Source organism: Trichosurus vulpecula, chromosome 7 (assembly GCF_011100635.1).
Source record: "Trichosurus vulpecula isolate mTriVul1 chromosome 7, mTriVul1.pri, whole genome shotgun sequence".
NCBI classification, from domain to species: Eukaryota; Metazoa; Chordata; class Mammalia; order Diprotodontia; family Phalangeridae; genus Trichosurus; species Trichosurus vulpecula.
The window spans coordinates 66578437-66650525 of record NC_050579.1 but is presented as its reverse complement, the minus strand read 5'-3'; the positions used below and the strand labels follow the sequence as shown (position 1 = coordinate 66650525).

Here is a 72089-nt window from a genome sequence, read left to right as displayed (position 1 = left end):
TTCACTAGCAGGTGATTCTCAATTGTAGTCCTACCTCATTTGTCTTCCAGATTTTCATATTCCATAAACTCAGATACTTTAATGCTGCAGCTGCTTAGTCCTGTGTAATCTATATTGTGGCTCCCCAATATTTGAATTGTTTCTTTTGTGCACTTGCAATATTTTTTTTCAATCAACCTAATAGTTTTTATTTTGAGATTTTTTTCCTGAAGTGAATCTTTCATTGCCTATTTTGCCCTCTGGTTACAGGATATCAGGACAGTTTTAATAATTTCTTAAAAGATGCTCTCCAGGTCATCCTTGTGATTATGGTTTTCAGGAAGCCCAATGAGTCTGACATTTTCTCTCTTGGATCTATTTTCCAGGTTATTTTCTTTAAAATGAGGTATTTTACACTTTCTTCTTTTTTTGAATTTGTTTGTTTGATCCTTGATTTCCCATAGAGTCATTAACTTCCACTTGCCCAATTCTAACTTTTGAGTAGTTGTTTTCCCCAGTTAGCTTTTGTACTTCCTTTTCCATTTGTCCAATTCTACTTTTTAAGCAGTTTTCCAAGCTGCTGACTCTTTTCATAATTTTCTTGTATCACTTTCATTTCTTTTCCTTTTTTCTCTTCTAATTCTCTTATATTATTTTTAAGCTCCTTTTTTGAGCTCTTCCATGAGTTCTTTCTGGGCTTGAGACCACTACCCATCATTCTTTGGTGTTTTGTCCATAAGTGTTTTGGTTCTTTTGTCCTTTTCTGAGTTTGTATCTTGCTCTTCCCTGTCACCATCATAATTGTCTACAGACAAATTTTTGGTTTGTTTGTTTTGCTCATCTTTCTTGGCCTTTTTCCTTTCCTTTATATTTGAGCTTTGCTCCTGGGTTGGAATGGGCACTGTCTTGGGCTTCCTGTGCCAGGGGCTGCAGGCCTTCTCTGTTTACCTGATGCTGCACTGATGTTGCCCTCAGGCCTGTGGGGGACCTCTTGTCTGGTACTTCAGTGGCTGGCACTGCTGGAGATGGTAGGGGCCCGGCACCTTACCTGCTACTGAGCCAGGGTTCTAGTGCTGATATCTAGAGTATGCTGAGGCCAGTGTTATGTTGTTTTGTTGTTTTTTTTTTCGGTATATACACTGAAGCACGTGGCAGTCTGGCCACTGGTGACTATTTCCCTGAGACTATGCTAAAGCACATAGCAGTTCTCAGACCTGGAGTCATCATGTTCCCTTGTGTATGCTGAAGCACATGGGGGCTGCAGGGGATAGAGGAAGTGCTAGTGTTGACATTTGCCTTCTCTGTTGCACTGAAGCTCAGGACTTCCCACTGATTTGCTAAGGTAGGGCTTGCTGCTGGCTTGCTGGAATGCTTCCTGCACTGGACTGTTTTCACCATTTACAAGAGTATGACAGAACTTGCTTGCTGATCTTCCATGTTTCTTAGGCTAAAAGATTTTTTCACCCTGTCTTTTTGCTGCTTCTGCTGTTTTAGGATTTGTTTGGGGGTTCTATCTTATGATTGTTTGGAGACAAATATGGGAGAGTTACAGTGATTCACCGCTTATTCAGCCATCTTGGCTCCTGGAAGTCCCACTCCAGAACATCATTTTGACTTTGATCTACAGCCTAATCCTTCCTATAATATTAGACAATTTTCATTTTTCTTGAAATGCGAAAAGAACATGAAAAACAGTAAGCCATGAAGCCACTGCTTAACTACTGATGATTGGGTTCAGACAATCTTGAATTTGAAAAAGACTTTAGTGACCATCCAGGCTGATTAACAACAGAACAAAAATCCCATCTATAATATCCCCAATTAAAAAACATCAGCCACTGACTTCTACTGAGGACAAACGTTGTTGTACATTCTTCATTTTCAAAGAGGACTTGTGACATCACAGGGTAATGTCTTGATTTAGGAGTGAATTGGATTTAAGTGAGGTAGAGTTGCACAAAGTCCTCAGCTTCACTTTCTCTTCCAGAGGCATCAAAGTTCAGTGGCATGTCAAAAGTCAAAATGACTGGCAATGGCCTGGGATGAATGAATTTGCCATCTTCTATCTGGCCAAGCTCTAAGCACTCCACAGCCACCTTCATAGCCACTGAAACTAATTTCTCTCATCTACATATTTCATGATACAATTCTCTACCTGCTTCGGGTAGACATTCCTCCTAACGTACCAATGGATTGGGGGCCTGATGAACATTCTAGAATTTGGCCAAGAGTTAAAAAGTCAAATTCATGAGTCACAGTTTATAAATCACAAAATCAAAGAATTTCTGAGTTGGAGGGAATGTCAGTGGCTATTTAGTCCTTATCCAAAAGGAAATGATATTGTAGTGTAAGTGCTCATCTGGCCTCTATGCTTGAGCAGAACAGTTCTTCTCCAAGAGAGCTAGTGAACCCAAATATACAGGGTCACATACACCACATTCCAAAGGAAATCTTTTCACTTGTTACACTGTATCAGTGATTTTTCTGATAAATTCCACAGAGAAAATTCTCTCCACAATCCTGCCAGGGGTTTGCGGGAGCCAGAACAAGAGGCTGGCAAGCTGATTGTTAAATGTTTAGTGCAAATATTTAGGCATTAGAATCTGGCAAACCAGAGCATCCAGGGCTTGTTTGCTTTATTCATTTATTTATCCATTCATTCATTCATTTGTCTACCCATTCACTTATTTATTTATTTATTTGCTTGGTTATTTATTTATTTTTTCCAGAACAAGACTGTTAAATTCAAATAGAAATGAGGGCCACTAAACTATATATAAGGAAGCTAGCCATATTATTGTCTTAGAAAATGATATACTGATATTAACTATGCTTTATTGTGTTTTTGTTTGTACTGTTAAATATTTCCAGTTCACCCTTTAATCTAGTTCTGGCACATTACTAGCAATGTGTTTGACAACTTTGGTCTTGACTCGAGCAAGTGATGGAGGGAAATGCAAATAATGCAGATTTAACTTTAAAGTGTGTCAAGTACATTCCACCCCCCTCTCCACAGAGAACAAGTCATTAAACATTTACAAACTCCCAATGTGACTCCAAAACCCCTCCATTAGTAAGCTCAGATTCAATTAAGTTCAATTCATTAAACATTGATTAATCACCTACTATGTGCCAGGAACATGTAGACAAGGATAGTCTAGGCTCTCTCTATAGCAAGAGTAAATATAAAAGTGTGATGAAGGAGGACACAAGCCTACAATTTGACCTGTTATTGCAAGTTCAGAGAAATGTCTAAAAGCTGTATATGCAAGACAAGGTCAGGGTTTCATTGGCACTAGGCATTTTGTAGTCTAAATGGAAGATGAGAAAAAGTTAAAGTGCCAATGGGAGTAGATCTCATGCTATTCATACAACAACAGGAAGTCAGGCTAATTTCTCTATCAATGGCAGAATGGATTTCCCTATTTTTATTACTTTTCATTTGAGTTCATTTAATGCCTTTGTTTCCCTTCATTGGAATTCAACACGGAATGATGAAAAGAATGCTGGCTTTGGAGTCAGAAATCAGGGGTTAGAATCCATACTCTGCCAACATACAGTCTCCAAAACTTAGGCAAGTTGGTAAATTTGTCAAGACACTGGACTCATCTGCAAAAGGAGGAGGTTGGACTAGCTGATTTCTCAAATCCTTACTGATCTAAGTCTATAAGGATTCTATGATGATGGGCTAAAATTACATACTCAATTTACAGATGTGTTGGTAAGCAAAACGGGCTCTTAGCACTCAGTTCAAGTGCCCTTGAAGAGTTTGGCTTTTGTTTCTTTTGATTAATTCAGTGTATTTCCTTGAGTCTTACTAGGTGGTAAGCCCCAGGCCCAAACCCCTATTAGGTGCTAAGCCTATGTGGGTGTGAAGCTCCCAGGGTACTAAGGGGAGGTGCTAACTCAAGCTCCCAGAGTAGTAAGGGGAGGTGCTAACTCAACAGCCAATCATAGGAGCCTAAGTTCTGGTCATTCAGATGACATTTGATGATGTCTGAAATGTCATAAGAAGTGAAGACAGAACCATTTGCACAGAGCTCTCACTCTTGGTGGCACATGCTGATGTGGAGACTCCAGGCAGCTGTAGCTAAGAACCCTCCAGCTTGTAAACCTAGGTGCTGGGACTTTGTTAAACTCTGGTAACTATGTATTGGGATTTGAATCAGACAAGGTCTGTCTGTCGATGTTTGTAATTTGTTTGTATTTTGTTCCAAAGTTCAGGATGGTGACTTTTCCCTCTGAACTAAGTGATGGTATTTGTATGCTGAATTAAAGTAAGCTTCTCAACTCCTTAATGTTGCTTTCCTTGCTAAAGCAGATCAAAAGAACCTGGGCTTTTGCAGTATGCTGGTAGCATTCTTGTTGTTGGGTTTCTGTTGGTTTTTCACCCCCACAACAGCTGCTAGCCAGATTGCTGAAAAAACAGACTCATCCATAATACCTTAAGCTCATATTACTAGGCAACAGACTTGGGGGAGCCAGAGCCAATATGGCAGCTGGAAAGCAGGGACTTATATGAGCTCCCCGCTCAGGTCCCTCCAAACACCTATAAAAATGGCTCTGAACAAATTCTAGAACTACAGAACCCACAAAATAGCAGAGGGAAGCAGGGATCCAGCCCAGGACAGCCTGGATGGTCATGGGGTAAGGTCTATTGCCGGGAACTGGGAGTGGAGCAGTGCAGAGCCCAGTTTCAGCTGCGCCTGGACCAATCAGACCAGGAGACAGGAGGAAGAGGCCCTAGCACCCTGAATCAGTGAGCTGTGGCAGTTACCAGACTTCTCAACCCACAAACACCAAAGACAACAGAGAAGGTTAGTGGGAAAAGCTGCTGGGGCAGAGTGAAAGGAGTTCGTGGTTTGGTCACCACCCCAGGGGCAGTGGAAGTGATGCAGCTCTGAGGCTGCTTACAGAGCTACACCTGCAGTTGCTTCTGGCTCCAGGCCCACCTGGTGGGAGGAATTAAGTGGCAGATCCCAGCAGGAGTGCAGAGCCAGCTTAGATCTGAGTTGGTCTCGTTGGTGGTTCTTGGGGAAGGAGTGCTGGTGTGGCAGAGCTGGCTGTATAGAAATAGCTCTGAAATCAATGCCTCATCCCCTCAAGCTTGGAACAAAGTACTCTTTACAAGCAGTCATATCCTGCTGAAAAACTCAAGGGTCAAGCAAGTTGACTGGGAACATGGCCAGGCAGCAAAAACAGACTCAGATTCAGTCTCAGACTTTGGAATCTTTCTTCAGTGACAAAGAAGACCAAAACATACAACCAGAAGAAGTCAACAAAGTCAAAGAGCCTACATCAAAAGCCTCCAAGAAACACACAAACTGGTCTCAAGACGTGGAAGAGCTCAAAAAGGATTTGGAAAAGCAAGTTAGAGAGGTAGAGGAAAAATTGGGAAGAAAAAGTGAGAGGGTTGCAAGAAAACCATGAAAAACAAGTCAATGACTTGCTAAAGGAGACCCAAAAAATACTGAAGAAAATAACACCTTAAAAAATAGACTAACTCGAATGGCAAAAGAGCTTCAAAAAGCCAATGAGGAGAAGAATGCCTTGAAAGGCAGAATTAGCCAAATGGAAAAGGAGGTCCAAAAGACCACTGAAGAAAATAATACCTTAAAAATTATATTGGAGCAAGTGGAAGCTAGTGACTTTACAAGAAATCAAGATATTATAAAACAGAACCAAAGGAATGAAAAAATGGAAGACAATGTGAAATATCTCATTGGAAAAACCACTGACCCGGAAAATAGATCCAGGAGAGATAATTTAAAAATTATTGGACTACCTGAAAGCCATGATCAGAAAAAGAGCGTAGATATCATCTTTCAAGAAATTATCAAGGAGAACTGCCCTGGTATTCTAGAACCAGAGGGTAAAATAGAAATTAAAAGAATCCACCGATCACCTCCTGAAAAAGATCTCAAAAAGAAAACTACCAGGAATATTGTTGCCAAATTCCACAGCTCCCAGATCAAGGAGAAAATACTGCAAGCAGACAGAAAGAAACAATTTGAGTACTGCAGAAACACAATCAGAATAACATGAGATATAGCAGCTTCTACATTAAGGGATTGAAGGGCTTGGAATATGATATTCCAGAGGTCAATGGAGCTAGGATTAAAACCAAGAATCACCTACCCAGCAAAACTGAGTATAATGCTCCAAGGCAAAATATGGATTTTCAATAAAATAGAGGACTTTCAAGCTTTCTCAGTGCGAAGACCAGAGATGAATAGAAAATGTGACTTTCAAACACAAGAATCAAAAGAAGCATGAAAAGGTAAACAAGAAACAGAAATCATAAGGGACTTACTAAAGTTAAACTGTTTTGTTTACATTCCTACATGAAAATATGATGTGTATAATTCATGAGATCTCAGTATTAGGGAGGCTGAAGGGAATATGCATATGTATATATATATATATATACATGTATATGTGTATATATATATATATATATATATATATGTATGTATACACAGACATGTATAGACAGAGGGCACAAGTGAGTTGAATATGAAGGAATAATATCTAAAAAATATCAAATTAAGGAATGAGAGAGGAATATATTGAGAGAGGGAGAAAGGGAGAGATAGAATGGGTTAAATTATCTCACCTAAAAGTGACAAGAAAAAGTACTTGTATAGGAAGGGAAGAGGGGGCAGGTGATGGGGAATGAGTGAATCTTGCTCTCACCAGATTTGATCTGAGGAGGGAATAACATACACACTCAATTGGGTATCTTACCCCACAGGAAAGAGGGAGGAAGGAGATAAAAAGGGGGGATGATAAAATGGAGGACTGATAGGGGGAGGAGATAATCAAAAATAGGGACAGGGTGTATCAGGAAGGCAGAGTTTATAATCTCAAATAGGATCATAAACATGTCTGAAACGTTCGGAATCGCCGGATATAAGAAACTCTCAAAGTAGAAGGCAGAAGAATCAAAACATTTATTTAGGCTCCACAGTAACCAACCCATGAACCAGCAACCCCATTTTGATATATTGATCAAAAGCTTCCAGGCCCAATAAGTACGCCTTGAAAGAGTAACCAGGAGGCTACAGAGAAGCATGATTGCGTAAAGCAAAATCATGTTTCCCCCTCTATGGTAATAAGATTACCCACTGGCCTGAAGTCTTTGTTCAGCTTTCTCCCATAGGTCAGCTCTGCTACTGGCAGCTCCTGCTTCAGCTGTGTCTGTGGCTGTGGCTGTAACTGACGTAACTGTCGTAACTGCCTCTGTAACTGCCTCTGGCTCCAACTGTAGCTGTAACTGTCGCTGTAACTGTCGCTGTAACTGTCGCTGGCTCCAACCGGAAAAGGAAAAGAGAGGACCTTCAAGCTGTCCTCTCCCCTCTTATAGAGTTTTTGACATCATCAAGCACCGCCTGAACGACCAGGGCCGATTGGTTCTTGACTTGGCCCCTCCCCCTAGCATAGCCGTTAACACCTCCCCTCAGCCAGCCCCATGACTCCTCACACAGGAAGTTGTCTGCTTCCTGGAATGCTCCTTGGGCCTCCTGCCCCGGAAGAGCAAGCCACAGTGTCCAGAGGCTCAATGAGGTAAGCTGAGTCATTCAAAGAAAACAAAGGCCATTCTGGCTACACAGGGTCAATGAAGAAAACTGAATAAAGGGGGATAGGATAGGAAGAAGCAAAATATAGTTAGTCTTTCACAACATGAGTATAGTGGAAGGGTTTTACCTAATGTACGCATGTGGCCTATGTTGAATTGCTTGCCTTCTTAGGGAGAGTAGGTGGGGAGGGAAGAGGGGAGAGAGTTTGGAACTCAAAGTTTTAAAAACAGATGTTCAAAAAAATGTTTTTGCATGCAACTAGGAAATAAGATATACAGGCAATGGGGAATAGAAATTTATCTTGCCCTACAAGAAAGTAAGGGAAAAGGGGAGGGGGAGTGGTGTGACAGAAGGAAGGGCTGACTGGGGATTGGGGCAACCAGAATATATGCCATCTTGGAGTGGAAGGGAGGGTAGAAATGGGGAGAAAATTTGTAACTCAAACTCTTGTGAAAATCAATGCTGAAAACTAAAAATATGAAATAAATTAAATAAAAATTAAAAACATAAAAAAACAGACTTGGGCAGTATAAATTTCTGGTTTCAAAGTTATATAAGGAAGTGGGGTAGCATAGTGCAGAGGTCATTGGGCTTGAAAACAGGAAGCACCTGAATTCAAAACCAGACTCGTACTTATTAGCTATGTCACCCTAAATAAATAATTAACCATTGCCTCAGTTTTTTCAACTGTAAAATAAGGACAACTAAGTGGCACAATAGAGAATGTTTCAGTCCTAGAGTCAGGAAGACTCATCGTTGTGAGTTCAAATCTGGCCCCAGATGCTTATTAGCCTTGTGACCCTAAGCGAGTCACTTAACCCTGTTTCCTCATCTAGAGAAAGAAATGGCAAACCACTCCAGTATCTTTGCCAAGAAAAGTCCAAATGGGGTCATAAAGAGTTGGATAAGACTGAAACAACTAAACAACAACAACTAAATGAGGATAAAAAATGACACCTACATTCTAGGGTTGTTGTGAGGATCAAATGAGATAACATTTATAAACAGTGTGCAAAACTTAAAGGGCTATGTAAAAGTTAAATATTATTATTTTTATTAGTCACATTATTCTCCTACTTTTCAGATCTCTCCTGATTTCACTAGGAAAATATTCCCACATATTTATAGGTATGCAGGTATGAGAACTTCTGCTATTCCAATGTATTTGTGGAAGTGGTGGTATGGGAATATGACATTGGTCGATTGCAATGGAAATTAACTTCTGACAATTAGCCACTTATTCTGCTGGTTTGCTCCTTCTAGAGAGGACCTTTATGAACTCTCATCATAACTAAAAGTCAGTAGAGGGCAGAGGAAGCAGGAATTAAAATATGGACAATAGAACTCAATTATAGGACAGTACTGGCAAATCCTTGAGCTGCGGACTCAAGGGAGAGAAAGAGAAAGGTGAGAGTTAAATTGAATAAAAGTAGTTACAAAGAAAGAGATGGGAAAATAATGCTATTGGATAAGGAAATATTTGTATGACTATAAAATAATGAGTCACTCTATCATATATGGTTGGTAAACTGAAATATTAAGGCAATTCTAAAAGACACAGTCCTATGTTCTTTTGAAGGGGAAATAAGTAATAGCCTCTCAAGAGGATTATTATGTAGGAAGACAATTATTTGACTGCAGAGAAGAAGGAAAGAAAATTGGATTTAGAGTCAGAATAATAGTATTTAAGTCTTGCCTTTATTAATGATCAGTAGTATATTTAGAATAGCTGTGTTTTCAGAAATAGCCACGTATTAGCCATGCATCCAGGCAGCTAACTGGTACAGTGGATAGAATGCTGGGCCTAGAGTCAGGAAGACATCTTCCTGAGTTCAAAACTGGTCTCTGACACTTACTAGCTGTGTGACCCTGGGAAATTCACTTAATCCTGTTTGCCTCAGTTTCCTCATCTATAAAATAAACTGGAAGAGAAATGGCAAACCACTCCAGCATCTTTGCCAAGAAAACCCCAAATGGGGTCATGAAGAGTTGGGCATGACTGAAAAATGACTGAACAGCCATTGTGTATTCAGAAAAGCTGCTTGACTTCTCAGTCTCTCCTCATTTAAAAAATGTGACATTATGCTCATACTACCTACCTTATGAGGCTTTTTGAGAACTAATTTTCAAGCCCTAATGTACAATATAAAAGCACCCCCTGTGCTATTGTTCTTGACAATAATAATAATCTGAAAAGAAGAAAGGAAATCAAGAGGGAAGAATGAGGCAACACATCACCAGTATCTCTCTGCCACTTACTCAGTTAACAAATATTTATTGATATGATTACTCTGTTAGTCACTGTGTCAATCACTGAGAATGCAAAGACATAAATGCAACGTTTCCTTCTATGTATAAGTTTACATTTCAGAAGTTTATGTGTAGAGTGAGCAAAGGCCCAAAGAAAATCATATAAGACAAGGGATAGAAATTTATATTATTATGTTGTAGGCTTGCTTATATTATATTATATTATATTATATTATATTATATTATATTATATTATATTATATTATATTATATTATATTATATTCTATGTCATGTTGTATATATTATGTTGTATTATAAGGTCATAGGCTTACAGATTTTAAAATGGAAGGGCCCTTACAGGATACCCAGTTCATTCTTCTCATTTTTATAAATCTGTAAATGAGGCCTGGATTGTAACCCCATTTTGTCTTATTCTTTCTATGGGAAAATTTTGTTTAGCTTATATTATGTTGAGTTGCAACTATCTTTTTCCTGAGATTATATCCTGCTAAAATGGTAAGAACTACAAAAATAAATAGTATATAACTTAATAGGAAAAAATCATAACATTGGTTGACATCTAACATAACTAGTTAATTAAAAAGCTTACTCACTGACCACCAGTAATAAGTGAGCTACTTAATTGAAAATACACATCCATCTGCCATGTCTATTTGCAATGAAATTATATTAACTCTCAGCTCAAAATGGCTGTTCCATATTCTTCTACATATTAGAAAGTAACATATTTGCTTGAGGGATGGTTCTGTGGTTCTCTCCCATCCCATTCCCAACTACTCTTTAAAATGCTTAAACCAAGGCTAGTATTAGACAATATTATGAAATAGGAAAGTGTTTGTGCACCTGCCAATTGCACTTTCATAAAATTGCATCAATGAATAGAACCTTAGAGATCACTTAAAGCAAACAATCACTCTAAAACATTCATAATAAATGATCATCAATCCTCCACTTATAAATATGTAGTGATGGAAAACCCAAGGAGAATCAGTGGATTATTTCCTCTACTGAACATACATGCCCAAGGTAATATGGTATATATGTTGGTATCAAATTATGTGTGTTTGTGTGTATGCATGTATGTATTATTTGTATATGTGTGTATATCAGAGCAAACACAAGATTTAGAATTAGAAGACCTAGAACCAGATCTGTTCTAACATATTTTGTCAGCTGAAGATCTTACACACAATATATGTTTAATAAATACTTACTGATTGATTGCTTGATTGACCTGGGTCCAAGACCTGTCTAAACTTCAATTCCTTTGATAGGAAGTTGAGGATGATAATAATGGCACCACTTCTTTCCCAAAACTGTTGTGAGGAAACTGTTCTGTAAAGTGTAAAATAGGAAATCTTGTTATTGCCTAGATCAAATCCCCCATTTTTATAAAGGTTCAAATTAAGTAAGTGGATTCAATGTATTGTTGTAGGATTAAATATTCATTAATCCAATGGCTAAGATTAAATAGTGGGTTCTCCTTAAGGTATCCTCAAATTAATAGTTTGTACTCAGAAGAAAATATACTCCTTTAGGAGAAAGAGGGCATGTGAAGGAAATCAAACAGAAATTTGAATTGTTAAAATTTTCAAACTACTCTCATTTACAATAACATGGTTCACATTTGGGAGAAAACAGGCAATCAGATTGAGAAATAGCAATTCTATGGTGATTTTTATTTGTAATAAGGAAAACATGGTACTGGTGACTTGGTGAAAGAATAAGATGAAGATGAGATAAGGGGAAATTAATGTTTCTAGCTAAAGGGGAAGAAAATGTTCAAATATGTAGGAAATAGCTGGTTTTAGGCAGCTATTGTCCTTCCGTGGGCTAAGAAATTGGAGAGGTGAACACTATAAAGATGGCAGAGCAGTGAGTCTTTCTATAAATGGAAGTGAGCTTCTCTTCCCATTGGTTTTGTATTCTTTAAAATCCTGATAAAAATCCTCACGTGTGACTTATGATGCCATAAAGCAGTTAGTGTTACTGTGGCAACTTTAGAGGATAATCATTTGGATATTCTTGTCATTTTTCCTGAATGCAAATAAATGCTCCTAGGTTGTGTAGTCTTCTTTCATAGATGTAATTCATAGGAAAGCAGATAATAATATATAAGAACCAAAATGCTCATTTTAAAAACCTGTTGTGTGTTTTAAAGGTTATGAAAATGATGGTAGTTATTCTGTAACTATGATTTAGAGAAACGCAATAAGTAGAGGGAAAATGTCATTAGGACAAAAAGAGTTAGTGTCCATCATCACTTTACTTTGAAGAGACTGTTTCAGCAACAACAAGAAGAAACAGATATAGAAAAACAAAAACAGATAAAATCTTGCTAAAAATTCCACACATGTTATTTCCCTTTTGTGTGGATCTGTATATCTACAGATAAATGATATTACTAAGACGTTCAGTAGGCTCCCAAAGCCCTGTTCATCTCCGTTAAAAGGCCATGTAATTGGTTAATGTAGCACCATTTTGTTAGCTTTTATAATGAATATGGCATACAATGAATTGGACCCACAATCATCTTATTCTCCTGTGGCATATTCATTAAAAAACTGTAGAAATGTAGGATGACCTAATTTATCATCTCCAGCAGGTTTTGTTAAAAGCGGATTCTTCTAATGGCAAAGCACTAGGATAACACTATGAAAACATGAAAAACTACAAATACAGGAGATGAAAATTTTGAGTTACCTTGATCGTGTTAGTTATCCCTAAGGAAGAAAAGGAGAAGGGCAGAAGAAAATAAATAACAAAGAAAAGAAAGTTGATGTAAATATTTACTGACTGCTTTAGAAAGAGCCTAAAATGTATATATGCATTAATTGATCAATTAATCAATCAACATTTATAAGTTCTTAATATGTGTCAAACACTGTGCAAAGCACTGGTGATACAAAAAAAATGGCAAAAGATTGTGACTGCCCTAGAAGAACTTAAAATCCTTTGAAGGAGACAACATTGAAACAAATATATACAAAGTAATCTATAAACAGAATAAATAGTTAATAACTAGGGGAAGGAAGAAAAAAAGAAATTTAAGTGATAATTTTGTTGCATATTTGAAAGGAATATAAAGTTGTGCATAGTAGATTTGAAATTTCATCTTTTTTATTGTACTGTGTTATGGAAATGCTTGTTTTATTCCAGAAATTAAAAATATCTCTTAAAAAAGAAGGATTGGAAAAAGCTTCCTATGGAAGGTAGGATTTATTTGGGACTTAAAGGAAATCAAAGAGGTGAGTAATCAGAGGGGAGGAGAGATAGTTTTCCCTGACCTGGGGGATAGCCAGAGAAAATGCTAGGAGTGAAACAGCTAAGAGGCCCAGTGTCACTGGATCAAAAAGTATGTGGTGGAGAGTAAGGTGTAAGAAGATTGGAAAGATCGGAGGGAAAGAGGATATGGAGGGCTTTGAATGCCACACAAAATTTTCTTTTTGTTCTTGGAGGCAATAAGAAGACATTTGAGTTCATTGACTAGAGGGGAAGACATTATCAGACATGAATGCTAGGAAAATTACATGAGTGGATGAATGGAGGATGGATTGGGACTGGAGGGAATCCTGAGGGAGATAGACACATTAGCACCAATTGCAATAATCCATGAGTGAAATAATGAGGATCTGGCTATGTCAGAGAAGAGGGAGAGTATTTGGGAGATGTTGAAAAGGTGAAATCAGCATGTCTTGCCTATAGCTTAGTAATGAGGTGGAGTAGGGTGAGATGGTCCAGGATAACTACTTGGTTGCAAGCATGAAGTACTGGAAGGATGGCTCTAGGAACACAGAGATTTAAAGCAGTGGGGGTGGGATTAGAAGTAACTCAAGTTAACCTTTTCATTTTAAAGATAAGGATTTGGAGCACCATAAATTGTGACTTGTTCATGGCCATTCAGATATAAAAAACAGAACCAATATTACAATCTAGGTCATCTGACTTCATACTGAGAGCTCTTTCCACAATAAATTTTTATTTCATCGCACATTTACAAATATACTGTCCCCAGTGATTTGGGTATCTATATATGCATGAATTCTAAAAGCAGAATTCTAAGCATTTTTGTTCATCATTACCTCTCCTTAAAGGCACCAAAATATGCAGATGGGGGAAGCTGGGAATCCCTTCAATCTAACAAGGTTAGAGCAAGGTGAGCAAAAATTCCTACTTTCCCATTATTTAAAATGTGTCAATAATGCTGAGGTTTTCCCAGGAGATAGTCTTGGGCTAACTGAATCACAGGGTTACGAAATTCTAATAAATTTTGTTACCTGTTCATTCACTTCATAAAAAGTAATTAATGAGCCCTACTATAAATATATATAAGCTTTCACCAAATAAAAGAAAGCAACTACCTTATGTTTCTGCCATTTCTGCCACTTGATTCCAAGAGAAAGGAAACATTGAATTGTTATGGATCTTTATGGATCTTTGTCATGCTCTTTCTAACTGGATTTTCAAAAAGAGGTTTTATTTTACTTTCGAAGTTTAACAAAGTCTGTATTTCCATAATCTACTGACACTCATTATGGTATACTGCACAGGAAAATTGAGAACCATTGGGATCATTTTCCACACAAAATGTATTTTAGATTCTTTATAAAGATATGTGAATTATACATTTGAAACTTTACTCTTATGCAAGATATAATATTACTAACACCAAGCTTAACATTATGCTGCCTGTTGATCGATATACTTAATGAAGATGGGGACCTTGTGTCTACATTATTTAAAAGCTATAAACTTTTGTTTAAGAATAATATTTACATAAGATTAAGAATAAGGTACAGTATCCAAGATGTAATGACCTTGAAAGGCTTCCATTTCATCATTATTTGAATAGCAATATGCATTCATTTATTTGTAGAGGCAACTGTAACTCATGAAAACTTGTATTTGTTCCAAACGTAACTCAAATTGAGGTGTACATTTCCATATCTACCTGGGCTTTTTGGAAGTTTCTATGCCCTGGGAATTTTAACAATAAAATAATTTAAAAGGAATGTAAAAAGAAAAAGAAGTTTGAATATACTATAGTGGTTGTATTCCTTTAATCATACTGGCTGTTTTTCAGATTTTTCAGTCTTCAGGCATTTACATAAGACAATTCTGAGAAAAGAATATTGTCATAGAAAAGGTTAGAAAAAAATATCTAGTAGGAGGGGAAAATCTAATGTCAAAAGCTAAGGGGGAGGGGGAGAAGACCCTGCTAATCTTTTTCTCTCCCATAATTTCATCATTGCTTTTATGTGGACAACTCCTAATTCTATCTAATCACATCCCTGTGCTCTCTAAATCAATATTTCCAAATGTTTACAGGGCCTCTCCAATTGAATCATAGAGCTGACAAGGACATTTGATATCTTCTACTACAACCCTCTTGTCTTACAGATGATAAAATGGAGATCCAGAGAGCTTAAGTCACCTCCCCATAGTCAAACCAGAAAAAAACAAGCAGTCTGAACTTGAATTCATGTCTTAAATATACAAATCTAAAGCATTTCCCACTATGCAATCATTCAATTCAATAAACATTTATTAAGCACCACTATGTGCCGGACGTTGGGCTAAGTTCTGGGAATACAAATTAGAAAAAAAAATCTCTGTCCTCAAGGAGCTTACAATTTATTTGGGGAAAAAAACAGCAACATGAAGAAGCTGGAGGGATTGGGGTGGGGCATGACACCAGGTGCTACCTAGCTTGGGGGCATCTTGGAGTTGAGATTAAATAGAGCTGTAAATGCACAGGAGCCTGATTTGACTCAATGCTCACATTGCAGAGGTCCCATTGAGAGATTATTATTGAGAGATCAATATTTCCAAGACTGAACATCTTAAATTTCCTTTAAAATTTGATTCTTATGAATTCAATATTTTTTGCTAATGATATTATCCTTCATGTTGTCTCACCTGTTTGAAAGTAGGTGTTATTATTTTTCTTTTACTTTTCCCTTTCTCTTACGTTTGAACTTCACACAGAACTTCATTCTTATATCTCTAATGAATTGATTATACAATAGTTTACATTATAGTCATCTGTTCTAGTGCTATGTACCCAATCAAACTGAAAACTCCATGATGACAGCAGCCCTAGCTCAACCTTTTATTTCTCCCAGTGCCTAGCACCATGTTCTATACAAAGAGAATGTTTGTTGAATTAAATTAAATTGAATATGACACCCCCCCCAACAAAAACAATTTATGTTCCTGAAGTACATTAAATTTAGAATTTATAAGCTACTTACTTAAAAAAAAGATTAAGACAAAATCAATATTAAATGGTGAAGTTCTCCAAATGCATATCTTTGCAGGTATTTATTAATGTGATTAAGGCTTGAAACACTAAGAAAAGCTCTAGGGTGAAATCAATCACAACACTTTAAAAACAAATTTGAGTAAATCATAGACATACATCCAGATTATTACATGTAGCTGGACAGGTTCCTGCCAAATTACTCCATCAGTGTTTGTATCTTGTACTCATAGGCTGGATAGATGAAGGGGTGAATTGAGAATTTAGTAGAAAAAGTAGTTCAGTCATTGTGGACATAAGTATATTTCAGCATTTGGCCAATTATAACTTTTCTGTGAAAAGACTCATTAACATTCTGAGTGAAGAAATGTATAAATGAACAAGACAATGGTCCCATCATTTATTAAGGAAGATAACAGTTGATGGCTAGCATTGGAGGTATATTGGTATTCCCTAGATGCAGGGAGTTGGAGGTAGGAGGGGGAAAGGCATCAGAAACATAGAGTGAACATTCCATTAGGGAGTTGTAAAAAATATAGATCAGGATTTCTCAGGATATAAAGGGGAGGAGAGATTGGTAGCTAGTCCAAATCAGCTGAAATCCACAAAGGTGATTAAAAAAAGAAAATTATAAAAAGAAGACACCAATTAAAATGGTAGAGAAATAAATGCCAGAATCACAAATATAGATCTAAGAGGGGACTCACTAGCCATTTACAGGAAACCTCTTATTTAGGAAAGGGCAGGCAATGGAAGTTAATTGATCCCTCCCAAGATATTATTGTATTGGAAAGATCATTCATTTATAATAACAGCTCAGGAACATAGTACTAATGTTGTAATGGTCAAGTCTTTTAATGATTCTGGATTTCATTTCCTTAATTTCTAAAATATGGGAAATCATATCTGCAGAACATACCTTACAGGGTTGTTGTAAGGAAAAATAATAAGATATCAATACTTAAAATGTTTTGTAAACATTAAAGTGCTACACAATTGGCACCTATTATTACCTAGAATGAATTAATAAGTAATCAGTCACTGAATTTAGAACAAGGTTTCCAGTAAGTCATTGCAGAAAGGGAAATCTATTAGGATATCCAGTTTCCATTGTCTGATAAATGAAAATATGCAAGTGTATCTAGAGGCAAACACTGGAACTTAGTTCAAGGAGGGTTTTTATTGTTTCATTTGCAAATTGGTTGTTTGACAAATATAATATTTTTCCCCTTAGAAATAGAATAAATAGTGGTTCAGTTTCTAGCACAGTCCACAAAAACCCATTTCAAATGTGATATAGTTGTGTATTTATAAGGAAAAATAATATAAAGAAATACTGATTTTCTTTTGATTCTACTGAATGACTCTGAGTCTCAGAAAATGAGACTCTCCAAAGAAATGAAGTTGAGGATCACCCAAAGGGCGATGGAGAGGAAACGTTGATCATGAACAGACTATAACGCATTACAAACATGGCGTTATGCAGCAGCAGCATGTAAAATATCATCAAAAATATATAATTTAGGAGGAAAAGAAATGGGTCAGTCATGTGATAACAATAAGAAAGAGCCCGTTGAGACTCCCTGTGTTATATCAGCATCATACATGTTGTAAAGAAAATGAAAAGATCTTCAGCACACTTAGGGAAATCCCTTTGAGGACTTAAAAGAGAGTCACCCAGTATGGGCAGATAAGACAAGAGTGATGCACCTTGCTGAATGGAATACCCACATCAGTGAGATCACAGGGTCATTGGAGTTTAAGAGTATTCTCAAAACATTTGTTGTGGGATTTCAAGGATTTCTGATTTTTTCTTTATGGTACTAGACCTATAGATGTCAATTGCAGAGCACTTTTATGACTTTGCAGAAAGTTTTCAGGAGTGGCTGTTTGAAAAAAATCTATTACTCTGTAGTCAGTTCGTAATGAGTCATTGTGAATCATAGCAGGGCAATCTTCACAGAGATTGAGTAATACAAACATAGCTCTTGAGCCTCTAAGTATCACCACGAGATTTAGGAGTAGTGTTTCAACAACAGTCTCACAATAAAAATAAAGAACTGAAAAATAATAACATTAATTAAGAAATGATTTTTATGTTTATCTTGAATGTATTTGAGAAAAATGAGCTTGAACTGAAGGAGTTTGGGCAGATCTTTGAAAGGACTTTGGGGCCCTGTTAGGGGTTTTATGAGATCATATCATTGATTCTTTATCTCTTCACAATCTGTGATTTTATTCTTATTTGAAACTCTGATACTAGTATGTAAGTAGCAATATTTGTAGCTTTCCTATATGATTAGGTTCATGGTTGGGCATAAAATGGAAGAAAGTTGGGGAGGGTAAAACAGAACAAGACAAAGAGAGATTTTTTCCCCTCATTAACTGGAAAAGAGTTGGGAAGGAGAAAGGAATTTCCATTAAATTTGTTCATGTGAGAAATAGAATGCTGATAGTGAAGTAAAATCATGTTTGGAAGGTAAATGATATGGTAAAATCATGACTTGTATGTATTCTGTATTGCATTCAGAAATATATAACACATGTATTTATTCTGGGTGCCATATTTTAGAAAAGGCATTGATAAGCCAGAGAATAGCAACAAGGGTGTTGAGAGGCCAATGTCATATAAGCATCAGCTGGAGTCCTTCAGGATATTTAATTTGGAAAGGCCATTCGATGGCCAGGTGGCTGTGGTGGTAGGGAGTTGTGCTAGAGTGCCTATATGACAGCCATATAGAAATACTTAAAGGTCTATCACGCAGAAGAGACATTAAACTTATATTATCAGAGAGAGAGTGAGAAACTATAGGTCAAAATTGCCAAGAGACAAATTTAGCCTTAATATAAAGGGAAAAATATCCAACAACTTCAGCTATATAAAAATAGAATGTGATACTTCAAGAGGTAGTAGTTTCCCTTGCCTGGGAGAGATTCAAGAAAAAAGATCAATAAGCATTAAATTGTAGAGGTAATGTTTTTTTTTTTTCTTTTGGATACCAAGGCATCATGAAGTGACTAGAAACATTGTGGGGTTTTTTTGGTTTGTTGGTTAGCTTTTTTTAACAAATGAATAGACAACAAATCTTCATTTTATAAATATAATAAACTCTAAAACATCATTGAAAATTCAGTAAACAAATTGTAAAGGAAACAGAGAACTCTTGCCACAAAAGCCCAGATAACTTTATTCTAAAAGCATTTTGGAAAATATTTTTAATAAAAGTCACCATACTGAATACTCAAAAATTCCAAATTATACTGAAAAGAAAGCCTTAAAAACATAGAGACATAGTAAAGAAAATAAAATAATAAGGGGAAAAACAATGAGGTATATAACTTTCTTATTATTCTGTCTGCTTCTTGATTTGCCTGAAGGGTTCTTGCAGTGTTTCTTAGGAAGATAAGTTTACATTTTCATACTTTTATTTAGTGGCACAAAACTCATTTTATCTAACTGTATAATTATCTACAAAGCACTATATAAGAAAATGTAGGATAGAGACTTCTCAGACCATTTCTATCTGACTTTCATCTAAAAAGATAAGAACAGTGATGATGATAACTTTGCATAGTTAATTATATCAGTGTTACTTGAGTCATGTGGTAATTTTGTTAGGAATAAGTTGCATTAGTTAAAAATGAATTGGTTGTAACTCACTTCTTGTACAAAGAAGTTGATCACTCCTACCTATTTAGGTCCATGTTCCACCCTGGATTGTGTCTGTCATTCACATCCTTGTGATAATTATTTGCTTTGTGATCAAATCATTTTTACAATATAGCTTACAAATCTGACTTTCAAATTAGAGAAAATTTTTCCACCACAAAAATTCACAATTAAAAAACTGTGTTCACATTTCTGAATAAATAGTCTCTGTCAACAAAGTATATCAAGACAGGCCTTGTGGCACCATTGGTAGCTTAGTCTCAGAACCAAGTCTCTAGGCAACACTCTAAAATTTAAGCTACACATATAATTTAAACTTGAATTTTGTGTAAGTCATAGAGTGAATCATCACAACAGACATTACCCACAGCAATGAAATCACATGTCTAAACCCACCCTCACCTCTTCCTGTACCCTCTCCATCCAAAAATGAAAGTATATCAGACATGTGGAAAGAGCATTTGGTTATGAGTCAAAGTACCTGGATTCAAATCCTGACTTTGATTGTTTCTACGTATATGACTTTGGGCAAGTCCATTAAAATTATTGGGTCTCCATTTTGTCATCTCTAAAATTTAACAGATAACTTCTGTCACTCCTTTCCAACTCTAGTTCTATGCTCCTTGGAATGGATTCTACATATTTTCTTGAGGAATATCAGACAACTTATGCTCTACATACACACAGAAAACAGCAACAACATGTTTTATTCATTTAGATCATATCAAATGATCATGGATTTAGAGATAGAAGAGACTTTGGGGAGTATGTTTTCCAGCTCCCTCACTTTTTTTACAGTGGAGACAAATGAGTCCGAGAGAAATTAAGTGACTTGTCTGCAGTCAAATAGATTTTAAGTGACAGAGATAGTAAGTCAATCCAAGTCTTCTAACAAGAAATCCACTTATCTTTCCCTTGTATCATGCTGCCACTCAAGGGAAGGAAGAAAAAGTATGAATTCTGTCAAATAATCTCTTCTTTATGACCAAAAAACCAAGAGATTTTATTAAAAGGATTTTCAGTTAAATTGTTGAAATTCTCATAATAAACAATTCACTCATTTGTTCAAAATTACTTGTAATATATTTTCAATTTCATTGATATGGTTTTCCCACTCCACCATAGGAAAGATGGTAAATCATCCATACCTTATACTGTGTAATTCCTTTTTTTTTTCCTCCTTTATTTATTTTTAGTTTACCACACACGGTTCTACATAGTTTTGAATTCCAGTTTTTCTCCCCTCCCTCCCCCCTCCCTCCCCAAGACGGCATGAAGTCTCATATAACTGTCATGTATAACTTCGCATTGAATTAATTTATGCTCTAGTCAAGTTGTGGAGAAGAATTTTGACCAATGGAATGAATCATGAGAAAGAAGAAACAGAACCAAAAAAAAAACAAAACAAAACAAAAAAAAAAACCCCAAAACCAAAAACAAAAGAGAAGCAGAAAAGGCGAGCATGTAGTGTGCCTCAGTCTGTATTCAAACTTCGCAGTTCTTTCTCTGAATGAAGATAGCATTCTCCATCGTGAGTCCCCTGGAGTTGTCCTTGCCCCTTTAGGTTGCTGAGAGAAGCGCAGTATGTCAGAGTTGGTCCTCACAGAATCCACATATCTGTGGCTGTGCACAACGTTCTCCTGGCTCTGCTCCGCTCACTCAGCATTATGTCGTGTAGGTTTTTCCAGGTTGTTATGAATTCTGCATCATCCCCATTTCTTATGGCACAATAGTATTCCATCACCTTCATATACCACAGCTTGTTCAGCCATTCCCCAATTGATGGGCATCGCTTTGCTTTCCAATTCTTGGCTACCACAAAGAGAGCTGCTATAAATATTCTTGTACATATGGGTCCTTTTCCCGCTTGCGTGATTTCTTTGGGATACAACCCTAGAAGTGGTATTACTGGGTCAAAGGGTATGAACATTTCTATAGCCCTTTGGGCATAGTTCCACACCGCCCTCCAAAATGGCTGGATCAGCTCGCAACTCCACCAGCAATGCAACAATGTTCCAATTTCCCCACATCCTTTCCAGCATTTATCATTCTCCTGATTTGTTATTTTAGCCAATCTGACAGGAGAGATGTGGTATCTAAGAGTTGTTTTGATTTGCATTTCTCTAATCAGCAGCGATCCAGAGCATTTTTCCATATGCCTGTAGATAGCTTTAATTTCTTCCTCTGAAAACTGCCTGTTCATATCCTTTGACTATTTCTCAATTGGGGAATGGCTTGTATTCCTATATATTTGGCTTAGCTCCCTGTATATTTTAGAAATGAGGCCTTTATCAGAGATACTAGTTGCAAAGATTTTCTCCCAATTTTCTGCTTCCCTCCTAATTCTTGTTGCATTGGCTTTTTTTGTACAAAAACATTTCAATTTGACATAATCAAAATTATCCATTTTGCATTTTGTAATGCTCTCTATCTCTTGTTGGGTCATGAATTCTTTACTTTTCCACAAATCTGATAAGTAAACTATTCCTTGCTTTCCCAAATTACTTAGAGTATCAACTTTTACTCCTAAATCATGAACCCATTTTGACTTTATTTTGGTATATGGTGTAAGATATTGGTCTATGCCCAGTTTTTGCCCTACCATTTTCCAATTTTCCCAACAGTTTTTGTGAAATAGTGAATTATTAGCCCAGAAACTGGCTTCTTTGGGTTTATCAAAGAGTAGATTGCTAAACTTGTTGATTTCACCTACTTGTGTACCTATCCTATTCCACTGATCCACACCCCTGTTTCTTAACCAGTACCAGGCAGTTTTGATGACTGCTGCTGTGTAGTACAGTTTAATATCTGGTGTGGCTAAACCACCATCCCTAGCATGTCTTTTCATTAATATCCTAGATACTCTAGACCTCTTGTTTTTCCAAATGAATTTTGTTATTATTTTGTCCAGCTCAGTAAAAAAAAATTTTGGTAGTTCGATTGGTATGGCACTGAATAGATAGATTAATTTAGGTAGAATTGTCATTTTTATTATATTAGCTCGGCCTAACCATGAGCAACTGAATGGGGATAAAAAGGAATATACTTTCTTCTCAAAAGTACATGGCACATACTCAAAAATTGACCATGTACTAGGGCATAAAAACCTCACAATCCAGTGCAGAAAAGCAGAAGTAGTCAATGCATCCTTTTCAGATCATGATGCAATAAGAATCATTTTTAATAAAGTACCATGGAAAAATAAGCTAAAAACTAATTGGAAACTAAATAATTTAATTCTAAAGAGTGAGTGGGCCAAAGATCAAATCAGAGAAACAATTAATAATTTCATTCAAGAGAATGACAATAATGAAACAACATACCAAAACTTATGGGATGCAGCAAAAGCAGTTCTTAGGGGAAGTTTTATATCTCTAAATGCCTACATGAATAAAATAGGGAAAGAGGAGATCAATGATCTGGGCATACAGCTGAAAAAGCTAGAAAAAGAGCAAATTGAAAACCCCCAATTAAATACCAAATTAGAAATACTGAAAATCAAAGGAGAGATTAATAAAATTGAAACCAAGAAAACTATTGAATTAATAATAAAACAAAGAGCTGGTTTTATGAAAAAACCAATAAAATTGACAAACCTTTGGCCAATTTGATTAAAAAAAAGAAAGAAGAAAATCAAATTACCAGTATAAAAAATGAAAAGGGTGAGGTCACCTCTAATGAAGAGGAAATCAAAACAATAATTAGGAATTATTTTGCCCAACTGTATGCCCATAAATTTGACAACCTTAGAGATATGGATGAATATCTACAAAAACATAAACTGCCCAGACTAACAGAGAAGGAAGTGAAATTTCTTAATGACCCCATATCAGAAAAAGAAATTGAGCAGGCCATCAACGAACTCCCTAGGAAAAAATCTCCAGGGCCAGATGGTTTTACATGTGAATTCTATCAAACATTTAATGAACAACTAATTCCAATACTTTGTAGACTATTTGGGAAAATAGGTGAAGAAGGAGTCCTACCAAATTCTTTTTATGACACAAATATGGTACTTAAACCCAAACCAGGTAGAGTTAAAACAGAGAAAGAAAATTATAGACCAATTTCTCTAATGAATATTGATGCAAAAATTTTAAATAAAATATTAGCAAAAAGATTGCAGCAACTCATTACGAGAATAATACACCATGACCAGGTAGGATTTATTCCAGGAATGCAAGGCTGGTTCAATATTAGGAAAACTATTAGCATAATTGACCATATCAACAACAAAACTAGCAAAAACCATATGATCATCTCAATAGACGCAGAAAAAGCCTTTGACAAAGTACAACACCCATTCCTATTAAAAACACTAGAAAGCATAGGAATAAGGGGAACCTTCCTCAAAATTATAAATAGCATCTACCTAAAACCATCAACAAGCATTATTTGTAATGGGGATAAACTAGATGCATTCCCAATAAGATCAGGGGTGAAACAAGGATGTCCATTATCACCCCTGTTATTCAATTTGGTTCTAGAAACATTAGCTGTAGCAATAAGAGAAGAAAAAGAAATTGTGTAATTCCTTTTAATGCTTTCTTAAAGATACTCCATGAAAGATGTCTGCAATGGGTCATCCATTCAGCAAAAATTAAATATCTACTGTGTATAATATTAATACCAAATAGAAAAGACAGAGGTGTGATAGAGCTAGCTCTAACTGGCTCTGAAGAGTTTATATTAAATTTGCAGTGTAAGCATTTACAATTCAGAAAACCAGACAAATCAAAAATTATTGTTTTATGGACTGTCTATATTTAAAAAATGTTAATAATGAAGAATAAACTTAGAAGTGTGTACATTTTTGTGAGTTTCCGTTATTAAACATTTACCAGCATATGCCCACATTGTTCCACAAACACTGTATGAGCTCTTGGCTTGACTTAGCAGTGAATAGGATTTAAATGTAACTGAATTTTGCAAAGTCGTCAGCCTCAACCTCTCTTCCAGAGTTATTGAATTCCAGTGGCAGGACAAAAGTCAAGATGACAGAGCTTGCTTGAGCTCACTGGAAATACAGTAGGAGGCTCAGGGAATGAAATCATGATTATACTAAAGGGCTTGTGACTGTATACTAACAATCATAATGATTACATCAGGAAGAACAATAATGATAGCAGGAATTTATTTGGTATTTTAAGGCTTATAGAGTGCCCTTTTTAGCCTTTCAAATCCCTGAAAGGTGGGTATACAAAAGTTACATAAAATACAACTCGGAGCTCTATCGAATGATTAGGGGTATAAGGCAAAAACACATATGACATGTGCATTCATTAGAGAGTTGCCGTTGTGTGGAGTGTATCTAAATGTTGTAGTTGTAGTTGCAGTTGTCCTTGTTCTTGTCGTTTTGAAAATAAATACATTTCCCTGGGAGGTAGGGCTACTATGATTCTCATTGAGGAAACTGAGGCAAACCAAGGTGACTTGTTTAGGTGATACAGCTAGTAAGCTTTGGAGACTGGATTAGAACTCAAGTCTTCCTGTCTTTAGGCCTAGTGCTAGATCTACTGTGTAGCCACGGAAAAATCTACTGTTAAAATGAGACTACTTTAGCAGACTTTGGAGAGGGTATATTAACTACTTGGAGGCAGTAGAGTACAGACTGCAGGATTTGGATTCAGAGTATCTGATAATGAATTTTGCATTTTTCTCCATCTAATTTTTTACTTGTTTATCCTCCTCTCTCTTTTACACCTCATCTTTTCCTTCCTCACAAATGTTTTACTTCTGATCACCACATTCCACAATATAACCTACCTTTTATCAGTCCCCCTCCCCCTTCTATTATCCACATCCCTTTTTTACTTCCTTATAGGGTAAGTTGGATTTCTATATCCAACTAAGTATATATGTTATTTCCTATTTGAGCCAATTTTGGTGAGAGTAAGGTTTGAGCTTTGCCCACTACTCCTCCCCCATCTTCAACTCCATTATAATATATCTTTCATGCCTCTTTTATGTAGGATAATTTACCAGATTCAATGTCCTCCCTCCTTCTTCTTCAAGTGCAATTTTCTTTCTCACTCAATTTTTTTTTAATTTTTTGGGTATGATCCCATCAAAGTCACCTAATACCCACACCGTCTGTTGACATATATTGCTTCTAATTTCTCTTATAGAAATAAAGTTGTTAAGTTACAAATATTATCTTGCCATATAGAAATATAAGTGGTTTAATCTTACTGAATTTCTTATGTTTTCTCTTTCTCATTTTTTTTTTACATTTTTCTGTTTTCCTTGAGTCTTGTATTTAGAAGTCAAATTTTTTATTCAACTCCAGTCTTTTAATTAGGAATGCTTGAAAGTCCTCAATTTCATTAAATATCCATTTTTCCCCTGAAAGATTATATTTAATTTTGCTGGTTAGGGAATTCTTGGTTGTAATCCTAAATCCTTTGCCTTCCAGTATACTGTATTCCAAGCATTCTGGTTCTTTAATGTGAAAGTTGCATGCTATCTGAATTGGTTTTTTTTTGGGGGGGCGGGGTTGCTTGCAGTACTTTCTCCTCCATCTGTGAGCTCTGGAATTATAAGCTTCTTCTTCTTCTTCTTCTTCTTCTTCTTCTTCTTCTTCTTCTTCCTCTTCCTCTTCCTCTTCCTCTTTTCCTTTTCTCTTCATTTTTCTCTTCTCAGCACTGGCAGCTCTCTCGATGCTGGCTCTCTGTCAGTCTTCTTCTCAATGCCGGCAACTCTCTCACTGTCTTCTCTTCAACACCCTCTCAATGTCTGCTACTCTCACACTCTGGGCCCTCCTTATATACAATTTTAGACAGCATGTGATTGACTGAATTGATGCACATCTGATTGGCTAGAACTCAACACACATTCAGTCCATCAAAAATCCCATTTTGCTTGCCATTACAAATCTAAGCAAAGGCATTTATTGAGGATTACTCTCTCCAGTGAGATGAGTTCCAAGTGGAACCAGCAACTTCAGTAAGACAAGACAAACAATTTTATAGTGTAATAATGCTGTTTACTCAACATAAATTATGAATATTAAGAAGGAGGGGTTTGTCAAGGGATTAAGTAATAAGGGAGGGGTCCTAGCCTCCATAGAACTGTGCATGCAATTACCCATAATGCATATGGAAAAACCCATTGATGGGCATTTTTATATGATAATGATATTATGATAAGCCTCTCTATGTCATAAGTTTATCTGAAGAATGGCTTTTGCTATTCCTGCCTAGATGCCTACTTAGGGAAAGTCCCTTCTATTGTTTTGGGGCCCACATCCTGCTTGGGCATTCTGGTGGTGCTGCTTTCTGGTTGGCTGGATATTGTGGTCCTGTCTGAGATTAGATGGATGTGGTTATGGTTGAGTGCATAGACACACCTGCTGTTTTTGTGGGAAGTATGAGCAATGGGTCTGGAGGCAGTGGCTAGCTAGAGGTAGTGACTGGGATTCCACCACGTGGGCGTGCCTGCTATTCTAATAGGGCATGTGTTCATGAACATGCCTGCGGTTATAGTGATGGACATATGAGGAAGTTAGGTTATTGAGTCAGGGTGAGAGAGTGGGCCTGCTGTTCAGCAAGGCCTGTGATTGAGTTTGGGGGGCAGTAGTGTGGTTAGTACCAGATTATGTGGTTAAATCAAAATATTTCTGCTGTTCAGCAAGGCCCATAAGGAAGTTAGAATGTGGGGGCTAGAGGCAGCTTTATTAGGATTCCATCAGCATGTCTACTCTCTAATCCTAAACCCTATGGAAAAATATAGGGTCATAGTGTTGTAGTAAATGGGAGGAAAGTAGGACATATACTTAAATTATCTCTCCAATTTTGGGGAAAAAATGGTATCTCCCAAAATATCTTCACTTCTTTTTTTCTCTGCTTTTTTTTTTTTCTTTTGGTGGGCTACATGGATAGAATTATAGGCACAATAACCCTCACAGGGCCCTGAAAGCTTTGGATAAATTTGTAAAGCTATCTGAATTATAAGCTTAGAACATTGAACCTTTTGATTGAAAGCACTGAACTAAGTTTTAAAATAGAGGCCACTAGGTACTTTTACATGATGATAACATTCCGATACTCCATTTCATTCACAATAGCACTTGTCAGTCAGCTGAAATTTCCTCAAGTAGAGGAGATGTAGTAGTTTTTGAAAGGAACATGATTGCTTTCAAGAGGAAAAGACATTTCTTGTTACCTCGAGATATAGCTTGAGGTGTGAAACTTAATACAATGTAAAAGTGATGTCCATCTTTATTTTTTTTTCAATGATCATATTTTAAAGATAGGTCTTTTGCTTAGTTTTTTAGGATGACTCAATCAGAAAATATTTTAAAAGAATAAGAAAGTTTAGGTATGAGAAGGAAATAGCTTCTATTTTTCTTCTGTAAATGAATGTTTTTCTTCAAGTTAGGATTTTTTTTAGAACAATGAAATAGCCACAAAATTTTGAAGAAAAATATAGTATAGATCACAAAAGTGATTATTATCATTTGAAGATAGTTCATGAAACATTCTGAAAGAAAGCAATGAAAGTCCTATGTAGTAATGTGAAACAGTAATTTCTGTCATAAAGAAATTTTAGAATAAGAAGGCACATTCAGTTTTTTATATGCAAACCAGAAGAAAAGAAACTTCAGTAAAGCAACTGAGGCAAGGCAGATTAAGATGAACTATTCAAATCCATTAGTTTATTTAACAATGATGCAACTATAGACAAAATATAGCACCAAAATATAATTAGATATATTAACATTATGTTTTAAATAGACTACACAGTTGTTCATCTAGGTAATACAGAATCTGTAATTTTCCTGGATTTTTTTCAATTATCTGAAGAATAACAAAAGTGTAATCCTTTGTGTTCCTATTTAGTGCTATCAATTTCATTTACATGTTAATTTGCTTTGTCTGAGAAAGAAGCAGTTTAACTGATTTAACTTGTTGGCAATAAATACCAAATGCAGATAATATATTTCTAAACAGAGAACCAGGCCAATTCTTGAAATGAAGATAATTTAATTGTGTTTCCAAGATTCCAGAGGCAATTTACTAACCTTAGCCAGCTCCTTAGCTGGGATCTGAATTAAGAATGCATATGTAATGTTTTCAAAGACTATAATTTTTCTTTAATGAATATGATGAATGTAAAAGGAGGATGAATCATCAAAGACAAAACATTTTAACGGTGCTATGCTATGCAAACTGCCATGTTATTCCTTATCTTTGTAAATTACAGAGTTATTTCCACTACTCAGTGAGTTATAAAAAGACATTGGTCAGTAAGCAACACTATCACACATAATAAGAAATTCCATAGTAATTGACGATAGATCAGCATAATACCAATGAAATCTGATATAATCTAAAGGTGTCTAGGGAAACCCATCTGTATTTTTGACTGGGGCAACTAGGTGTTATGGTGAATAGAGTGCCTGGACTGGAGTCAGGAAGAATTATCTTTCTAAATTCAAATCCAGCTTCAGACAATTGGTAGTTTTGCAACCCTAGGCAAATTTTGCCTCAGTTTCTTTGTCTATAAAATGAGTTGGAGAAGGTGTAATGGTAATCAGGATGGGACTTTTTTGTTTTCTCTTTTAGAATGCTAAGGTGATCATGCACCTTTGATGAGGCTTGCCTTCCTAATTTAATGGCAAGCAAAGTGGACCTCTTGCTGTGTTTTGTTTCTTTGGTTGAATCAAGAATCTTTGCTCTGCGTTAGAAACAAGAAAGTCTAGTTCATTGAGATTTAAGTCCCAGGGTTGTAAAGCCATTTGACCTTGAAGAAGTGTATATAAACTCAGAGGTTAGCATTTTTCCTTTGGGGCACACTCATTGAAAGAGTGTTGGTTATGAGACTCTGGGTAAGCCATTGAAGCAGCATTTCCCCCACCCCACCCCCACTTTAAAAACCCAAATGTTGGTGTTTATCTCTGGTAACTATGTATTGCCATGGATAGACTGATTTGTGTTTATTTGATCTGTTTATATAATGTATGCTTATAATTTCTGTTTGTGTTCTCTCTGAAGTTCAGGGTGCTGGCTTTTTCCCCTGAACTAAATGAATGACACATGTATGTATGTTTAATTAAAGTTAGACTGTTAACCCCTTAAAGTTGCTTTCTTTAGAAAAGCAGATCAAAGAACCTGTGCTAGTAGCCCTCCCACGTGCTGATGCTGTTGGTCTTACACAGCCACAGTAGCGACAAGTAGCATTGTTATTACAGAAGGAAATGGCAAGCCAGTGTCTTTGCCAAGAAAATCCCAAATGGGGTCCTGAAGAATAAGACAACCCTGAAAAATGACTGAACATCAACAGAAACATTTCCACTTCCCTGTGTTTTTGTTTTAACTCCATTTCATTTCTTTAACAGACTATGCAGTTTATGTTCTTTATCCCTAAAAGAAACAAAAAATAACTGTTCCATCCTAATTCCTAGGCCACCAGCATACAGTTTATAACCTAAATTTCTTTTATATTATACACACACCCACCCACACACACACACACATACACACACACACATATACAGATACATATATATATATACACATGCAAATATACACATATATATGCATACACACATACACATATATGTATATTATATGTATGCTATAAATGGCCTGTAATATGAGTTTACTTGGATTACAGAGGATACACTGTCAATCGATCTTACGTTCCTTTATGTCTTTTATATTAACATTTAGAATGAAGGTTCTATATTCTAAATTCTGGCTTATAAATTTCCCCTTTCCCCCACTACAACAATGAAGAACCCTAAATATATAATTATTCATAAGGAAATTATCATTTCCTTTATTTTCTACCTTCTCCTAAGATGATACCATATTTTCAGAGATACAAGTCCCATAACACAATTAGTAACTGTCATTTAACAACGCTCACCACCAGGAAATTCTCCTTCATATCATATCTAATTAAAGTATGTACTAATTTACTCTACAGCTATACTCAGCAGACGTAGAGAGTATAGCTCACAAATTTCACTCTGACTACAGGATAATTCCTTTTGTATGTTTTTCTGAGAAATAATCAGCCATTTTATGTAAGTGGATTTTTTTTTTGTTTTTAATTTTGTTAACCTCTTATTTGATTTTTCAACATTTCAATTTTGGTATTTAATTGGATTTTTAAATTTTTATTAGCTTTTTCTTTTTTTGCTTTTAGTTGTATTCCCAATTCATTGATCTGATCTTTCTCTTTTTTTGATGAACATATTTAGAGATATAAAAAGTTTCCTAAGTAATGCTTTTGCTGCTTCTTAAAATTTTTGGTATGTCACCTCATTGTTGTCGTTACCTTTAATGAAATTATTGATTATTTTTATGATTTGCTCTTTGAGTCACCCACTGTTTAAGATTAAGTTATTTAGTCTCCAATTAATTTTAAATCATTACTTCAAAGGCCTTTCCTTTAATATAATCTTGTTGCATTGATACATTAAAAATGTATTTAAAATTTCTCCTTCTATGCATTTGTTTTTGAAGATCTTATGTCATAATACAGGATCATTTTTTTTTTTGTGAAAGCTCAATGTATACCTTAATTATATGTGTTATCCTTTACTCCTTTAACCATTTATCATTCCTGAGGTTTATCATGTCTAACTTTTCAAAAATTTTACTCAGATTCTTCATTTCTCTTGTCTTGTTGTTGTTGTTTTGTTTTATTTTGGTTTTTTACTAGATAGATCTAGCCCCAAGAAGTGTAAATTGGTTGTTGTTCAGTGGTTTTTCAGTCATGTCTGACTCTTCATGAACCCATTTGGATTTTCTTAACAAAGATACTGGAATGGTTTGCCATTGCCTTCTCCAGCTCATTTTACAAATTAGGAAACTGAGGCAAAAAAGGTAGTGAGTTGCTTGGGGTCACACAGCTAAGAAGTGTTATAACCCTGAACGGAACACAGGTATTACTGAGCCCAGGTCCAGTCTTCTATCAACTGCACCACCTTCCTATCCATGTAAATTGGAATCCCTTACTATTATAGTTTTGTTTTCTATTTTTTTCTTCTTAATCATTAAGAATTTACTAATTATTCCTTTAAGAATTTTGCTGCTATTCCATTTTTTTGCATATATGTTTAGAATTTATGTCAATTCATTATTTCTAGAACTTTCCATATTTATTTCATTGGATTGTTTATTTTTGCTGTTTTGTCTGAAATTATGATTACAATTCCTACCTTGTTTACTCTAGATAAAGCATAATTAATTTTTTCTCTATCTTATTTGACTCTGTCTTTTTTTTCTATTTCAAGTGTGTTTATTTACAAATAATTTACTATTAGGTTCTGCTTTCCGATCCATTCTTATTTTTTCTAATATCTTGTGAGTGACTTCAACCTATTAACTTTCATAATGATAATATTTAATAGTGTATTTCTCTCCATCCTATTCTTTTATACTTTTCATTCTGTTTCTCAACTCCATCTTTAATAATTTATTTAGCAAATATTAATTTATCCTTTGATCTAAAAATCTTCTAATTTTCCATTTTCCCTTGTCTCTTTTCTCTCTTGTTTCCCTGTGGAGGGAAATATATTTTTGTATGCAACTCTGTGCCTGGGCGTATGTATGTGTATTTTTTTTCCCTTCTTGTGACCAGGTCAGACAAGAGTGAAGTTCAAGTGCTGTCAGCTGCCTCTGCTCCTTTCTTCTTGTTTGTATAAACTTCATTTCAAGTATCCCAATTATGGGAGATAATTTCCCCCATCATTCTCTCTCCTTAAAACCCCAGTATATTCTTCGCTTTCCATTATTCTTTTTTAATTTTAATTTTGGGTTTTTTTGTACTTAACAATGTTTTATTTTTCAAAATACATGTAAAGATAGTTTTCTACATTCATTTTTGTAAGATTTTAAGTACCAAAATTTTTTCCTCTCTCTCTTCTCCCCTCCTTTCTCCCCAAGGCAGCAAGCAACCTGATATAGGTTATACATGCAGATTCATGTAAAACATATTTCCATATTAGTAGTGTTGTGAAAGAAGAATCAGAACAGAAAAGAAAAATCACAAGAAAGACAAAAACACACAAAAAAATGTAAATATAGTGTGCTTCCATCTGCATTAGATTCCATAATTCTTTCTCTGGATGTGGATAGCATTTTCCATCAGGAGTCATTTGGAATTGTCTTGGATCATTGTGTTTTTTGAGAAGAGCTAAGTGTATCATAGTTAATCATTGTACAATGTTGCTGTTATTGTGTATAATTTTCTGCTGGTTCTGCTCACTTCACTCAGCATCAGTTCACATAAGTTTTTCCAGGTTTTTCTGAAATCTACCTGCTCATCTTTTGTAATAGAATAGTAGTATTCCATTATATTCATATACCAAAACGTGTTCAGCCATTCCCCAATTGGTGGGCTTCCCCTTGATTTCCAATTCTTTGCCACCACAAAAAGAGCTGTTATAAATATTTTTGTACATGTGGGCCCTTTTCCCTTTTTATGTTCTCTTTGGATACAGACCTAGTAGTGCCATTACTGCATCAAAGGGTATGCACAGTTTTATAGGCCTTTGGGCTTTTATACAAATTTTTCTCCAGAATGTTTGGATAAGTTCATAACCCCACCAACAATACATTAGTGTTCCAATTTTCCCAGATTTTCTCCAACATTTATAATTTTCCTTTTCTGTCATATTAGCCATTCTGATAGGTGGGAGGTGGTACCTCAGAGCTGTTGTTATTTCTCTAACCAGTAGTGACTTAAAGCATTTTTTCATAAGATTAGAGATAGTTTTAAATTTTTCATCTGAAAACAGCTTGTTCATATTGATGAGGGTACTGTTTCTGGGAACCCCCTTGAACCTAATGGAGTACAGCCTCTGGGAACCCCCTTGAATCTTCCCACTTGATCTGGACTTGGCCTGAGGCTATAACCTTACATTATCATTAGGCCCAAATCTCTACCTAGCCTTGCCCTTTATTGTCCAGCTACTTCCCACCCTTAATCCTGATCAAAATATCTATACTCTAGCCCTGTTACCCTAGCCTTCTGTTGTCTTTCAGCTATTTGCCACCCTGGAGTCTGACCTCATCCTGCTCCCATCAAGCTCCTCTTTAGACTCCTCCTCAAGACCCTCCCTAAACCCCTTTTCTAGTCACCTTAGACCACCCCTCAATCCCTCTCACAATCTTTGTGTATATGTCTCATCTTGCCTCCATGAAGGTGCTCAGATTCCATCTAACTTAGATAGATGGAATCTGGCCTGCTTGTGAAAACAGGTGTCACAAATGGTCAGATTTCTTAAGACAACCCATTATGGCAAACCCTTAATAAACTGTCTTTTCCCTTGGCTGAGAAGGCTTGAGTCGAATTCTTTTGGCAGGACCCAGCTTGTTGGTACTTTGGGGTGTCGAGCACCCCTCAACTCCCAACCTCTTCAATATCCTTTGACCATTTAGCATTGGGATGTAAATTGTATTCTTATAAATTTAACTCAAGTCTCTCTATATATTTGAGAAATGAAGAGTTTATAAGAAACAATTGCTTTGAAAATTGTTTCTCATCTTTCTGCTTTTCTTCTAATCTTGGTTGTATTGGTTTTGTTTGTACCAAAATTTTTTAATGTAATGAAATAAAAATTATCCATTTTAGATATCATAATGTTCTCTTGTCATAAATTCTTCCTTTTTCCATAGATCTGACAGGCACATTATTCCATGCTCCCCTGATTTGCTCATGGTAACAACTGTTATGTATAAGTCATGTACCCATTTCAATTTTATCTTGGTATAGTGTGTGAGTTGTGGGTCTATGCCTAGTTTCTGCCATACTATCATCCAGTTTTCCCAGCGGTTTTTTGTCAAATACTAAGTTTTTATCCTTGAAGATGGATTCTTTGAGTCTGTCAAAAAGGAGATTACTATAGCTATTTACTACTGTGTCTTGTGTATCTAACCTATTCCATTTAATCACCACTCTCTTTTTTAGCCTGCACCAAATAGTTTTTTTTTTTTTTGCACCAAATAGTTTTGAAAATTCCTGCTTTATAATCTAGTTTTAGATCTAGTATAGTTAGGTCACCTTGTTATGCATTTTTTTCATTAATTCCCTCCTTGATATTCTAGATTCTTTGTACTTCCAGATAAATTTTCTTAGGGAGTTCATTGATGGCTTGTTCAATTATTTTTTCCTAAAATGCAGGTAAATATTTTATTTCTTCTTCTGTTAATCTGTGCAATATATAATATTGTAAATATTTATCTACTTTTCTTAGATTGTCAGATGTATTAGCATACAGCTATACAAAAGAGCTCCTAATTATTGCTTTAATTTCCTCTTCATTGATGGTAAATTCATTCTTTTCATTTTTGATACTGGTAATTTGGTTTTCTTTACTTTTTAAATCAAATTAACCAATGTTTTATCTACTTTATTTTTTTCTCATAAAACCAGCTCTTAATTTTATTTGTTATTTCAATGTTTTTCTAACTTTCAATTTTACTAATCTCTTCTTTGATTTTCACAAAGTCTGCGCTCCCCCTTTCCTCAAATGAAACAGACCTTTCCTGAAGTCCTTCTAAATTATTTTAAGCTGCAAAATTATTTCACTCTGTCTTTTTGTCAGTTCTGTCATTCCAGAATCCTTTAGATGCTTGATTTAACATTGTTTCCAAGGGAAACTCTTAAGAGATCAGGCAATTATCTGGCTTCTCTCTGCCATCTTGGCTCTGCCCCTTCCATTATTCCTTTAAGAGCATTAAAATATAACAGAAACACTCTCAGCCCTTCTACTTAATTAAACTGCCTCAATTAGCACCAATGATGACAGAATTCTGAGTGTATAAATGTTTCATCTCTTTCATATTAAAATGTAGAAAATAAAAAGTTCGTACTTGTTTAGTTCTTCCCTCACGAACTGTGTCTGGATTTCAAAATTTCTACTCAGCTCTTTTTTGTCATTGTTAAATCAGACATGGTAATAAATACTCTATTTCATTTTTTAAAAAAGGATCCATTTCCCTTCCATTAGAATTATAATTGAATTCTTTCTTATTGACTGGTTTCAGTCTTTTTTTTTCTTTGTTCTATAAGATCTGAATTATATCTATAATATTCCTGTGCATTTTCATTTTTCTTTCAAGAAGTGACCAATGGAGTTTCTATTTTTACTTTTTCCTTTGTTTCTAACAGATCTGGACAGTTTTCTTTATGATTTATTGAAATACAACATCTAAATTCTTTTCTTTTAGTCATCATTTTTAGGTATTCCAATAATTCTTAAATTATCTCTACTCAATCTGTTTTATATGTCAGTTGTTTACTATGAGATACTTTATATTTTCTTCTATTTTTCATTCTTTTACTCTGTTTTAATATTTCTTTTTGTCTCACAGAATCATTTTCTTCTATTTGGCTAATTCAGACTTTCAAAGTGTTTCCCTTCACTCCCCTTATGTGAAGTTTTGTATGGCTTGTTCCAAATATTTTTTTTCCAAACCTTTTTCCAAAGCTGCTATTTATTTTCTCATTTTTTTCTACTAGCCTTCTCATTTTAAAGACTTATTTTCAAACAATTATTTGCTCTTTTTAAATAATAATTCATTCTTTATCTTTCTTAGGAATTGTATTTTAACTTTTGCCCCACCTGGGCTTTTCTTTGAGGATTTGCTCACAGATGTTTTGGAATTGTTATTTTCTAGGTTTGTGTTTTGAGTGTCTGTTCTAGCATGATAGTTCTTCAGGGTGGAAATAGTTGTTGTGGTTCACTCTTCCAGTCTACTTCCTGACTTTGAAATTGATATTAAGGTCCAGCTCTGCACAGTCCCGGGAAGCAAAGGATGGCCAAGCTGGACTTTGGTGTTCTTGGGTTACTGTGATGATTTCTTGAGGTATTAAGTATTACATTATTCCAAGATCTTGAGACAGTTCAGGTTAGGGACTTGCAAGCTTTTAGCTCTCTTAAAGTAGTTTGATTCAGGTAATTTGGATTTCTGTCCTCCTGACATGAGCTCTGCAAGTGTCCAACTCATGTTTATATCTAGACAATATACTTATTGGTTAATTCCTGGTTGAAAATTCCAGTGACTGTGCCTGGAGTTATCCATCATTAGCTAGCTGGAAAGCACAGACTGTTCTGAGACAGAACTGTACACTCCCCTTTGGTCTAATATTTCTGTCCTAATCATTTCTTTATAAGTATCAAATTGAGCTTGATGGTAGAAATTATATCCGGATCCACCCTTGAAGTCAGAACCACACAACTACTGTTTGGCTATGAGCTAGTCCTCAGTCTAGTACATAGCCTCATGTTGTCAACTATTCTTCACTCTAAAATGCTACCTGTAGATGCAAATCCCCTTTTCAGTCCTCCCTGAATCTGTCATCCAAGACTGGGTAGTAAGTAGCAGAGTTGAAATTTTGCCTCTGTTGCCAATTCTTGCACATGGTCAAGGTCCCTCTGGATTGACTCCTTGCCCCAGTGAATAGCTTCAGTCTTCTATCCATTTCTGCATCCTGAAATACTTTGCTATGTGTGTCCCTAGACAGACCTCATCCTCAATGTGCAAAGACCTCTCAGTATCTCCATACCAACCTGGCTGGAACAATTAATTACTGATTTTTTTTTCCCTTCAATTTCCCATCTGGCCTTGGTCTGATATATTTTCAAGATCTTTGTGAATGGGCTGTTTTGAAGAACCTGGGTTATACTTCTTCCTGTTTCTCCAACATCTTGCCTCTGTCTCCCAGTTCAAACTTTACCCAACTAATCTAATACAAACTTACTTCTGCCTTATTTCTATTTCTATCATCGGAAAAGTCTTTTTTGTTCAGTTTAAGATCTAATAACTTTCATGAATGTTAAATCTTTCACTTTTTTCTCTCAGAAATCTGAGAATAATATTGGGGGAGTGGTTTACCAGATATGTGTTTCATACCCCTAATGAATATCTGTGAGGAAACTCCTTCAACAAATGCAAATTGGGTTGTACTCTTAGACACTTGCCCAGGGTCATTGAAAAGTTGAGTGACTTATACAGGGTCACACAGTCAGTGTATATAAGGGAATGGGCTTGAACCTAGTTCTTTCCCATACCCAGGACAGCTCTCTATCAAGTATAACTTTTCCTGGCAAAAGATAGTTATCTTTTTTTTCAGTCACATATAGGGTTTATTCAATGGAAGCAAACAAAGGAGATAATTTTGAAGAGGCCCCAATTATTTTCAATCGTGTTAATAAATCACAGATAAAAGGAAGACTCTGGCAGAGGCACCTCACCCACCAGCCAATTCTCACCAGGTTGCAAACATGAGTGAGAACAAAGGTGTGCTTTTCTCCCCAGATGCATGCCATGCCTTAAGGCACTTAAGAGAAGCTATCTATTGGTGCAATTGCCTGGGAGGGTACCTTTAAAAAAAAAAAGATGCGTCAAGAATGTTAGCTCATTTGTATGTACCTTAAAGATTGGAACACTGACATATTGTTCTTTTATTTCCCTTATAATGCCTAGCACAGTTGATTGAATATAACCTTGAAATTATTCCTCTAAACAGTCATATAGCACAAATATATTGCTGGTGAAATTTTAAGCTTTGTAAGTACCAAAAAGGAATTCAATTGATTTTCACTTAGTGCTTAATATGGCTTGACCTATAGTCTTTGTGCCCCTTTAGTCAACACCACTTCAGACATTCAGATATATCTGATGAGCAATCTGCCTCTTATAGTTGAATTAATCTACTTCTGCTCTAAGCATGAAAACTCTCAGGAAACAACAAAAAGAAAAATGACACTAGGGTGACATACTTATTCCTAACCTATTCTTTTATATTTTTTTCCACTTGTGTCTTCCCTGTTCTCTAGCTCTTTGCCTTGCAGATATATTTATGGTAATAAATGGCTACTTTTCCCAAGCTTCCCATGAGCCAACCTTCCCAAATACATCTTCCTTTCAAGTCGTCTCTACTCTGTTTAATTGGTGGGCTGCTTTGACATTCATATTTTAATCCATAAGGAAAAAAGCTAGTGTCAATAATATTCTTCATATCATTTCAGTCTGACAGGTGCATCTATGGGCATATTCATTCCTCTGTGTCTCCTTCGCTAGCACTGCTTGTGGCCAGTCATTTCATCTTGGCCTTCCTTCTTCAATAGCTCTTGTTTCTATGTGATTTAATCCAGCTGAGATTTGAAATGCTGTTTTGCACAAAGTTTTCAATATCACTATGGCATTTCTTCCAACCCCATAGATTCATGATACCTCTTTCCCCCTCTTATGTTACTATACTTAATGGGGAAATATTGCATACTCAAGTATCCCTCTTAAGTGACCAACCATATTCTCATATTCTCTCTCTCTCTCTCTCTCTCTCTCTCTCTCTCTCTCTCTCTCTCTCTCTCTCTGTCTGTCTCTCTCTCTCTTTCTCTCTGTCTGTCTCTCTTTCTGTCTATGGGGAGGGAAGAAGTTTGAAATCTATTAATTGCAGAAAAATAACTTCTCTAGATACCCTTTCTACTGTGGGGTTCATTTTAGACAGCAGTGTTCCTAATTCTTCAGAAAGATAGAGAAAATTGAACCTCAGCAGGAGTAAAGATTAAGGCAGATGTAGTTGGAAAAAAAAGTGTTACCTAGAAATTGATCTGACCTGTCTGAGCCACAAATATTTCCTCCAAGAAATGTCTGTGGGTCATTGTGAAAAGCTTATATAACTGCTGGCCATGAAATGCCTATTGAGAGAGACTATTAGTTTCCAAGGATCCATTAATACAAGCCCTTTCAAAAGGATTGAAATTCGGAAAGTATTAAGTGGAAGGGAATTTTTGCCCGTGGATTCTATTGATCAACAATTAACCATTCTCCCTTTTCATAATATCTCCTTCTCCTTCCATTTTAACCAAATGTCTCTTCCCACATTCACAACACTATTTGGGGCCTGTTTTTCAGAAAGATTGTCCAATCTATCCAATATGGTTCATGACTTCTTAGACCTACCAGCCTCCTTGTCACATGTCTAGTGTGACAATGACTGAAATGGATAACTTAATGAATCCCAGCTGATTAAAAGTTCTTCCATGAAAAGAAATTATATGAGAGTTAAGTGTATCTGTATGGGTGTGAAATGGGTAGGTAAACAGCCCTCAAGTGATATGATTAAAAAGATAACTTCCTGTCATTAGCAGAATATACAATCTCTACTCTAGTCTTTCTTTATTCTTCCCAATTCCTTTAATTCTTTGCCTCATTTCTGTGTATTTCCTAGTAGATATTTTTAGGAGGATTATTGCTGTCACTAAGCTTTCTACATATCAATCGGTGTTTAATCTGGTCTTGCTCACTAGATTGCAGACTGCATAAGGAACAAGGACTTTGTAAACGTGCTATTCCCTTTGGAATTCCCTACAATGCAGAGTAGAATTATTTGCAAAAAGTTGCTACTCCAAGGAATGTTGTTCACCAACTTCCTGGATGACAAAATATTAGAAGGTGAGATCACTTATGCAATTTGAGTAAAACCATTTACTTTTAGAGTCACCCTAGTAGAGGGAACCTCAGATTAGAATGTGTAGAGTCTGCTCCCAGGAACAAAACTATAAAAAATATGGGAAGCCCAAAACAGATTTTGTGTGAAAACTTTTCACAGATTCCAACAATTCATTGAAACCACAGGAGCTGATGAGATCATCTTAAAGGGAGAGACAACATAGAAGAATCAGAGAAGAGTCAGGAGAGAGCCTTGAGATACCACCATAACTAGTTAGCACATCCTGCATGAATATCTAACAAAAGAAACTGAGAAATGGTCAGACAAGAAGAAGAAGAGGAGAAGGTTATATAAGCTCAGCCTACCCATGAGGGTTGTCACATAAATCTGAAACTGAAAATCTATTTGGAGATGACTATTAGGAGGATGCGATCATTGTCCAAGGACATAGTGTGAAAAGAGGTCAGGAAGAATGAAGATTGAGAAAAGAAATATTTGTTAATGAAGAAAACATTGGTTAGTTTGGAGAGAGTTGTAGTTCAATCCTGAGGTCAGTAGTCAAATTACAATCGGTTTTGGAGAAAGCCGGTGAAGAGGAAGAAGAAAATAAAGAACTGTGTTTTACATGGTAGATCCTCAATGAATACCTCTTGCACTTCAACTCACCTAAAAATTTTGGTAACTGATATTTCTTTCCCTTTCTCACTTCCATGTCCTAATTTGGGTTGAATGAAACTGTCAAAAGCAGCTTTTTACCATTTGGACATCCAAAATGTCTTATAAGAGCTCTCTTCCACAACTTGATTTTGGAACCACAGACTGAAATTAAGCCTAAACTAAACTAATATGGATATCACAAGTGCTGCCAGTTCTGCCATGCTTTTAATTGCTTCTGGAAAATGACACCTAAACACAATCAAACACTGAGTTCTGATTGTGAAAATCATTGAAACAACAACCAAACTCCTCAATCACATAATATTTCAGTCTTCTCATTTCATTTAGTGAGTTAATTCAATGATATAATGTGATTATATACTTGTCTTCTGTAGGAAGATGAAGACAGCTTTCCATCTTGTAGCATATCTCATGCTTGATTTCTACCCTCCATTGGGAAAATATATGCCATTCCCTTAATGATGAACAAACTGTCACATATCCAGGGGTGAAGAAACTGCAGCATCCAGGCCACATGTGGTCTTCTAGGTCTTCAAGTGCAGCCCTTTGACTGAATCCAGATTTCACAGAATAAATCTCCTTAATAAAAGGATTTGTTCTGTAAAACTTGGACTCAGTCAAACTCCTACATCTAAGGACCTAGAAGGCCACATGTGGCCTTGTGGCTTCCCAACCCTGATACCCTATACATCCTATAGACTCATAATCCCTGTAAGTCATCATCCAAACCCTATTTCGCCATCCTCCATTACAGTATTCCTTATCCTTATCCGCCTTAAGCCACTCACTGCAATGTCCTAACAAATGCTATCCACCACCACACTATGCCTTCTGCGATGACTGCTTCAAAGGTAACAAACATATTTTCATGTTGAATCTTTTCCTATCCTTCTTGTTCCATCTTCTGGTTATCACTGAGAAGTGACTTTCCCATGATAACACAACATCCTTGGCCATCCTTTCCAATACTGGCTTCATTTTCACATCCTTCCATTATCTCGATGCAAGAAGGGGGAGTTGGAATGTTCTTTGCTCTTCAATGCCTCTTCCAAATTCCCACCCTATCACATAGTAATTTATTCTCCTTTGAGTTCCATAAAATCCAAGCCTTCCACTCAATCAAAATCCTGGTGGCTATTATCTATAGACCTTCATGACACTCCCCTCCAGTGAATTCATTACCTGACTCTTAATTTTTCTCTCCTTTCTATCTCTGTCCATCATACTAAGAAACTTCAACATTCATACTAATCATCCCTCTAAGATCAAAGCCTCTCAGTTTCTCAGGTTATTGATTTCCCATGACTTATTTCCCAAACCCAATTTAGCCACATGAAATGATAATAATATCCTTGATCTTGCCATCACCCACAAATTTATCACTTCCATTTTTAAAAAACTCTGAAATTCCCTCATGTGATAATAATCTATTGCCTTGCCACCTCTTCCTTTGCCTTCCTGCACCAAACTCTCCTCTGTGTCCATACCATAACCTCTAAAACATCAGCCCCTGTTTTCTCTCTCAGGCTGTCATATCTGCACTGGCCACTCTCTCCTCCTTTCCATGTGTTCACCTCCTGGTTAAACAGTTTGAGTCCATATTATCCTCTTCTATTGATATTCTTGCCTGTCTTATGATGTTGCCAATTTTCCCTCGCCAAGATTTAGTCTTGGATCACATTTACTGCCTTGACGCTTTCACATATGCTGCTGAACAAAGGTGGAGAAAATCATGTAACCATTCTTATTGGGTCCATCATAAATTGATGCTACATAATATGAACTGGGCCATATTGCTGCCAACACTCCTAAACTTCCATTAGCAACTCAGTATTTGAAACTTCGCAGTGGCTCTTCCACTACCTCCTCAAACGTCCCTTGGCCCTTCTTTCCTCCATCATTTCAGCTGAGTTTACCTCATATTTTACTGAAAAAAAATAAGACTATACAGCAAGAATTCCCTATTCTCCCCTCTACTTCCTACCATATCACTCAGATGCATTCTGCCACTATCTCCTCCTTTACGCACCTGTTTCACATGAAGAGGTGTCCTAAGGCAAACTGCTCTAATTGCATTAGGAATCCCATTCTATCCTCCCCATTCCATAATATTTTCCCCCTCTATCATTCCAACTCTTACTTTTCTTAAACCATTCCCTGTCTATATGGGCTCCTTCCCTACTGCTTATAAACACAAATCTTCACTTGAGCCTTTTAGCCCTGCTTACTCTCTCTCGTGACTTTTATCTCTACGTTCCTTGAGAAGGTAATTTACAATAAGTTCTTCCATTTCCGCTCTTCTCACTCACATCACAACTCTCTACAATTTGGCTTCTGACCTCTTAGCTGCTCTCTCTAAACTTTAATTGCCAAAAACAATGGCCTTTTCTCAATCTTGTTCCTTCTTGACCTCTCTGCAGACTTTGACATTGTTTGTGACCCTCCTCTTGATAACCTCCTCTCTAGTTTTTTTTTGGGGGGGGAGGGGAGGGAAACCTCATGTTCTTCTGGTTCTCATTCTGTTTCTTCTCAGTTTCCTTCATTAAATATTCATGTAGGTCAAGCTCACTATCCATGTTTGTCCCTCAGGGCTCTGCCTTGGTCCCTCTTCACTTCTCCCTCCATAGTATCTCACTTGGTGATCTTATCAGCTCCCATGTGTATAATTGTCATCTCTGTGATCATTATTCTCAAATCTACTTATCCAAACCTAGAGTCTCTGTTGACTTCCAGACTCACACCTCCAACTGCCTTTCAGGTATCTCAAACTTCATGTCTTAACAAGTCCAAAACTACTCATTATCTTTTCCCCTAAGACCTTCCTCTTTTAAATTTCCCTATTTTGTGTAGGGCATCACCATCCTCTTAGTTCCCCAAGTTCACAATTTAGATATTATCCTCAACTCTTCAATGTTGCTCACACCCTATATCCACTGGCATCCTTGTTTTTTTTTTTTTTGTTTTTTTTTCAAACAAGACTCTCCATCCCTCAACTCCCTCAAGCTTCAAGATAAATGCAATGAAAAGTCATTTTCTCTGGTAGTCTCACATGCCTGGAATGCTCTGCCTCCTCATCCCTACCTCCTGGCATATCACCAGTGTGATATCCTCAGCAGCTGCCATGAATATGTAGGAGTCATCATAGGTTTAAATTGCAAGATATAACAGGCTCTTTTTATTGAAGATGAAATCAAGACATTCATTCAAACACCACAAAGCCAAATCCATCATAGCAATAAAGAAGGCTATACACATAATCAACGCAAGGAGCACCACCATCCCCAAGCCTTCCCTCATTCAGTCCTCCCCACAAACAAGCTTCATTAGGCAAAATGCCCTTCTCTCACTCATGCCAGCTGCTCTGCTCTCTCTCTCTCTCCACCTCCTCTCTCTTTCCCAGCTCCACCAAACTCCCTCACTTCCTACTCCTCCCTTCCTGCTCCACCCCTTCGGCAACCTCCTCCCACCACAATCTTCATGTGACCCAGGCTCATGTGACTTAAGCTTCCATGTGACTCTGGCTCAAAGCAGGTCACATAGGCCAATTAAAGGATGGGAAAGATCTTCCCATTCCCATTAACACAACACCTGGCTTCCTTCAAATCTCAAATAAAATCCTACTTTCTACAGGACAGATTTATCAATTGCTCTTAATTTTATTGCTTTTCTGTTGATTATGCTATATTTGTCCTGTGTATAACTTGTTTGTCTATATTTTTTGCATGTTGTCTCCTAAATTAAATTGTGAACCCCTTGAGGGAAACTACTGTCTTCTGCTATTCTTTGTATCATTTGTATTAACATGGTAATTCACATGTAATAGCTGCTTATTGACTAATTAATGTGGGAAATAGTATAAAGTTAATAAGTGCATATACATATATAAGCACACAAAGCAGTAAGTACAATGCACTTTGGGATGGAGGTCACTAACTATTGGGGAGATCAGGAAAGACTTCCTGCAGATCAGACACAAGCTGCACGTTAAAGAAAGAGCTGGAATATATGAAGTCAAGAGGAGTAGAAAGTACATTTTAGGTGGGGAGGATGGCCTATACAAATACAATTTACTATGCTGTAGGAGGAATTAGATAAAAGGCCAGTCTGCATGGATTTCAGAATGTGGGACTGAAAGTAATGTCCAAAGAGATATGAACCAGGTTGATATGGCCTTAAAAGCTAAAATGAGGAGTTCATATTTTATTCTATAGGCAGGTCTCTGGCATTCAGCTGGGGCATCTGGCCCTTTCCAGTTAGTAATCCATTCAATGGCCATTTCATTGTGCCCCTCATGATCTGCACCTGGCCCCACCCTAGATGCCACTCCTTAATCTCATCCAGACCCCTCCTTGGTTACTCCAGGTCTGTTACCTCCAAGTCACCCCAAGTTATTGGCCACAAAATCCAAAAGGTCAGTTTCATCTGCCAAATTGTTCAGATTCCTAGAGTCTGGACTCCTTGTCAAGGTGATCATCATAAATATTACTGGTTCTCAAAAATCCTGTTCACTTCTATCGGAGTAACGATAAACCTTATCTCAGACTGAAAGAAGGCTTGAGTTAAATTCTTTTGAGGCAGGACCAGCATCTTTTACCCTTGAATTTCAGGGTTCCCAGCACCCCTAGACTTTAACCTGCTGATCTTACAAAGTTAAACATTAAAACAACTACTATCATTAAGGATATTACTTTGGTGAGTCTCTTCCTTTGAGATCTTCAATCAGCTCCTGAATGATCACTTGTTGGATAAGTTTTCATGGGGTTTCTTTGACATATAGTTTGGATTATATGACTGAGAAGGGCTTTTCCTATCTTTAAATTCTGTGGTTCTAAACTCGTGTTTCTTGCATGGCTGGGTTGCCAATGTCTTTTAGATATGTCATCATCTTTCTTGAAGAGTGAATTGCCTCTGCTTGAGAGATTGTTACAACTAGACACTGATCTGCTAGCCCACACTGAATGCTATAGTATGGCTTCACTGGATATGACTATGGAGCTTAATTTTTCTTTGGGGTGATGACTTTAGTTAGAATTCTTGGCTATTGCACTACTTCTTCCTCATGAGGTGAATGGGCTCTTCCTTGTTATTATAATTTAAAGCTGCAAGGTTAACGTCAGCTGTTTCAGGATAATAGTCTTTAACACTTCAATCATATGAATTGATACCTTAAGGGCATGGGTACTTCCCATTTTTTTTTTTGTCTATTTCTTTCAGAAAGTTTGCTAGAATAACTACCAGTATGGATAACAAAGGCCCTCCCTGAGAAACACCCACTTGACCTTAGCCAGTAATACACTGAAAAAGTATTATCAAACAAATGAGTGTCCAAAATACTTGTTTATGAAAATGGAGAGGTTATGATGTCAGTTCAGGGCTAAGTCACTGCCACCAGAAATTGCAGAAGGATTGTCCTTTAGGAGACAAACCTATTTATTGGTATTAAGTGAAAAGGTAGAGATTGCAGGAAATGTTAATTCAGGATATAAACATTTAACATCTACTGAATACCCAGTAAAACCTAGTAGTTGGAATTATATATCACACGCTAGGGATTAGAATTATATATCAGATGTTTACTATCTTTTAAGGTCTAACCAAGAAAAACCTCTATAGGCCAAACACAGACTCCAAAATATCCTAGAGGACCTAACAAATAAACCAGGCTGAAACTTGACCATTATCACAGACCCAACTGTTGCCCACATCCCTGGGTATAACACTGATTCATTAAAAAAAAATAAGAACAACATTTTATTAGAGATTACCATAGAAAGTAGCAATGAGCTCCAAGATAAATGCAATGAAAAGCTTCCAAAAAGCTGTGATATGGCCAATAAGATAAAAATCATGTCATAACAAGATAATGTACATTTCAAATCTATTGTTCTGTATGCTTCTGTAGTTGTAATAACAATGTTTTTAGTGAGATGGTGGATGATTAACTTATTTTGTAATACTTTAAGTCAACTACAAAAAGCAGTTAATCAGCCTCTGAATAGCCTACATGACAGTGAACATGAATAAACTATATACGATAATGATTTTTTCCACTACTATTTCTATCTGAGCCCTGTTTAAAAAGATGAAGAGAATCAAAAAGACACCAGCAATGATAAAATAAGAACAATTAGGCAGTTTTCCACAGATGATGTCTTTTAGTAAATCACATCTTTACAATACAAAAATAGATTGACAGGTGTAGAGAAGACACATATTTGTTGTGCCATTTTTAAACAATCATATAAAAACAAAATCAATTTGGTGGAATGAAATCCAATCTTAAAGGCTCTCCTCAAATAAGTTCTTTATGACACATGTGAAAATGATAGAAAATTGGATGATCTTTGACTTGGGCAATGACTTTATTTAGAATTCCACTGAGTACCCACATCAATCAAATTAATAAGCAATGAAAACATATTCACCAATGTCATGCTGGCTGTACTATGCAGAATCAAGATACAGGAAGATTTCTTATTAATAGTGAGGTTCTCCAGACACACCTGACTCAAGATGATATTGTGTCAAGCTCTAAAATGTTATTGGGACCTTAAACCAATGAAATTAATGGAAATTCAAAATAGATTATCATCTTAATTGCATTTAAAAATGAATGAAAAATGTACATTATCCTGATTAAATTTTCAGCTAAACTGAAAGCTATTTTGAGTTAGTTTAGTGTATGTGTGCATATGTGTCTGTGTATATGTGTGTGGTTCAGAGTATCTTGAAGAGGTTTCTTACATTCAACAAATCCGGTAATATATACCTACTTCTTATCTTTTCTATTTCTTGGCGGATTGATGTCTGTTTATTCCAAAACAATTCTATAAATGTTTTTGTTTGATCACAATGTTCATCCATTGGTTCAATGCAACATTTCATTGCAATTCTCTCTTTCCTGGTGTATTTTAAAATTTTAATCATATCAAGTCCAAGATATTTTTGATGTTATTGAGAATTATTCCACAATATGAAGGAACTATTTAATTTATCTTCTAGTGTATCCGTATAGATCAATATGCTCCACAAGTATCCAATGGTTCATCAGGTGCTTTTGACTGACTCATTTGATTTGAAAGTCATATGCATTTCTGTCTAGGAAAGATGATCATGGATTTAAGATGAGGGAGATCTGTAATGGACTTAAATTTTCTCCCTAAAATGTCATATTTTATATGAATTATTCTTGTCACCACTACATTAGTGAGATGTTTAAAATACTAAACTTATTTTAATATGGACTAAAAAATATAATGTCCTCATCACAACTTCCCACACATGCACCTATTTACATGTATGCATATATGTGTATGTGTATATACATTTATGTATATACAAGCATGTGTATGTGTATATGTGTTTATATATGTTGTTTTATGTGAATAAGCTACGAGCATATAACTAGGTCAGAGGCTTTGCAATAGCCAACAGGTAGAAAATATATGTTACATACAGCACTTTCTGGTAGCTTCTTCAATAATTACTAAATTAATGATAATTTGCCTTTTATGCTGCTGGACTTAATGGCCTACCATTTTTGCTCTTCAAACAATAAATGGGGTTTTTAGTGTTTACAGATTATTTCAGTATGCAAGATGTTTATCCTCCTCATCCTCCCCTTAATTATGTATACCCCCAATATGTAAGTAGGTCATCCTCTTAAATGTTTTATAAAGTCAAGATGGAAATTATGTGTGTAAGGTTTTTCTCTTTATTATGCAACAAATTTATTCAGCATAATCAGTCCCAACACTCAGTACAAAAAGTTTACGGAGAATAGAAATTGCATTATTAATAAAAGCTAGTCTTTTTATTAAAAGAAAACAAAATATATTATTGATTTAAAATATCTTATACTTGAGTGATAGTACAATAATTTATTCTGGGTACCTACTGCCAGGAAGAGAAGAGAAGGAAGACTGTTGTCATAGGGAAAGCTCACCCCCCAGCTGATAGCTGGGAATTCAGTAGAGATCACTGAGACCTGCAATCTTCCTTGCTTTCTGCATTAATGACCTTAGATGCAACCATTTCCTGGATAGAAGTTGAACATACTTCAGAAAGACGTCTAGGTCTAATCACTCCTCTTCTTAAGACTTCCCCAGGTAAAGGAAGGTGTCCTCAATTGCATTTTCCACTGCATACAAGCATAGGATCTGCCTGTAGAGTGGGGCTGTGGGAATGATAACTTTATCAATGTCATTGTTTTCAGACTGATTTTCCATTTTCTCCAAAGCAAAACTGAGTTCCTCATCCTTCTTTTTCAGTAATTTAATGTTTTTATGAACTTCAGCCACTTTCTGATCCAAGCAGGTTACCATCTCTTCCAGTTTCGGGTGACTTTTTTTCAATTCTTCCGGACTCTTTAAGGTACTGAGCTCTGCATGAGCAAGATCTATTTCCTCTTTCATTTGCCATTTCAGCTTGTCACTAGCTACTGAAATGAGAGATGCTCAGATAGTGTCTTCAAGGATTGTACCATTCCTGCTGGGGACAACGGTGGTCATAGGAGGATGGGAAGGGTATTGTGAACTTGTTATCAGAGGGTACTTTCCACTTGGTGGGTAAGGTTAACCTGCAAAACTGCTGGGATTGGGAAGGTGTCCAGGGAGGTATGAAGTCATTCCACTTGGTATACCTGGCCTATAGGAAGTATTTAGTGGTCCTGTTACTGGTATGGTAGATAGGATGCTGAAAGAGTAGCATGTGAAAATACTGGAGGCTCCTCTCCAAATACCACAACATTATTTGAATTAGATCCAAAAAGTCAGATTGAACATGCTTCCATTCATGTAAATAAGGAGGGTAGATCTTTCCATTTGAATCAACATACTTATCTGTTTTAATGGTCATTGAACTAATAGGTTTAAGAAAACAGAGAGATTACACAGATATGTGTCCAGCAGCCACAAGCTTATTGAGACACTGTATATGTTACCTCTATAGGGCACAGGAATTGTTCCAGTAAGAATTGTTAGCTCCCTAGAATTGCTGTCATTAAAGACATAAGAATGCAGTACAGGTTTGAGAACTTTGTACAGTGTAACAACTGAAAATTTCCTGTACAGTTAGGTCTCGGTATTCGTACTTGCTCAACATTGTTTTTCAGATGGCTCTCCAGCACCACCATGACAGCCACTTCACATTCCCAGGCCCAAAAGATCAGCAGTTGCACAAGGCTGCCCTACACAATCAACTCACCTGTCCTCAGCCACCCCTTCCTCATCCCCTCTTTGGTTTCCTCCAACTGCCATGTGTAAGGTTTTTTTGGCAAAATTATCATCTTTGTCTAGGGATATTTTTAAATTCTGTCTCTCCAAAGTGCATTATCATCTATCAGAATGGCTTTATTTTATGAGGATTTGATCGCATCCAGGTTTCATTTTTTGGTTCATTGTTTTTTTAGATCTCACCTTCTTAAATGCTTATGGAACATGTTCACAGAATTGATTGGACATTGAGATAAGAAAGTCCAATACTTTCACCATAGTTGCTGATGAAAAATAGGTGATGTCATCATCTGCAGCCTACAAAGTGCTGTGGATATATGACTTAACTAATTCCTACAATAACCACCCTTTAAGCCCCTTAATTCTCCTTTAATAGCCTTCATTACATTGAGTGCTCATACCACTTTTAACCTTCTGTTGCCTTCCTCATTAATATTTAAGAAGTGTGCTTAATTTTAGAAGTCCTTAACATCATTCAACTAAAGAGACCTTGTCTCAGAAGCACAGTAGTCAATGATTTTGTACATGGTCATTTTCTTGGCCTACTGAGAACTTCTTTGGACTATTCACAGATTACCATGCCAGACTTTTTTTTTTTTCATTTTTTATACTGTCTTTAAATTTACTTATATTTTAAGATAATATTCTGGATCATATAGGATATTGAGATTTACTTAAATTTTACAGTCTTTATTGATAAATGTAAATTAATCTAAACATCATGGCAACAGTTAAATTAGAAGGCCAACATTCACTGATGTATTGTTCTTGCAGAAAGAAAGACAAACATCAAAAACAATATATTTAAAGTCAGTGGAATAGAAACAAGTAAGTAGAAAATGTTTAAACATTTGGTGTATCATGACTTGAAAGTTTACAAATATTTGAACATGATTTATTGTGTATTTGGTTTCAGAAGATTCAGAGGAAATGCACTTCAGAAACCTCAGAAATATGAAGGAAATTGTGAAGTAAGGAATCTTAAACAATTACTGAGTATAAAAAAATAATGAAATGCAATTAAGGTAATTGAAATCTCATTTTAAAAACTGAAGATGCTTTTTAAGAGCTATTCATGCTTAATCTTTTTAAACAATGCATGACTAGAATAATAAATGTTATTTGAATATTTGAAAAATTCCTCAAGTATAATAAATTGCTAGATTAATTTACAATCACCTTCCACTCAGGTTATGGCCTCTTATTTCTTGGTCAAAGGACTTGGCAAAAAATTATCTTTGTTGCATCTATGTTTACAAAATATCAGCATGGGGCATAATACTTTTAATTACTGGGTGGAATACTTTTAGCCTATATATATTATATGTACATTATATATATATATATATATATATATATATATATATATATATATATATTATATTAGAAATGCAAAATACAAAAATATAGGCACCTAATCGGTGGAGTAGATAGAGTGCTAGATGTGGAATGAGGAAGGTCTGAGGTGGAACTCAGCTTCAGATACTTACTAGATGTGTGATCCTTGATAAGTCATGTAAACTTTTTCTACCTCATTTTCTTCATCTGGCAAACGTGTGTAAAACAAAATGCTATATAAATTTTGGCTACTATGTTATTCTTTAAAATAAGAACAATTAAGAATAGAATTTAATTACTTCTGTTCTCATTTTATGCCCTCTCAAGTCTCAAACTATCATCCCTATGCCAATGACTTCCAAATCAAAACACATAGCTCTATTCTGTGCTCCATTCTTTCATCTTCAATTATTTGTTTTATTTCTCCACTTAGATGTCCCATAGTATCTCAAATTCAATATTCTTAAAATAAATTCGTTATTTCCTCCCTAAAACCCACCCCTATTCCTAACTTTCACATTTCTATCAAGAGCACCATGATTCTTCCTAGAGTTTCCTCTCCCTCCACATTCATATGCAATCAGTTGCTCAAATTTGTTCATTCAAAATCCCGGGCATGGCATCTCATGCATCTGTTCCTTTTTCTTCACTTGAAACCAGAAACCAAACTAACTCAAACCCTGATTAACTTTCACTTGAATTACTTAACCTTCCTCTTTTCTGCCTCTTTTCTCTCTTTTCTGTCCTCCACAGAACTGAAAAATGGTACTTCTAAATCAAAAGCCTGGTCATGTCACTCATCTTTTCGAGAAGTTTCAGTAGTTCCCAATTATTTCTAAGACAAACTGCAAACTCTTCTCTGGCATTTAAAGCCCTTAAAAACCTGGCTCTTTCTATGATGATTGTATATTATTGTCATTTCCTCCTAAGTGACAAACATTTTGACTAAATTTGTCTACTTGCTTTCCCCTGCATATAGTATTTTTTAATAAAACATTGTTTTGTTTTCAATTAACAATTTTTTGTCCCCACCAGAGGAAAAAAATGAAAAAAATAAAAATCTTCATAAGAGGATGTATTTTTAATGTATTTTTGTTTCATTTGAAGATCTTCCCATCCATTAATAGGCCCATGTGCCCTGTTTAAGTCACATGGAATTACACTAAGTTACATGAAGCCTGTGGTGGGAGGAGCTTGTTGAATGAGTGGAACAGGAGGGGGTAGGGTAGAAAGTTAGAGCAGTGAGAGTTGGAGGGTTGTGATGCCCTCTGACCCTGAAGAAGTGTACATGTGCTCTGAGGTTACAGTTTTGCTTTGGGGCTCACCCATGGGACGAGTGTTCCTGTGATGTAGCCAGATGAGACTGGGTAGCTGTTAAGGAGCCCCCAGCTTTGAAAAACCCAGATGTTGGTGCTTCTCTTTATGATGATTATGTATGTATCACTTTTTGTCAGACAGTTTGAAGACCTGTCTGTTGATTTGTGTTAATTCCCGCTTGTAATTCCTGTTTGTAATTTCTGTTTGTGTTCTCTCTGAAGTTCAGGGTGCTGACTTTTTTTTTCCTGAACTAAATGAATGATACATGTATGTTTAATTAAAGTGAGATTGTAAACCCCTTTAAGTTGCTTTCCTTCAGAAAAGCAGATCAAAGAATCTGTGCTAGCAGCCCTTTTGTGTGCTGATGCTGTTGGTCTTATACCTCCAGAGCAGCTGCTAGTAACATTGCTATTACAGAGGGGCAATACAAATTCCCATTTTGGGTATGTCCAAAAATGTATGTTGTGGATATATTTAGTCTAGGAGGCAGAAAACCTCTTTCACAACTGGTCCTCTGAAATCACAGCTGGACTTTGAGTCTATAAGAGTTTGTACGTCTTTCAGTTATACTTTTTTTCATTGTTATTGGTATTATATAAACTGTTCTCCTGGCTTTGCTTATTTCAAACTGCATGAGTTCAAACAAACCTTACCAAGCTTTGTTTGTTTGTTTGTTTTCTGAAAACATGCCTTTCATCATTTCTTATACTGTAATATTATTCCTCTATATTCATATACCATAATATGTCAACCATTCCATAATCTATAGATTAACCTAATTTCTACTTCTTTGCCACTTAAAAATAGCTGCTAAAATATTTGTTTACATATGTGTCCTTTTGAACTTTCTTGAAGTTTTTTTTAGAACATTGGCTTAGCAGAGTATAGACTTTGAATTCAAAAGGTAATCATGATTTAGTGACTTTATTGGAATTGTTTCAAATTGCCTTCCAGAATAGCTGTAACAACTTCGCATCTCCTGCAAAAGTGATTTAATTTACATGATTTCCTGTAGTCCTTCCAACATTTGTCATTTCTGCTTTTTGTCAAGTTTGTGAACTGAAGGTTATGTCTTTCCTCAAATATGTTTACCAGAATCTCTAGCTACCTTCAAAGTTCAATTTCAATACCACTTTCTACTAGCAGTAACTTTCCTTAAAATAATTAAAAATGCTTGGATCAATTTAATCTTTCACAAAGGTTTATTAGTCAATCTGTCTTTCACATACCTTCTAATCTTATTTTCAATTTTCATCATTTTTCCAACTTTCGGGGGAGAGGTGAAAACTTGGAGCTGATTTAATTTTTTTAATGAATTTTTATTTTCAAATATTATCCTTAACAATTCATCTAATTTTGAAAGCTGGGTATTTTTTACAAATTCTATCTTAAGTGATGTTTATTTGAAGTAATTTCTTAATGTATCTTAGAGAGCAGATGTTTTATCAGAGATTCTTAATACGGATTTTCCTCTCAATATTCTCTGCTCTTATTCTAACAAAATTTTGGAGAAAAAGCTTATTAATTACATATAGTTGAAATGAATTTTTCACAAGATCACTTTTATGATTTGTTTCTTTAAGAATTCTCCAGTTTTAATAGTTGTAAATAGTGTCTCTCCATTCTCTATTTTTCAAATGTTCTCCTTTTAAATTCAGTTCACTGCTCTCTTTGAGTCTCATTGTGATATATACTGTAAGGTAATGGCCAGAAATTTTTTTTCAAGTATTCAAGTTTTTCAAGGGGTTATTTTTGAATAGGGAATTCTTTTTGTAGCAGTTTTTTTTCACAATTTATTGAATACTTGCTTTTGGGTCTTGCTTTTCAGTCTGTTCCATTGATTGACTTTTCTGTTTTCTTTAAAAATCAGTATCAAGTTATTTTGCAATTGTTTCATAATATAACTTCAGATCTGATAACACTGTTCACTCTGTATTTTTTCATTAAAATATAAGTTTTGGCAACTAGGTAATACAGTGGATAGAGTAGTTTATGTGATCCCAGGAAAATCTGGTTTCAAATCCGTCCTCAGACAATTATTTGTGTGACCCTGGGCAAGTTACTTAACCTCTGCCTCATTTTTATTATCTCTAAAATGGGCATAATAACATCACCCATATCCCAGTGTTGTGATAATAAAATGAGAATATATGTAAAGCTCTTAGCAAAACTTAAAGTGCTTCATAAATGCTAACCAGGATTGTCGTATTACTAGTTGTATTACTAGTATTTTTATTGTATTACTAGTTGTGTTACTAGTTGCTGTATTACTAGCTGTATTACTAGTATTTGTAAATTTGTTACCTATCACAGTACACAGTAGAAAGAGGCTATTCCCAAAGTATGAGGTTGGCTAACAAAGGATGTCTTCTAGAAGCATTTCCATAGCGCGTCTCATGTAGGTGTTTTCATCTTAGGTAATCATGGCATTCATCAAAGTCTGGTTATACTCATATGATTTATTCTTTAACCAACTGGTTATTTAATAGTCTATTTTGTCCAGTTTTGATAGGTGTAAATTGTGTTTCATTGTATTCTTTATTTTTTTTTTGAATGCTACCCTTTTAAATTCAACTCACTCCTATATTTGAGTCTCATTGTGGTATATGCTATAAAGTAGTGGCCAGAACTTAATTTTCTTTGTCTCTATTTAGGACTTTGTCTTTTGTTTGATATTCCTGAGCTGATAATGTATTTTATGGCATTGTGGTTTTAACCTGTGTATTTAATATTCTTCTTTTTTTCTATTTATTTGTAAATTCTCTCTGCAATGCCCAATTTTTAGAAAAATGCCAATGGTACTTAGAGTCTTTTATGAGAGCTTTCATTTTTCCAGAATTTTTAAAAATTCTATATTTCCCCTATTTTTTATGATTCTGTTATACTTGTACACAACTGAGAGGAACATTAAAAATTTCTGCCATTACTATGTTATTGTGTCTTCTTGCAATTTTTGTTTAACTTTCCTTTATGCATTTAAATTCTATTTCATTTTTATTCCCCTCCCCATCAAAAAAAAGAAAGAAAAAATGAAAATCTTTATACAAGGGTCAATACAAATTAGAACTTTCTATGCTATATATATATATATAGTAACTATATATATATACACTATGTATAGACTTACGTATGTCTATACATATAGTGTCATTGTTTTGTTTTCTAAGATTCCATTAAGTACAATGTGATTTTCTTGTTTACTTCTTCTTGCTTCTTGTATTATTCTTATCATTGCTGATATAATTTATTATTATTATTATATACTATAATTGCACCTCCTATTATTTTTTACAAATCACTTAGTTTATAGTAAATTTTATTTCAATCTTTTATTTTTATTTCATGTACATCTTTACTCTTTAATTATATTTTATATGTGCAACAGCTTGTGCGTTCTATTATTCATTCTATCAGTTTATTTAACTAATCTAGTCACCCTTAAAGTTATAAGAAATAGGTTTATACCTACCTTTCTTTGCCTCTATTTTTTTCTTTCTGAATAAAGATTTTTTTTTTTGTTTTCTTCCTGTTTTATGTCGGTGCTTTACTCTTAAAATTAGTTTTGCTTACTCTGTTTTAAATCAATCCTATTTCTCTGGGTTCTCTCCTCTTCACTATCAAAATCCCCTTCCCACTTGTCAAGCTCTTCCTTATTTTTGTAGTTCTATTAACTCAAAGACTCCTTTAAATTTCATATTTTATCTAGTTATATACTTCTTCCCTCCCCTGCCCCCATTTCTTTCCTAAATTAAATTTCCAGGAAAGTTCCAGCTAAATTAAGTTCAAAATTCTGCCTACTTTCTAACTTCTCTCACAAATTTTATTTCTCTTTTGAATGATTCTGGAACTTCCTACTAGAGTTATATACTCACTTAGGAATTCCCAGCATTCCCAGGGTAGTCAGGTGTTGGTTCTATTTCTATTGTATTACAATGTTTGTTTCAAAAGTTTGCAAAATTTTTAAATGATTTGTTACATCGCTTCCCTTCTCATATTAGTTTCTTCACTCTTAAAAATTATCTCTGTGCTCTACATTTTAAATAAAATTTATTCATCTGAAATTACTTATGCTTTTAGCGTTTCCTCTTTTTTCTCTCAGTTAACCCTCTAGAATGTTGGCTTTAAAATCCATGTACCTGGGCTGACCCCCAAGTCTGCCTTAGCTCTCTCCACACTGAAAAATTAAATTTTCACTAGGCTTGGCCTCTGACCCACATGGTTAATGGGGGCACAGGAATGGCTCCAGAAAGATTCTAATAGTCCTTCTTTTGGCCATACAAACTAATACCTTTCCCTAGTTCCCTCTTTTCTTTAGTTCTTTAGGTGGACTAAATCAGCACCTTCCAGGATGCAGAGGAGGGGCATGTATATTTTGCACAAAGAAATTGAAGCTTGGAGGTACTTAGCTTAGAGGTTCTCTGAAGCAGAAAGGAACCAGATATCCACCTCATTCTGATTCCTGTGGCCAGGGAAAGTTGATTCTTTGTCTTTGTGGCAATAGTATAATGAGAAGGTAAGGGTGGCATATGCCAATTAAAATTGCAAAATGAGGGAGATCTGTTATCTCGTCTCAAAGAAGAAGTTTGGGATTCAGTCTTTGTGGCCTGCTTCATTGGGGATGTTAGTGAGGGAGGCATGAAGAGTGAATAAATTATGGATTAATGTTCTCCAATCCAACTTCATAAGGCTTTTACCTCATTAAGCATCTGGTTTTCTTGAATTCAATTGAATATAGTTTACTTTGGTACATAATTCTTCTTTTGGGCTTGTTTCAATTACTTTTAAAAGATTTTGTTTAGACTAGAGGAAATGCCTAGTTCAGTGTTGCCAAGTCAAATAGAAACAGATCTTTATTTGCTACATATTGACTTAGAAAAACAAAAACAACAACACAAGTTAAGATTGTCTATGTTGTATCATATTTTTATTTATTTTGATAACTATTTTTCAATTCAGTCAAACTCACAAGTTTTGCAGCCTCTTGTGGCCCATAGGCTGTGAGTTTGACATCTGTGGTCTAGATTTCTACATTCATGGTTCTAATTCCTGAAAGCGCTGTAATTGGTCTTTATATATTTGACATAATTCAGTTATAAATCTGGACAAGGTCCATAAACCACCACCACCCTCACCACCTGATTAGGATAATAAAGTTATGAAATTATGAAATAAAGGCAGCACTTGGGTTCTTGACAGTAAAGAAAATGATTGGCAGCAAGAAGGCAATCATATTTTAATAAGGTACAAAGATAAGCAGCAAAAAGTGGTTCAGAGGCAAACAGTGGTATGGGAAGAAGGAATGAGATGGTGAAGGAAGTTAGCATGGGGAGGAGAATGGTCAGGGGGAGAAACAGAAAAATATCACTCGAGTAACTATAAATTACAGTTGGGAGCAGTAGGCAACATGGACCAGATGGAGATGGAAGAGTGTTGATGGATGGGAGGGGGAAGCAGGAGTTTGAGGTTCCATTTTCATAGGATTTGGGGGGAGAGGAACAGACCAACTCTTATCTATGCCACCTTGGAATTAGTTCATTTACATATCTAAATCATGTCAAAGATATCAGTAAAACTTGACAGTTGTCACATCAGAGTAATGGACATTTTTTATGTTCTACTGGTCTGGAGCTGCAGAAGTCTGGATTTTGTCTGAAATTTACATACCACAGTACCAAAACAATAACAAGTAGTGCCTAGATATTTTTCCCTGATGTAACACATATTACCAGGATATGAATTTTAGTTAATATATTATACAATAAATGATATTCCTTTGATCTTTCAGATGTTGCTTCCAGAATCTTCTTTGCAATCCTGATATTCAGTTGTATCTGATTCTTTGTAACCTCATGGATCATGGCACCCCAAACACTCCTATCCTCCACTATTTTTCTATCCTCTCAAAGTCTATTTAAGCTCATGTTAATTGCTTCCATGACACTATTTTGCCTTCAATCTTTTCCAACAGCAGGATCTTTTCCAATGAGTCTGTCTTCTTATTACGTGACCAATATATTTAAGCTTCGGCTTCAATATTTGACCTCCCAATGAATAGATTGAATTAATGTTCTTAAGTGCTCGCTGATTTGGTATCCTTGCTGTCCAAGGGACTCTCAATAGTCTTCTTCCCCACCACAATTTGAAAGTGTATGTCTGCAGCTTTCAGGTTTCCTTATAGTTCAGCTGTGCAATCTTATTTTTTGCTATTACCCCATATTAGTCACTAATAAACTTACTGGGGGACCAGAACAAAATACATTTTTTATGCAATCCATCCCCTGGTCCTTTGACCACCATCATATACCACCAGATCTCTGGAGTAATCTAAATAAAATAATAGTAAATACAATAATCACAATAACCTCAAAGGATCCTTGCAGGAATCCTGCCCATTTATCTGGAAAAATCCAGGAGACAAGATCAGTGAAAACACTCAGTGGCACTGGTGAGATGTTCTTGATGTCTGTAGTGATGACATCAACAATCTTTACACAGTTTCTCATATGGTCCACATTGATACCAGTGGATAGAGAATTGGGTCTGGCTTCAGGAAAACCTGAGTACAAATCTGGTCTCAGACACTTCCTAGCTGTGTGGTTATGTGCAAATCATTTAGCCACTGTTTGCCTCAGTTTCCAAATCTGTAAAATAGATAAATAATAGGACCTACCTCCTAGGCTTATGGTAAGGATCAAATGATATAATAATTATGAAGTGCTTAGCACAGTGCCTGACACATAGTAAGTGCTATATACTGTTGGATGTTATTATAACTACAATTATTATTATTTGGAAGATATAACATATACAAAGATAAGTGTTGTGGAAGAGAAACTAAAGGAGGAAAATTGCTGTTGGTAGGGAAAGGAGGAAAAAGGGGTTCTACTAGGCTTCACAAATTAGGTAGTGTTCAAGATGAGCCTTAGAAGACAATATTGATTTTAAAAATTGGAGCTGAGTAGACAGCACATTCCAGGGACATGGGATGACTGCCAAAATATGTGGTGGTGGGAAATGAAATTTTGAATTCAATTTAATATCTAACGATCATTTAAAGTAACACACATATATTACTTCTAATGCTCACTGAATTATATACCTTATATCAAATTAATTTTTTAAAAATAATGTAGAATATTGTTCAATGGTCAATAGCTTGTAGGAAATTATGGAGTATTGAAAACATGTAAAAATCAAACCCACTAACTATTTGGAAACTGAAGTATGATTAAATACAATCTGATTATTTCACTGGGGAAATTTGATGAACTGTTAATCTCCTACAGGAAAGTTGAGTCATTAAGTGACAGTAGTCTATAATTTAAGGCATTAAAAGCTATAGGAAATAGGATGTTGAGGCAGAAAATATGGAGGAATAGAATAAGAAAAATATTCAACAGTGGGCAAAAATGCATATTTGATAAATTATGTGAAGAAACTGGCTGAAGAAGCAGTTACCTGACAAGAAGGATTTGGCTGCTAGTTCTGGACCAATTGGATGGAGACTATAGTACATACTATTTCCCAAACTTCAGAGAGATGAGGAATCCTGTTGTTTGGTGTGAGAAGTAAAAGCAGAAGAGAAGACATACACTGAGAATTAACTGCAAAATGTGTATACATAAAAAACAAAAATTAAAATGCATAGGTTTTACAGCTACTTTTTAGGAAGCATTGCTGAGATTTAATTGTATTTAATTGTTGCAGAACTCTAGCAAGTGAAAATTTGGCTAGTTTTTTTTTTCTTTTCTCTCTCAGTCAACTTAAATGATTTTGCTATGAGCTCTGTTACAATTTGATTGGCTAATACAGAAATTTTGGTAAGTAAACAGTTGGGCTAGTATATAAAGCCTGATGGTAGCCAGTTTGATGAGCTCGATACTTATTTGGCTTAAAGGAATTGCTATCAAATTTAATATGTAAACACATCAATACTAATTTGTGAGCAGTTGTCAACAGTCAGTCAAAAAGCATTTATTGAGTATCTGTTACGTGCCATGCACTGTGCCACATGCTGGAAAAACAAAGAAAAGTAAAACATGTTACTTACCTTTGAGGAGCTCTTAGACTAATTGAAAATTGAAAGTAAATACTATGTAAGTTAAAAAACAGAAGAGAATAGAGTTTGATGAACTGAAAAATAGCAAAGAACAACAGAAAGTAACTGCCAGTAAAGAATTCCTGTGAAGTTCAGATGTTTCTGAATGTATCAAGAATATCAAATCCTAAAACACAGAATTGTATATTACCTTGCACAAATGCATTTTCCTTCCTCACATACTTCCCTGTCACATTTTCAGAAATGGGTGTCTATTATCCCTCTCACTTTCCCCCCCCAAAAAAAATGAATGCAATATTGGGAGAATGTGATCCAGGTTTATGTGTGGACTGTGATATACTTTATTACTTATATACTTGGTTTAAATTATTATTATTAATAATAATATATTTTTTCTTTTTTATTAGATAAATATTTTTAAGATATAAAAATATCATTGTGAACAGCTGCTTGGAAAAATGCAAACACAACTGGTGGGCGCTCAGGACCTAAATTTATAATTCAGAAGATTGCATTAGCACCCCAAATTGGGTTACTTTCAGACCCAGAAAGGATTTGAGTACAACCTTCCATAGTGGTGTCCCTTCTCTGGAAACTGGGAGTTTTCACTATGAGAGTAGAATGTAAAAAGCAAATCATACTTTAGAGTGAATACATGTCCATACTATGATGTGAAAATAAAAGATGCTAGAGCATAGGTAGATAGGCCTCGTCTGCCCATTACAGTACATCTAAGTCTCCATTTTGCACAACCTATTGTATAGCATATACATCTATAATCTACATCTATTCACCAGCTTACCCTCAAGAAGTATGAATTTATATTAAATATGTATTATGACAAAAATCTGAGCTCTGCCCCCACAAAAAAGCTTACTGAAAACTTCAAGAAGTTGTAAGAATGAGAAAATAGCTTATTGAAGTGAAGACCTATGCTAGTGAACTTGAGGAAATGAATCCCATGGTTTGTAGTTCAAATTGTCCAAATCCCACTTAAAGTTCATCATTCTATCAGCTAGAAATTGTTTAGAAGACTTAACTATCTATGCATAGAATTCAAGAAACTGGTATCAATTCTCTTTTAAATAATAAATATTGTCTTCTTTGCTTTTTTTTATTTTGACACTTAAATAATGGTTCCTCTCCCTTTGTTAAATTCCATTAATCAAAAATATTTTTTGAGTAACTGTCCTTCATTTCACTTGTGAATTTATTTGACCTGGACAACATATTAGGACCTTCTCATGAGCTATTTGGTCACTGACACAGAGAAGTGAATTATTTAGCATTATACCACTGTATGAGCTTGCTTCCACAGGGACACAGAGATGTTGCCAAGCTAGGAGTAGCTACAGCCATCATGATTAGACCTATTAATCACCAATGGCAGAAAAGCCACTGCCTGGAATATCAAGTTCAGCAACAGAGGAAATCATACATTATCTTCCTTGCTAGTTTATTCACAACCCAGATCCCACTGTGCTAAGGGTATGCTACAGAATGAATTATACAGTTTGCTGCTGTAGAAATCTATAACAGAAGACTTCTGTAGACAGAGACGTAGATCTGGTGTGAAAGAGACAGAGACAGGCTGAAAAAGACAGAGGAGAGAGAGAGATAAATATAGAAAGAGAGTGAGAAAGGCATAAAGATGGATACACAGTCACAGAGACATAAGTACAGACAAAAGACAAGAGACAGAGACAGAAAGACAGAGACAGAGATAGTGAGGAGGAAGTAAGAGAAAATATTTCATTGCCAATTGGTATTTTTATTGTATTGTATTTTATAACATATTTATTGTATTTTATTCTGTGGTGTCCTTCATACATGAGATGCAATCTTTTTTCCTATTCTTTTGCACAAGCTGTCACTCATACCTAGAATGCTCTCCTCCCCCCACTTCTGTCTCTTGGAATCACTAGCTCCCATTAAGGTTTAGCTCACCTCATACCTGCTACAGGTGGCCCTTCCTAGTCTCTCCTAAGGGTCTGTACTCTCCCTTTTCCCCACACTACTTTATATTTATTTGTATATATATATCTTGAATTTACTTATCTGTGTCCATGTTAGTTTCCTCCAGTAAGATATAAGCTCTTTAAGGGTAGAGACTCACTTACATTTAAAAAAAAAATCTCTAGTTTATTGTTTCAGTTGTGTCTGACTCTCTCTGAACCCATTTGCAGTTTTCTTGGCCGAGATACTAGAGTGGTTTCCCATTTCCTTCTCCAGCCCACTTTACAGATGAGGATACTGAGGCGAAGAGGATTAAGTGACTTGCCCAGAATTACGCAGCTAATTAGTGTGTGAGGCTAAATGTGAACTCTCTTCTTCCTGGTCCCAGGCCTAGTTCTACTTCCACTGGACCACCTAGTTGCCCTAAAACAAATAGTATTTTGGGAGTATTGTGCAGTGAGAATTGACAATGGGGGTGGTTTCAGAAAAAAACATGACAAGACCTATATGAATTGATGTAAAGTGAAGTGAAAAGAATGGGGAAAACATTGTGCACAGCAACAACAATGTTGTAATGATGATCAACTGTGAAAAACTTGGCTTCTCTGATCAATATAATGATCCAAGACAAGTCTAAAGGCCTCATGATGAAAAAAAGTTCTATCCACCTTCAGAGAGAAAACTGGTGAACTCTGAGTGCAAATTGAAATATAATTTTCTCATGTTATTTTTCTTGCTGTTTTGAAATGTGGCTAATATGGAAAAATGTTTTACATGATTTCACATGTATAATTGACACATTACTTGTTTTCTTAGTAGGTGGAGAGATGGGAAGGAGGAAGATAATTTGGAACTCAAAAAAATGAAAGAATTTAAAAATAGATAAAGGCAGCTAGGTGGTGCAATGAGGAGAGCACCGGCCCTGGAGTCAAGAGGACCTGAGTTCAAATCCAACCTCAGACACTGGACACACTTACTAGCTGTGTGACCTGAGGCAAGTCACTATACTCCAATTGCCCTGCCTTCCTCCCTGCAAAAAAATAGATAAAAAATAAATTAAAAATATTTAAAAATACCTATTGGAGTGAATTAAATTGCCTAGTATTGACTATTGGAGAGATGGAAAGGTGAGGTTAATTATATTTTATTAAGGTAGTAATCTTTCTTTTGTCATAATTGTAAGAATTTGGACATACATTTTCTAGATATTTATATAGTTTCCTCGCAAAATGAAAAAATGATAATTATCAAAAATGTTTGCTTACTTTGTCACAGAATCACAGAGTTGACATGGGACTAGCAGCCTGTTATTTTGTGTTCATACCAGATGCATAAACCTCCTCTCTGACATCCTTTACAAGTCATCATTTAGTTTCTGCTTGAACATTTCAAGGGCACGTTTCCTTATCTAAACTCATTCTACTGTTCATTGTTCAGCTCCTCAAATAGGTCATAGCTACCTTGCATACCACTGTTGAAATATTAGAAAGAAAAATTAAGAAAACTGGGAAAACTTACATGAATCGATACAGTGAAGTGAACAGAAAAATATATACTTTGAATGGTTTAGGAACTCTGATCATCAGATGACCAACCACAATTCCAGAAGAACACTGATGGAATATGCTCTGCTCCACCTGATAGAAAAGTGAAAAATGAGACATATTTGGAGGACATGGCCAATGTGGAAATTAGTTTAGCTTGACTCTTCGTGGTTGTAACAGGATATTGTTGTTGTCGATTAGGATGGTGTTGGCATAGAAGGAAGAGAAAAAGGATTTTTACTTTTGAAGCAATGCATTTTTTAAAAAAGGAAAATAATTCAAAGTTTATATGAAAAAATATGGTGTAGGACATAGAGGTTATAAAGTAAATAACTCAGCACCACAACTCACCCAATATGTTGGTGGAATAGCTAGTTGTCTACATAGGAAAGGGAATTAGAAAGGCCCAACTGAATAAACTTTTCTCTAATGGATTTCCATAATGATGAAGACTCCTACCATATGGACTCTTACTTATAGGCGATATGAGATCAGATATTATGTTACCTGGTAGGTATAACACATTAGCTAGCTAGTATATTATTAACTTACACTGATCTAGGTCCCTCTCTCCATCCCTCCCTCCCCCACTCCTCCTCCTCCACCACTTCCTCCTCCTTGGTCTGTAGGTCCATCTGCCCATCCATCAGCAGGTCTGTGGCAGAAGGAGCCTGGTGGCCGATGATGACTCTGGGCAGGATGCCTTGTTGATGCTACCTAGCCTTTGCCAAGGCCTCGCCGCCCTGCCTTGGATAAATGTGACATCCTTTCAAGAAGTCCCATTGTCAAGTACTCTGCAGACTTCCAAACTTTGCATATGTCATCTTTTAAAATGTGGCCAGGAGTTATCTTTCAAATGCACACCTGGAATGTCATTACACTTTGACCCAGTATATCCATCCACACCCAAAAGATTGGGTTGGCATTTTTAAGGGTGGTTGGAGTACAGCTCGAGATTATTATACATTTTTATGGTGCCCAATGCCTGAACTTTATGTGGAAGAATCAACAGTCAATTGTTTATTGTCTTTTCAAGGGTACGTAACCTTCCAAACAATGATGGAGAATTTTATCAGTTCTGTTATGTTACCCATAAGCACAAAATTCAAGGAGCAAGTACACCATTCCAATTTCCACCATCTTCTCCATTTGAGGAACTACTGACTATGGAAGATGAAGGAAATTCTGACATGTTGGTGGTCACTACAAAAGCTGGCCTGCTTGAGGTTTGTTAGAAACTGAACTGCTATTGTTTCAATAAAGACATTTATACAAACATTGAGGCAGCTAGGTGTTAGTGGGTAGAGTGTTGAATTTGGGACCAGGAAGATCTGAGTTTGAAACCTGCCATTCATCTGTGAAAAGGCCTTATCAGAACCTACTTCACACAGCTGTAAGAATCGAATGTAATGATATACCTAAAGCACTTTGTAAGCCATCAAGTGCTAAGTAAATGTCTCCTCTTACTTTTAAATGTTGAAAGGAAAAAATGTTTAAAATTTTATCCTAAACATGTGTATATTAGTTAGAATCTTTAAGAAACAATTAGCTAACAAGTTCAGGGAGTATTGTACTTACCAGATAGCAATCACTGTTATTGCCTGCTTTTTTCCAAGTACAGACCTCATTGCTGCTATAGAAAATGAAGCTATTGTGATTGAGAATGGGAATAAAACTATCACTGTTAGAAAAATAACCTTACATCTTTTTGGTTTATGACTTGACAGTTTTCAGTAATTAAGTTCTATGAAATTTAAAAAAAAAATCTTACACTGATCTAGTACTTTAACATTTTCGATTTTGATTTGATCCTTACAACATTCCAGTTATGTAATGTCTTGGTCTCGGTTTGATCTGATCTAGCATAGAAAAAACACATGGTGCAATGATATTTGAACTTAGTGGTTGCTTTTACTGATGTACAAAAATACACATTGAGTGAGCCATGCCCCCTCCCCCCCCTACTGCCTTCCATTATCTATAAAAGCTTGTTCAATAACCCCAGGTGGAGATAGCCTACACAGCTGTTCCATTAGTCTGAGGAACTCTGAGCACTAGATTTGGCAACCCGTTTTAAATCACTCTGAGGACCTCTTCCTGACAAAAAAAATGCAGGGGGCCTATTCCTTAGGGCATTCACCTGTGGAGAATTCTTAAACAAGCTATGTATTTATTGTCCATTCACCCCATCCTAGCCTAACACAGATACTATTCATTTGTCTGTTTATCTACCTATTTATTCAGTAATATATCTTTCAATCGTCTATCACCTACCTTTTTAGTGTTTTATTTATCTCTAGCCATTTGTCTATCTAGCTACCATGTTTATTTTAGCCTTGTTCTATGATTATATCAGTATAAAAATTTTCGGTGACAAAATTCCTTCTACCAGTATACATAAGCACCTCCTCTTCAATTTGTGGTCTTAGAGAGATAGCTGAGGGTGAGGGAGTGGAACTAAGGAGGTGTGACTTTTCTAGAGTTACACAGCTATTATGTATCACATTTGGGACTTGAACCTGGGTATCTGTGATGCTAAGGTCAGCTCTCTCTCTATTATACAGTACTGTCTAAGAGTAATAGAAAACTATATTCTCTGAAGAATTAAAGTTGAGGGCTGCCCAAGCGGCAGTGGAGAAGTTTATAAGGGACAAAGGGAATTTGATTAAAAACAGACAAAACAATTAAGGCTCAAAAATGTCACACAGCTAGTATTGTTGAGGGAAGAATATGACCCAGCTCCTCCTAACTCTAAGTACATTTTATCTGTCCAGATTACTCATTAACAAGAGTTACTTAGTTTGACTTGCAACAAGGACTTTCAAATGCACAGATCTCCTCTGATGGCATCTATCAACATAAAATATGGAGGGTCTGCATCTGGAAGAGTTGTAATGGTAACACCTTGGAGGGATGTTGGAGCTTGCATAGATATTCTGGAAATCATTTTGGTCAGCTAAGCCAGTAAACACAAGGATCTTTGATTAGCTATAGAGAGATTTAAAAAGACGCGAGCTGAGCAGAGTATTGACCCTTCTCCTAAGAAGGTGGATCTCTCCACTTGGTTTAATTATTTGATTGATGATGTCTAGTGAAAGACAGTGTGATAAGGGGAGAGGTCTTAGATTCTTGCACCTCCAAGGATAACATGTAGTTTCCTGAAAAGATACCCTGGTCCTTTGCCTCAATGTTTGTTTTAAACAATGAAGATTAATCTGGAGGCTTCAATATTCTGATTTTTGATAGGTCAAAAGAGTAAGTCTCCAGGAGTCTGGAACTTGGATTTTATGCCAGGTTTTGCAGCCAGTCCAAAATACACGCTCCGAGAAACTAGGAAACACCTTTCCTAGTGACCCAGCCCAATAGTAGCTAAGAAATGGATGCATCTGTAAGTGATGCTGTATTTGGAAGAGAAGTTACTATGACCAAAGTTATGTAAAAACTCTGCTGAGTGATTTGTTGTTGTATTTGTCCTTCATTCTTGAAGAGGACCATGAGCTCAAGGAAACGATGACATGACTCGCAGTTAGCTTTGACTTGAGGGAGGGAGGGCTGTGCAAGGTCACCAGCTTCTCTTTCTCCTCCAGAGCCATCTGTAATGGCAAGAAAAGCAGGACTTTTTGTTATTTTTTTGTTTTGGAGTACTTCTAAGCACTAAGAAAATCAAATGCCTTTGAGTCATGCCTTTGTTTCAATCAAGAGTCTTTTATTAAATCGGGAGGCTTTGATGACCTGCTTAAATCACAGGAAGGTCACATGGGTTTGAGTCACATGGTGGTAACACCCTTTCACCACGAAGAAGTGTATATATACTCTAAGGTCAGCATTTTCCTTGGGGCTCACTCATTGGAAGAGTTTTGCTGTGGAGACTCTGGGTAGCTGTTAAGGAGCCCGCTGGCTTTGGAAACCCAGATGTTGTTGCTGCTTCTCTCTCTGGTAACTATGTACATATACATATACATATACATATACATGTATATACATACATACACACACACACACACACACACACACACACACATATATATATATATATACACACACACATATATATATATATAGCTCTGGTCAGACAGCTAGAAACCTGTCTGTTGATTTGTGTTATTTGCTCTGTTTATATATTCTCTGTTTGTAAATTCTGTTTGTATTTGCTCTGAAGTTCAGGGTGCTGACTTTTCCCCCTGAACTAAGTGAATGATATGTGTATGTTTGGTTAAAGTGATATTGTTAATCCCTTAAAGTACTTTCCTTAGAAAAGCAGATGAAAGATCCTGTGCTAGCAGCCCTCCTGTTATTAGCCTTACACAGCCACGGTAGCGACCACTGACCTTGTTGTTACGCTGTCTGGGTCCAGTGGCCTGATATTCACCAGGACAACTGGATGGCCCAGGATGCATTGGGAGACCTTGGCCCTTTCAGGCTAAGGTATTTTCAGGTTCTCTCTTTGAGTGAAGTAACCCCCATTTAGTGAATAGGCCTCTTTAAGAATTTAATCAAGGGATGGCCCCTTTAATCAAAACTCAGGGAAAAAAATCAAACTGGGAGGGGAACACCCTCAGGGCTCCTGGCCAAAAGAGAAACAGTTACTATTAGTATTCACATTCAATCTAGGCAGGGAACTACTGTCCAATCTGTGAACTCCAGAGTGAATTGGGTTTAAGGCTTGGTTTTTGAGAAAGAAATGTAGCCAGTAAACCTGGCTGAGTGATTTAATCTCCCCAAAGACAACATTGGTATGGGGGAGATGATGCCTCAGAGGTGTTAGGAAAAAATATATGTAATTTTATTTTTGTCTTATCCTCACATTAAATACCCTTTTGTAAAAGCTGATTGATGTTAAGTAGCTAGGAACTGGTTGCTAGGCAGTCCTTAGTATCTAACTCTCTGGGAAACATGCCTCAAATGAATACATAAGCCAATGGCATTGGAGAACGATACACCAAAACCTCAGGCTATCCATATAACCTTCAGCTCAAGATGTAGGAGCCTGGGATTTAGAGAGTGGATGGGAAAGTATTCTCTACATATCAAACTGACTGCCATCTGTTGCACAATAGTTTATGGACATGATACTAAGAATTGTTATGTTTTCATGATATAGAAAAAAAAATTCAAAGGTATGGAAACTGAGATCCTGTCTATTCACCAATGAGATACCAAAGTATGGCTAAGGGCATGCTGAGGACACCAGATGCTAATGTAAAGTGAGAAAGTGACAATGAATACAGCTAATGAGGCATGCAGAACAGCATCCTTACCTACTTCAAAATTTTCCAAGGGCCAATCTTTCTCAGTGTACATCCTTTCCCCCATTGGATTATATTATTAAAGCAACATATTAATATGTTTAGTCAGTGAAAAGTGTCAATAAAGAGATTAATGAAACGCTTTTAACTATTTCTATAGGTAAGTGATTAAATGCTTGTTTGCAGAGAAATTACCACATACACAATATTGAAACTATCTGTATGGAGAACCATTGATATAAAAGATTGAACATTCTTCATGCTAAGGAAAATTCCTATAGGAAAAGCTTACACAATTGCAAGCTGATGTTAGAAAGTAAACACAGCAGAATATGAAAGGAAAAGGAGGCAAGTTATAATCCATTTAATCATAAAACCTACACGTTAAAAAAATTCCAAGTTGTCAATTTAGATTTCTCTGTTTAGTAAGCTGAAACAGCATCTGAAAAGAAGTAGCCATTCCTTTCACTTGTCACAAAAAAGTGGTGCGGAAGATTGGTTTGTTTTTGGATCACTATTGTATCTAAAGAATTAAGCCCAAGGTGCACTCTGGAAATTAACGAAGATACCTCTTTATCCAAGTTTGTAAATCTATCCCGTTTCAGTAATCAAATTAATTTCCCATGAACTAAAATATCCCAAGGATCTCTGCTAAACTGAAGGCCAGTTTCTAAATATAGTACTAGGTTCAAAAAGACTAGTAATCTGTCCATAAGTAAGGTTATTGCTTTTGGCAGATTCTAAGCATATTAGAAAATGCATTTCTGTAATTTGGTTGATCTATAACACAGAATGCCTGGTTGATATTTACAGCCATCCTTCGTGGGAGAAAGCAGAAAAACAAATTAAATAATTTATTGAATTTAGCTCCTTAAAAAACTCATATTATTTAACTTTTCTTATGGCATTCCTGTTTCTCCAGCTGGCCAACAGCTAATAGCTATCTATTTGCATTAATTTCTTGAATTATACCCAGTGCTCCTCACATATTTCCTGGAAGACAGATCATTTTGTCCTGATGGAAGTTTCTATAAATAACATTGATATTTAGGAGGCCACAAAAGATGGTATTTTCATAAGGATATTATGTCTTGGATATTTGGCCTTCCACTTCTGTGAAATAAACAGAAGTTTCCCTCTCAGTTCCTGGTGCATTAGAGTATGATTATTCTCAATTCTAGCAAATCTCTCTGGGTCACTGTTTAGTCATTTGTAAAATGATAGAATTGAAGTGGATTGTCATGGAGTAGATTACCAATTCCACAGCTATGATTCTATGATAATAAAATCCTTTCTCCAAAGTATAGAAAAGTGCTGCTTTTCTATCTACTGTGAGTATTATGTTTGAATCTCACATTCATTAATCTTCACTATCATTCATGACCATCCTGAGTATAGTCCCTCGATCTCTTTCAAAATCCTTCTTATTCTTTGTGACAAGTCTCAAACCTAACCTCCTGCTTGAAGGCCTTCCCTTATTCAATCAACTGGATCTTTTATCTATGTCCTTCAAATCTCATAACATTTATTCTCTTTCTTATGGCATCTCTCTCTCTCTGTATTTATACATGCATGCATGTATGCATTTCTGTATTTACCTACTATCTATCTACCTATCTACATGGATAGATAGATAGATAGATGATAGATAGATGATAGATAGATAGATAGATAGATAAATAGATAGATAGATATAGACATGGGTATAGACATAGATAGATAGATAGATGATAGATGATAGATAGATAGATGATAGATAGATAGATAGATGATAGATAGATAGATGGATGGATAGATAGGTAGAGAGATAGATAGATGGATAGATAGGTAGATAGATAGATAGATAGAAAGAAAGAAATACACTGAGGGATGGAGATTGAGAAACAGAGCCACACATACAGAGAAACAAAAACCAAAAACCAGATGACAAGAACAGACACAGAGCTAAATGAAAGAGAAAAGCTGGGGCTTCTGGGTCAGAGACATGTTTTCCTCCCTCAAAAACATGCACACCTGGTGTCCTCTATCTCTCCTGTAGTGACAAGGTAGTAGAGTAGAACTAGGAGACCACACCAGGGAGCCTGTTTGAAGGCTTGAATGATGGATGGATAGATAGACAGACAGACAGACAGATAGATAGATAGATAGAGAGAGAGATAGAGAGATAGAGAGATAGCTGGATAGAGATAGACTATCATAATCTGTGCCTTTTAATACAAGTTAGCTGAGGATGGAAACTGTTGTTGGTGTTTGTTGGTTGTTGTTATCCTCGTTGTTTTTCTAACCCAAGCTTCTTTTTAAAATGAATGCCCATCTTAAGGAAACCAAAACAACACACACACACACACACACACACACACACACACACACACACACACACACCCTGCAGTAACAGACTTCCTGTGGTGATATGTGCCCACAATTCACAGAATGTCAAAAGCTTTGAAGAATTCAAAATGAGTCACCCAAAAGGCAATGAAAAATTTGATCATGGGAATGAAGAATTGTGCAAGAAAAGCATAAGGCATATCATCAGA

The 72089-nt window shown here is 35.9% G+C and overlaps 1 pseudogene; it reads right to left on the bottom strand.

Annotated features, from left to right (window-relative positions):
• Window positions 1–48826: 48826 nt before the first annotated feature.
• LOC118855943 lies at window positions 48827–49961 on the bottom strand (annotated as a pseudogene).
• Window positions 49962–72089: the final 22128 nt, after the last annotated feature.